The 72089-nt window shown below is 40.6% G+C and overlaps 2 protein-coding genes and 1 long non-coding RNA gene across 3 annotated transcripts; 1 reads left to right on the forward strand and 2 right to left on the reverse strand.

The window, feature by feature from the left end:
• Window positions 1-15135: 15135 nt before the first annotated feature.
• On the reverse strand, window positions 15136-33708 carry LOC131382984 (uncharacterized). The gene is made up of 3 exons (XR_009212625.1): window positions 33628-33708; window positions 25938-26059; window positions 15136-15352 (listed from the first exon to the last, which is right to left on the reverse strand). It is a non-coding gene; the product is annotated as an uncharacterized LOC131382984 (long non-coding RNA).
• APELA (apelin receptor early endogenous ligand) lies at window positions 16977-37298 on the forward strand. Its single transcript, XM_032172260.2, has 3 exons — window positions 16977-17206; window positions 18712-18801; window positions 35177-37298. Exons 1-2 carry the CDS (start codon window positions 17131-17133, stop codon window positions 18798-18800), a joined length of 165 nt encoding a protein of 54 aa, XP_032028151.1. The 5' UTR covers window positions 16977-17130; the 3' UTR covers window position 18801; window positions 35177-37298.
• A 10321-nt stretch (window positions 37299-47619) lies between these two features.
• Window positions 47620-56654, reverse strand: TRIM61 (tripartite motif containing 61). Its single transcript, XM_032754618.2, has 3 exons — window positions 56520-56654; window positions 55674-55811; window positions 47620-49669 (listed from the first exon to the last, which is right to left on the reverse strand). The coding sequence occupies exon 3, from the start codon at window positions 49338-49340 to the stop codon at window positions 47925-47927; it is 1416 nt and encodes a 471-aa protein (XP_032610509.1). The 5' UTR covers window positions 49341-49669; window positions 55674-55811; window positions 56520-56654; the 3' UTR covers window positions 47620-47924.
• Window positions 56655-72089: the final 15435 nt, after the last annotated feature.

Consider the following 72089-nt stretch of genomic DNA (forward strand, 5'->3'; position numbering starts at 1 on the left):
CTTTTAAGAGCCATAAAATGTCTGGGTTTTTTTTTTTTGAGACGGAGTTTTGCTCCTGTCGCCCAGGCTGGAGTGCAATGGTACGATCTCAGCTCACCGCAACCTACACCTCCCAGGTTCAAGCGATTCTACTGCCTCAGCCTCCAGAGTAGCTGGGATTAGAGGCATGTGCCACCATGCCCGGCTAACTTTGTATTTTCAGTAGAGACGGGGTTTCACCATGTTAGTCAGAATGACCATGAACTCCTGACCTCAGGTGATCTGCCCGCCTCAGCCTCCCGAAGTGCTGGGATTACAGGCATGAGCCACCATGCCCGGCCAGGGAGACCTAATCTTCACCAGTTAGAAAAATGGAATGTATGACAGGCTCTGAAATTGAGGCAATAATTAATAGTTTACCAACCAAAAAAAGTCCAGGACCAGACAGATTCACAGCCGAATTCTACCAGAGGTACAAGGAGGAGCTGGTACCATTCCTTCTGAAACTATTCCAATCAACAGAAAAAGAGGGAATCCTCCCTAACTCATTTTATGAGGCCAGCATCATCCTGATACTGAAGCCTGGCAGAGACACAACAAAAAAAAGAGAATTTTAGGCCAATATCCCTGATGAACATCAATGCAAAAATCTTCAATAAAATACTGGCAAACCGAATCCAGTAGCACATCAAAAAGCTTATCCACCATGATCAAGTGGGCTTCATCCCTGGGATGCAAGGCTGGTTCAACATATGCAAATCAATAAACATAATCCAGCATATAAACAGAACCAACAACAAAAACTACATAATTATGTCAATAGATGCAGAAAACTACATGATTATGTCAAAAGATGCCTTTGACAAAATTCAACTGCCCTTCATGCTAAAAACTCTCAATAAATTAGGTATTGATGGGACATATCTCAAAATCATAAGAGCTATCTATGACAAACCCACAGCCAATATCATATTGAATGGGCAAAAACTGGAAGCATTCCCTTTGAAAACTGGCACAAGACAGGGATGTCCTCTCTCACCACTCCTATTCAACATAGTGTTGGAAGTTCTGGCCAGGCCAATCAGGCAGGAGAAGGAAATAAAGGGTATTCAATTAGGAAAAGAGGAAGTCAAATTGTCCCTGTTTGCAGATGACATGATTGTATATTTAGAAAACCCCATCGTCTCAGCCCAAAATCTCCTTAAGCTGATTAGCAACTTCAGCAAAGTCTCAGGATACAAAATCAATGTACAAAAATCACAAGCATTCTTCTACACCAATCACAGACAAACAGAGAGCCAAATCATGAGTGAACTCCCATTCACAATTGCTTCAAAGAGAATAAAATACCTAGGAATCCAACTTATGAGGGATGTGAAGGACCTCTTCAAGGAGAACTACAAACCACTGCTCAATGAAATAAAAGAGGATACAAACAAATGGGAGAACATTCCATGCTCATGGGTAGGAAGAATGAGTATCAAGAAAATGGCCATACTGCCCAAGGTAATTTATAGATTCAATGCCATGCCCATCAAGCTACCAATGACTTTCTTCACAGAATTGGAAAAAACTACTTTAAAGTTCATATGGAACCAAAAAAGAGCCCGCATCGCCAAGTCAATCCAAAGCCAAAAGAACAAAGCTGGAGGCATCACACTACCTGACTTCAAACTATACTACAAGGCTACAGTAACCAAAACAGCATGGTACTGGTACCAAAACAGAGATATAGACCAATGGAACAGAACAGAGCCCTCAGAAATAATGCCATATATCTACAACCATCTGATCTTTGACAAACCTGACAAAAACAAGATATGGGGAAAGGATTCCCTATTTAACAAATGGTGCTGGGAAAATTGGCTAGCCATATGTAGAAAGCTGCAACTGGATCCCTTCCTTACACCTTATACAAAAATTAATTCGAGATGGATTAAAGACTTAAATGTTAGACCTAAAACCATAAAAACCCTAGAAGAAAACCTAGGCAATACCATTCAGGACATAGGCATGGGCAAGGACTTCATGTCTAAAACACCAAAAGCAATGGCAACAAAAGCCAAAATTGACAAATGGGATCTAATTAAACTAAAGAGCTTCTGCATAGCAAAAAAAAACTACCATCAGAGTGAACAGGCAACCTACAGAACGGGAGAAAATTTTTGCAATCTACTCATCTGACAAACGGCTACTATCCAGAATCTACAATGAACTCAAACAAATTTACAAGAAAGAAACTAACTACCCCATCAACAAGTGGGTGAAGGATATGAACAGACACTTCTCAAAAGAAGACATTTATGCAGCCAACAGACACATGAAAAAATGCTCATCATCACTGGCCATCAGAGAAATGCAAATCAAAACCACAATGAGATACCATCTCACACCAGTTAGAATGGCAATCATTAAAAAGTCAGGAAACAACAGGTGCTGGAGAGGATGTGGAGAAATAGGAACACTTTTACACTGTTGGTGGGACTGTAAACTAGTTCAACCATTGTGGAAGTCAGTGTGGCGATTCCTCAGGGATCTAGAACTAGAAATACCATTTGACCCATCCATCCCATTACTGGGTGTATACCCAAAGGATTATAAGTCATGCTGCTATAAAGACACATGCACACGTATGTGTATGGTGGCACTATTCACAATAGCAAAGACTTGGAACCAACCCAAATGTCCAACAATGATAGACTGGATTAAGAAAATGTGGCACATATACGCCATGGAATACTATGCAGCCATAAAAAGTGATGAGTTCATGTCCTTTGTAGGGACATGGATGAAGCTGAAAACCGTCATTCTCAGCAAACTATCACAAGGACAAAAAAACCAAACACCACCTGTTCTCACTCATAGGTGGGAATTGAACAATGAGAACACATGGACACAGGAAGGGGAACATCACACACCAGGGCCTGTTGTGGAGTGGGGGGAGGGGGGAGGGATAGCATTAGGAGATATACCTAATGTTAAATGATGAGTTAATGGGTGCAGCACACCAACATGGCACATGTATACATATGTAACAAACCTGCACATTGTGCACATGTACCCTAAAACTTAAAGTACAAAAAAAAAAAAGAAAAATGGAATGTATGGCCAGGTATGGTGGTAATACCTGTAATTCCATGCCTGTAATCCCAGCACTTTGGGAGGCCAAGGCTGGAGGATCACGAGGTCAGGAGTTCAAGACCAGCCTGGCCAATATGGTGAAACCCTGTCTCTACTAAAAATACCAAAATTAGCAAGGCGTGGTGGTGCACAGCTGTAGTCCCAGTCACTTGGAAGGCTGAGGTAGAAGAATCGCTTGAACCTGGGAGGTGGAGGTTGCAGTGAGCTGAGATGGTGCCACTGCACTCCAGCCTGGGCGACAGAGCAAGACTCCATCTCAAAAAAAAGAAGAAGAAAAATGGAAAGTATAGTATTTACCATGCTACTTAGAGGGTAGTTCAAGTAAGAGGGGAAAAAAATAAAGCAAGGCAGTAAAATGGCAGAAAAGGTAAATATTATGAGGGTTATGAAATGTTTGAAGCAAACTGGCCTTGAAAAGATTACCTATTTTTTAAAATAAATCACTTGAATATGTATGAAATATAGTGTTTAAAATTATTTAAATAACATTCTTTTAGAGCAATCCAAATTTCAATCACTTTCTCCCCCTCATTAGTGACTGATACTTGACACCGAAATGAACAATTGAAGCCTGAAATAGAGTTGTGAGAGAAAAAAAAGATTTATCTAAGAATCCTCATCCACTTTAGGCCACCAAAAATAACTTGGAGCACACCAAAAACAATACCCACAACAATGAAAAGCAAAAAGTGCTCTTTGATGTTTGTGGTATTCATCACAATGTATACAGCAAGCATGAAAACTTTTTTTTTTTTGAGACAGGGTCTTGCTCTGTCACCCAGGCTGTGGTGCAGTGGTGTGTTCATGACTCACTGCAACCTCTGCCTCCTGGGCTCAAGCCATCCTCCTGCCTCAGCCTCCTGAGTAGCTGGGACTACAAGCACAAAGCACAACACTTGGCTATTTTTTATTTTTTTAATTTTTTTGTAGAGATGAGGTCTCTCTCTTTCTCTCTCTCTCTCTCTCTCTGTCTTTTAATTTTATTTTAATCTAAATAGAGATAAGGTCTCAACATGTTGCCTAGGCTTGTTTCAACCTCTTGAACTCAAGTGATTCTCCCATCTCAGCCTCCTGAAGTGCTGAGATTACAGACATGAGCCACTGCACCTGGCCAAAATTCTTTCAAGGTTAAAGGGGTGTGAAATGGAACATTAAGAACTATGTGTGGCCGAGCGCGGTGGCTCACGCTTGTAATCCCAGCACTTTGGGAGGCCGAGGCGGGCAGATCACGAGGTGAGGAGATCGAGACCACGGTGAAACCCCGTCTCTACTAAAAGTACAAAAAATTAGCCGGGCGTGGTGGCGGGCGCCTGTAGTCCCAGCTACTCGGAGAGGCTGAGGCAGGAGAATGGCGTGAACCCGGGAGACGGAGCTTGCAGTGAGCCGAGATTGCGCCACTGCACTCCAGCCTGGGCCACAGAGCGAAACTCCGTCTCAAAAAAAAAAAAAAAAAAAAAAGAACTATGTCTAGGCCCGATGCAGTGTCTCACCCCTGTAATCCTAGCACTTTGGGAGGCTGAGGCGGGTGGATCACTTGAGGTCAGGAGTTCAAGACTAGTCTGGCCAACATGGTGAAACCTTGTCTTTACTAAAAATACAAAAATTAGTGAGGCACGGTGGTGGGCACCTGTAATCCCAGTTTCTTGGGAGGCTGAGGCAGGAGAATTGCTTGAACCCTGGAAGTGGAAGTTGCAGTGAGCCAAGTTCATACCACTGCACCTCAGCCTGGGCAACAGGCTTACTCCATCTCAAAAAAAAAAAAAAAACTATGTCTGATCCATTCCAAAAAAAGAGACTAAATTATAAACCCACTATGTGCGCCATACATTTAAATTTATTAAGGTAAACAAAGGTGAATATCTAAAATTAAAATGCCACCTTAGTGAATAACTTGGAACCAAATCAGCTCTTTTACTCTCATCAGAAGTGTAAGTCATGGCTGGTCCTTAGCAAGCACTTTATTCTTCTAGGATCACTTGCTCACAATTTAGGAAGAGATGTTTTTTCCATAACTGTGATAAACATAAAATCTTAGATTCAGGTAGACATGTAAATTTAGATACAGAAATAAAACATTCGCCAAATGATGATGTAATTAAAATGGATTTATAAATTTGTCATCTTGGCTCAAGAGCCAGGATGGACTCAATCCACCCAAATCTTAACAGGGTCTGCTTACTAGAACTATTATGAGGGTAAATACATTTCACAGGAAACAGTCAAGTGCTGAAAAGATGCTTGTGATTGTGGAAAGGATTTTATGCTTGAATTTTAAATATGTGTAATAAAACTACTTCTGTTAAATGCAGACTCTACTTACTAGACGTGCCTCTATAAAAATAGATCGTTTGTCCTATTCCTATAATCAAATGCACCCATTATGCCATATAACTTCCTGTAAGAATATATACAATCTAAACACTTCGAGGTTATAGACAATCTGTTGGGATAATGTTACAATGTTGCAGGTTTCAACTATAAAATTCTAGTGCTTGTTTAACTCATAAAAATGCTCCTCAGAGTGTATAAGTACGTGGTTCCCTCTGATCTTATTCTTAAGGTAGAGTACACGTTCTTTTTCTCACTTTGGGCACCTCCTCTCTGATTACAATTATGTTGTTATAGAGCTTCATTGCTAATTTAGGTAAAGTTTCCTCAACCTGTACATAGCATTGAAAAATTATCAAAAATAAAAGAATATTGTCTCCAAAGGGGTAGAGGATACACCCATCTCCTTAGTAGCTTTGTGTTGAAGTTTTCCTTCCATTCTCTTTTCTAATATAAATTATGCTGCCATCAGATGAAAAAAATAAATGAGACTGAAAACGTCAAGGGAAGAGGTTGGTCTCCTTTGTCAACTTTAAGGTGAGATGTAAAGAAAAATAACATTCCGTTGTCCTTTGCTATAATCATGAAGAAACATTGATATGTTAACCATCTTCTTTGCCTCTCATGCTGAGGTGTGATGAAATGACTAGCAAAGTATTTTCAAAATTTCGATTATTCCCATGAGATTGTCATTCTAGCATTACAACTTCCTTAAATGCATTTAAATTGGTATTACTTTAGTGTTACATTTTACCAGGAGCAATTTTGTTGTGTGGGAATTAAATTTGCAAAACAGATCTTCCTAAAAGTAAGCAAATAAAAGAAGTCATTGAAATTCCTTCACACCCAAGCTCCCTCTTTATAGCTTTGCCTTTGTCTTGCTCCCTCCAGTTCTCATTCTCTTTCTACATCTTCCCATTTTTCCTTTTTTTAACTTCCCACTCTATTCTTTTACTTTTCAAATGAGTTGATTACCATAGACATTTTTCTTCACACGCACACACAAAACACACACACACACACACACACCATGCACCACTCACCCCACTGCATCTGCTACTGATTGGCTTCTTCTGAAAGGACAAAGGGTCGGTTAGAGAAGCCATCCTTCAGTTCGCACACAAAGATCTGGCAGACTGGCTGAAATTGGTAGAAGTAACTGTCATTAGAACTCTGCAGAAAATTAAGTAATTGGCTCCATATGTGCTGGTTTACACACTTTTAAAAAGGAAGTAACTTCAATGTGTAGCTCTGATTTTAGTAAGAAAGGGTGCAGATGTAAAAGCACATACCTACAATTATTTATCTAATTTACTTCTTGGCAAGTTAGTATACCACTTTTTTTTTTTTTTTTTTTTCAGTTTTTTCCTAGTAACTCGCAGAACGAGTACTCCAATCTTTAATGGAGATCTTGTATCCACAGATGTTTGTACTTGTGTTATAGAGTAATTGCATGTTTTAAAGCTACTTACAAGAAAGTAGTATTCTAACCTAGATAACTTTCGTTTAGTACATACATATTTTATAGCTCTATAACTACTGTATTTCTGCAAAATAGGATTTGACTAGGAGTTCAGCCAAGTCAGAAATCCAATGTGATATGTATATTTGAAGACAAAACTATGAACACAATTTAAAATTTAAATAAAGCTTCAATAAAAATATAAAATAATTTTCACTATAAATATTAAAGGAAACAACACAAGGCTTAAAGTATAATAAGGATTGTTTTATATCTGCAGTGGTGAAGAGGTAGCAAGCAACTATCAACAAGAACTCTAGGGTCTCGCTGGTTTCAAATCCTAGCTCTGTTGTTTCCTAGATACGTAACCTTGGATAAATCTCTCTTCTCTATACTCCAGTTTCCTAATTTGTAAAATAGGCACGAGAGGATGTTATGAGGATTAAATGAGATAATTCAAATAAAGTTCCTACAACAATTCCTGGTACATAACAGGTGATACAGAGATGATCTTTCATATCGAGGTTACTTTTAACAAAATCTATTACTGGGGCACATTTTGTTCTATCACTAACTTGCTTTGGACTTCAGTGAGTCACTTAATGCTAGTTTTCTTATTTGTAAAATGGATGCGGATTGGACTTCATTTCTTTTTTTCTTTTTTTTTTTTTTATTGAGATGAAATCTCGCTCTGTAACCCAGCCTGGAGTGCAGTGGCGTGATCTCTGCTCACTTGACCTCCACCTCCTGGGGTCAAGCTATTCTCCTGCCTCAGCCTCTCAAGTACCTGGGATTACAGGTGTCCACCACCACACCCAGCTAACTTTTTTGTATTTTTAGTAGAGACAGGGTTTCACCAGGTTGGCCAGGCTGGTTTCGAACTCCTGACCTTAAGTGATCCATCTGCCTCGGCCTCCCAAAGTGCTAGGATTACAGGCTTGAGCCACCACGCCTGGCCTGGACTTCATTTTTAACATTCCTCCTAGAGATAGATAGATAGATAGATAGATTGATAGATAGATAGATAGATAGGTAGGTAGATGATAGATAGATAGATAGATAGATAGATAGATAGATAGATAGATAGATAGATAGAATACATGTATAATATACACACATATATACATATATAATATATACATATATATAATATATATTTTCTATGACCTTACTGGACTTCAAAAGTACACAAAATAGTTTAAATATTGTGTGTGATATGGGCTCAACAAATCTAAAATCCTCATAGTCATTGAGTAACTAATCACAAACATTTCTTGTTTAGGTACCAAGTTTGGGGAATGCAGAGGTAATAGGATAATGAATAATAATAAAATACACCTTGCAGCCAGGTCAGGAGGCACAACAGAGAACTGTATTCAACATTCTTATACAATAGCCAGTGTGGGTACTCACTGTAAAAAAGGAGAGAGTTGGCAATCGTTCTTGACTAGTTATCCGGATGAAAGTCAGGCAAAGCATGGCAGTGCTAGACAACCAGGCTGAGTATCCCAGGATAACATTAATTGGACTAGATTCTCTGGAAAAGAGAAATGATATTTTTGCAGGATCTCACTAGAGAGTGAAATTAAGGTCCAAAAAGAAAGAATGAAAGTCTCGAATACTGATCAACAAGGTTTTCCATACTTTGTTGTTAATCACACATTAATTGGCATGCTATTACCCTCATGTGTTTGGGACATAATGTTTTCATACTATATTTTTCTTTTTCATAAAGTGCAACAAAATCCCTGCATATACTAAGTATTCATTTCATTTTGATTAAATAAATTTATGAGCCCTCTTAAATAGTCAGCCAAGGCCAGGCACAGTGGCTCACATCTGTAATCCCAGCACTTTGGGAGGCCAAGGCAGGCAGATCACCTGAGGTCAGGAGTTTGAGACCAGACTGGCCAAGATGGAGAAACCCCATCTCTACCAAAAACATACAAAAAATTAGCTGGGTGTGGTGGTGGATGCCTGTAATCCCAGCTACATAGGAGGCTGAGGCAAGAGAATCGCTTGAACCTGGGAGTTGGAGGTTGCAGTGAGCGGAGATCATGCCACTGCACTCTAGTATGGATGACAGAGTGGGACTCCGTCTCAAAAAAAAAAAAAAAAAAAGCCTAGTGCAGTGGCTCATGCCTGTAATTCCAGCACTTTGGGAGGCTGAGGTAGGTGGATCACCTGAGGTCAGGAGTTTGAGACCAGCCTGGCCAACATGGAGAAACCCCATCTCTACAAAAAATATACAAAAATTAGCCAGGTGTGGTGGCACATGCCTGTAATCCCAGCTACTTGGGAGGCTGAGGAAGAAGAATCGCTTGAACCCAGGAGGCAGAGGTTGCATTGAGCCAAGACTGCACCACTGCACTCCAGCCTGGGCAAGAGAGTAAGAGTTTGTCTCAAAAATGAAATATCTGTAAAGTTAAAGTCTAAATGCCTCACTTTTTAAACAAAGAATCTGATAAAATAATTTGACCAAAGCCAAATGATTTAGTGACAGAAACCAGGACTAAACACTCAAGTTGCGTGACCTGTAAAGTCAAGTCATCCTATTTCCATTATACTAAACTACCTTCACTTTTGTTCACGAACAAAATCACCAAGCCTAATATTCAAATAAAAAATTTCTGATTTATTTGTTTAATGCTAAACACTAGGCCATTCAAGCAGTGGAGTTCAAAAAAGATTCAAAATTTCATGTATTTCAAAGTCTTAAATACGCACTTAAAGAATTCCAGCCCAGAGTTTACTAGCAGTTTTATATTTCATCTAATTTATCCAGTAAACAATAATTGTTGCTTAGGAGTCATTTGGGTTTCTTATGAAAATTCCTGAGACTGTTTTTGATTAAATAAGCACATAAACAAGGTTGAAAGTGGGGATGGAAAGGATAAACCCAAATGTGTCTCACATTTTTTATTTAAAGAGAAGTATTACTAAATAGGATCTCTTTTATTCACTTGAATTATTTATTTATTTATTTTTTTTTTTTTTTTACCATCTAAAGATCTTGAGACGGAGTCTCGCTCTGTCGCCCAGGCTGGAGTGCAGTGGCGCAGTCTCGGCTCACTGCAAGCTCCACCTCCCTGGTTCATGCCATTCTCCTGCCTCAGCCTCTCCGAGTAGCTGGGACTACAGGCGCCCGCCACCACGCCCGGCTAATTTTTTGTATTTTTAGTAGAGACGGGGTTTCACCGTGGTCTCGATCTCCTGACCTCGTGATCCGCCCGCCTCGGCCTCCCAAAGTGCTGGGATTACAAGCGTGAGCCACCGCGCCCGGCCTCACTTGAATTATTTATATCTAATTTGTTCTTCATTAGAAAACCATCTAAAGATCACCATTATCTCTTTTAATTTCTCACAATACCAGAAGGTCTTCTTCATGCCATTTGGTCAATCAATTTAGTCAAGTAGCCTGGGTAAGAATCACCACAATATAGGGATGTCTGAATGTTCCACATATGTTGCTACCTCTGTTATTTTTGTATACAATATAAAGAATCTATTACTCGTATTCCTATGTTATTTTTCTCAGGTTTGCCAGACATATGAGGGTTAGGAACTCTCAAAAGTGTATGCCTTTTTTAGACTTATGGGTTCTTGCAAAAATATATGTTTTGGCTCGGACATTAGGCTGATGCAGCATTTATGATCAGTAATGTTTTTTCAACCAGCACATGTGCCCAAGGAGATCCTGGGAAAATTTTTGAATGAGCATTGTACTGAATAAATGTTTTACCACACTCAATATTTGAATTTTATACATTTGATATCTCCGACATTCTAATCCATCATTTCCTCTAAGCAAGGAGAATGCCAATTTTGTTCACACAAGTTTTCAAAACTAACAATTTTTTGATTTACTATGGTTCTTTTTTCTTTTTTTTTTTTTTTTTTGAGACGGAGTCTCGCTCTGTCACCCAGGCTGGAGTGCAGTGGCGCGATCTCGGCTCACTGCAAGCTCCGCCTCCCGGGTTCACGCCATTCTCCTGCCTCAGCCTCTCCGAGTAGCTGGGACTACAGGCGCCCGCCACCACGCCCGGCTAATTTTTTGTATTTTTAGTAGAGATGGGGTTTCACCGTGGTCTCGATCTCCTGACCTCGTGATCTGCCCGCCTCGGCCTCCCAGAGTGCTGGGATTACAAGCGTGAGCCACCGCGCCCGGTCCATGATTCTATTTTCTATAACTTTGGCTGTTAGCTTTCCACTTGGTGCTATTTGAGTTCCAAGAATGGCAGTAGATTAGGTAGGCCTAGGAGAACTAATTAAGAATTAGATAATAAAGTTAATTAAGTAAATGATTAGTTAATTAATTGGAGAATTAAGGAAGGCCTAAAAGAACTAATGTAGAGAATGAAAACTAAAAAGCATTGTATTGGTCTATACCAAGAAGTGGTCAAAATGGAACAAAGGATCAAAAGAAAAATGCATACCAAAACCAGGTCAGTCCAGCAAGAGTCAGAAAGCCGAAAAACGTAGTGGTCTGAAATCCAGCAAGGGTCAGAAAGCAGAGAAATCGAAGAAATAGGAAGCCAGAAAGAAAGAAGGCCACACGCAGATACCTGAAGTTAAAAGAAAGTATTGGCAAGGGGTAATGAACACCATCCAAACAATCAGTAATCAAATAGGAAACACACTTGAGAAGATACACTCTAAATTTAGCCACATTCTGTCTCCACCAGGATTAGCTTTAAATGCTTCCATCTGAGGGCAGAAGCTAATCCCACCACAAATAGAGACAGGTGTGCTAACCAGGAATCATGAGCTGATCCTGATAAGATTAAGATCTTCTTTACTACACTAGTGTGGTTAGCGTGGAATTTTGCTGATTCATCAAGTACAATATTGAAAATATAGCAGTGAAGAAAGCAGTTAAAACTTCCTACCCTCATGAAGTTTACATTCTATAGAGTTAGACAAATCCCAGGTTAGAGAGTGTAGTTACAGAACACAGCTTTTCAGACTTGGAAGGTAACCTAGTTTCTACCCTTAACTTAGGCCAAGTTTCATAAACTGCCATCTTAGTACTTGCCATAATTAATTCCTGAATTCACCTCAGTTTTTATCTTTTTCACTTTTCCAGGTAAATATTTTTCACATATTCTTTTTCTTCATTACAACTTTCGTTTCTGGAGCCGTACTGGTTTTAAGTTCTCATCCATGCATGCTTTTTAATATCTCATGATTTTCATACTCAATTGAATATGATTAAATATTTCTAGACTCTGGAGAAGACACCAAAATGGGAAAGAACAAGTTTCTTCATTCAAGGAGTTTTTATTTCTGCAGGATTCCCTATGTGCTCAAGAAACTGTCAGACCAGGATGAATGTATTATGGCCCACAAGGGAGGCATTAAATGCTATGGTGATGAAAAGGCTATAATAACAGGAAAATGTCCAGATCCCTGAAACATGACTAAAATCACTTCAGTTGGTAGGAATCAGGAAATGCTTACAGAGAAAATTCAATTAATTTATAAGAAAATTTAATTAATTAAATTTAATGAATAAGCATTATATTCAAGAGTAGTGACATGTCTGATTCCTGACTTTATCCCTAGTATGCACAACAAAGCCTGGGACACAAAAGTAGTTTAAGTACTCAACAAATATTTGTTGAACTGATCTGGAATGATTGATTTAACCCTGAAGAACTTGTAGGACTTCAAATAAGGAAAATTGGAACAAACCCAGCAGATTTGTTTTCTAAAGAAAAGAAACACAAGGCCGGGCATGGTGGCTCCCGTCTGTAATCCCAGCACTTTGGGAGGCTGAGACGGGCGGATCACCTGAGGTCAGGAGTTCGAGACCAGCCTCTACTAAAAACAGAAAAATCAGCTGGGCATGATGGCACATGCCTGTAATCCCAGCTACTCAGGAGGCTGAGGCAGGAGAATTGCTTGAACCCAGGAGGCAGAGGTTACAGCGAGCCAAGATTGTGCCCCTGCACTCCAGCCTGGGTGACAGAGCCAGACTCCATCTCAAAAAAAAAAAAAAGAAAAAGAGAAGAAAAAGATAAAAGAAACACAAAGCATGACAAAAACAAAAGAGAAAAAGGTGCGGAGAGTAGCCTAATTTGGATGCAGTGAAGTGTCCACAGAAAAAGTCATATTTGAAAGTTTAGGCTGGGCGTGGTGGCTCATGCCTGTAATCCTAGCACTTTGCGGGGCCAAGGCGGGTGGATCACCTGAGGTCAGGAGTTCGAGACCAGCCTGGCCAGGAAGGAAGGAAGGGAGGGAGGGAGGGAGAAAGGAAGGAAGGAATGAAGGGAGGGAGGGAGGGAGGGAGGGAGGAAGGTTAATTTAATGCTTGGACTCTATTTCAGACATCTAGCTCAATGATAATGGGCAAAGGGAGAGAAATTTTAGGTTGGAAAGAGTACTTTTATAGGGAGAGAGGGATGCAGTAAAGAAGGAAAGACTGAGGCCAGGCAAGGTGGCTCACGCCTGTAATCCCAGCACTTTGGGAGGCCGAGGTGGGCAGATCACGAGGTCAGGAGATCAAGACCATGCTGGCTAACACGGTGAAACCCCGTCTCTACTAAAAATACAAAAAATTAGCCGGGGGTGGTGGCGGGTGCCTGTAGTCCCAGCTACTTGGGAGGCTGAGGCAGGAGAATGGTGTGAACCCGGGAGGCGGAGCTTGCAGTGAGCCGAGATCGCGCCACTGCACTCCAGCCTGGGCAACAGAGCAAGACTCTGTCTCAAAAAAAAAAAAAAAAAGAAGGAAAGACTGAAGATGCAAGTGGGCAAAGATGAAATCAATTGGGAAGGATCTCCTAGGAAAAGTTAGGGCACAAGATCCAAATCAAAGGGATAAGAGGCCCAGGACTGAGAGACACAGGCCTCATATTGACTTTGCTATGAGCTATTTTATCTGGGGCAAATCACTTAATCCTCTGAGTTTGTTGCCTTTTCTGTAAAATGAAGATAAGAGCTTACATCATAAGATTATCATGTGTAAACAAAATAACATTTGTTAAATACCTGGCATATATAGTATACTATTATAAAATAAGTATATTTTTATTGGATTATACAGAGACTGTTTATTTCCTTATAGAATATATGTAGGTACAGAAATGTATTGATTTCCTAGGGCTATTATAACAAAGTGCCACAGACTGGGTGGCTTAAAACAACATAAATTTGTTCTTTCAAATTCAGGAGGCTGGAACTCCAAAATCAAAATGTCAGTAGTACTGATTTTTGGAAACTCAGAGGATGATTTTGTTCCATGCCTCTCCCCTAACTTCTGGTGGTTGCTAGCTATCCTTGGCATTGGTTCCTTGGCTCATGATAGCATAACTCTTATCTTTGCCTCTATCATCACAGAGCTCCTCCCCACCCGTCCCTGTGTGTCCCTGTCTCTTCTTTTTGCTATAAGGACAGCTGCCATATTGGGTTTAGGACCCACCCTACTCCGGTATGACCTCAATCTTAACTGATTACATTTGCAACGACCCTATTTCAAATAAGGCCACATTTTGGGTTCCAGATGGACATAAATTTTACAGGGCACAGTATTCAACCTCGTATAAGAAATATATTGCTAACTTATCTTTTGTTTTATAATAGTTTCAATAGGCTTTTTTTTTTTTTTTTTTTTAAATAAGAACTAGGATTTGGGCCTTAAAAGGGAGGAAAGCAAAATGTTTGAGGGCTGAGATTATGGAATTTGGATCCCATCTATTCCTCTTCCAGTCATCTAGCCCTTGGAGGCTACATCTCTTTAGCTGTCAGTTTTCTTATCCGGTAAACAGGGAGGCATGATACTTCAGTGTTTTGGGGAGAATTATGCGAAGCAACATATGCAACACACTTAACATAGGATTTGGCCCGGGGCACAGCGCTTGCCTCCCTCACAAAGGCTGTCTGTAGGGTGGAAGTCTTGGTTTGTGTTCATGTAAACAAAGAAGATTCCTTGTTCTCTTATACTTGCAGGCTAAAAGTGCTGTTTGCAGAGCCAGTTGCATTGTTCTGACACTTTCCTACCAATATTTCTCCACACCTAGTTATTCAGTACTAAGATGAATGATTTATTGCTATTGTTGACTCACATTCCACAGAAATGCTGGATCACTTTTCATTGTACCTCCATGTCTAACATTTCAGTTGCTCGTTGACTGCATAATCACTTTATTACTATACTCTAAAAGTCAACTATTTAAACAACATCTTTTTGTTTTTTCGAAAGAATAATTTTAAAACATGTAAATAAATCATGTGTAAATTTTCATGAGTTTAATACATAATCACTCTTTCAGGTAGAAAACCAGGTATTTTATCACATCTTTTTTCTTTTAATGAGAAAGATGATGTTCTATGTGGTTAGATGACTTAAATATAACACTTTACTCCGTCCTGATCAGTGGAGATATGTATCTTCCACAGCACTGGTGTATATTAGCGATATTCCAGGAATTCATTGTTGATCACCTGGTAATGAAATATAAAAATTTTAGTCAATATTTGCTGTCTGTGGTAGGTCTCTATCTTATCTATAAAAACTCACTACTAAACCTTTGAATAGACTTAAAACTTGGCCTGAAAACAGAGTGCCAAAATCCATATTGATCTCTTACTGATTTAACATTCAACTTTGTTAGCATGCTGTTTTCCTAAGTGCTGTACTAAGAAGACTGGGGCGGGAAATGGGGAGGGATTTAAAAATCTGAAAAAACTCTTTGCCATTCTTAAGTCACTTGTATATCATGCGTTCAAACTCTATTGTACTCCATTGATTTTATGAAGCGATGTACAGCGTGGTAAAGTAGGACCCTTTAACACTATGCTTGTAGTCCCCAAACAGGTCAATATATTCTCAAGACTTCAATAAAGTGAATTTAAGAATTTTTGTATGCCATTACCTATTGTAAACTCCATGCCTAACTAAACAGGCAGGGAAATTTACAGATTGACTTATAAAATCAAGACAAATTGTGCATTAAATTCAAACCTCAGGAAGCCCAAGGTTATGTACCAACTACCTGAGTCTAAAGAAGCCAAATACAGCAAAATTCCTAACAGTTCAAAACAAATTACACATGCTTTAGAGTTAGTACTTTGGCTGTACTTGTGTTTCAGGGCATATCTACGCTATTCTCTTGGCATTTTGCGTTTTACCTAAAATATGTTCGATATAGCTGTTATAAATGGAATTTATTATACTTACCTAATAAGTATAGTCATTTCCATTTATAACAGCTATATCTGACAAAGAAGGGAGCACTTGAAACAAAAAGAGATCTTGGTGCATGTGTGTAAAAGACAAGGCTAGACTGTTTTTGTGTTTTCTGAATTCATTGGGAGATGAACTAAGACTTTTTTTCTCCATCTCCAATTTCTGTGACTGTGGTATGTTAGCCTGGTATTCCACCACATATAAATTTTAACCGAACACAGATTTCATGAGTTTGTGGCTTGCCTGAACTTCCTTTTTTAAAATCCTGGACATTTGCAGATGAAAATAATCTCCGTTACTTTTAAAATTGCACTTTACAAAATATTAATATAAATGTAAATGTTTTGCAGATTTATTTCAAAACATTCTGAATCCCAAAAATCTTTACTGATACAAACCCACATGAATTAGGCAATTTGGAGAGTTAGTGTAAACAGGCACTACTTTGTAGTAAGTTTGGTAAAGATAAAGCATTTCAGCACATGTTCTGCCGCAAAGCATTTGGGACTCTTAGGTTAGAGCTTCAGAATTCCTTCTGAAAAAGACAAAAGAGAGACTTCCTGTCATTTCCACTGGTTTCTGCATGTGGGACCAATATGGGCAAAGTTTAAACAGATGCAAATGGTGAGGGGAGGAGGCACTGTCAAGTCTTGTTTTACGTATTTCTTCATATCCAGATTGAATTTAAGTCATTGTCTTCTTGGAGCTTTTGGAGTACACTTCCACTAAAGTTATAGCATGCTTGAATGGTTTATTTCACCAGTATTTGCTTATGGAAATAAAGGGGAGTGGCCGAGGGGAAAGGAGAAGAGGAGTGGAGGAGGGGTTTGAGGCTGAGGGAGGCTCTGACCACAGCACAGAGCACCGGCAACTTTGTCTAATGTGATCATTAACCTTCCTGCAAAACACAGCTGGCAGTTCTCTGAGGTTTGTCATTAGAATGTGAAGACAGCCACACAGATATTGCACAGACTATTTACAGATCGTTTGGTTTACATTGAGAGTCATTGCTCTACTTTTGTGCGGTAGGAAAATGAGATTTCAGCAATTCCTTTTTGCATTTTTTATTTTTATTATGAGTCTTCTCCTTATCAGCGGACAGAGACCAGGTAGGCCTTTGATACCTTTGTACAAGTAACTTGTTTTGCCTGTTTGCATCCCTGGGTCTCTGAGCATGATTGTGTTTATCTGAAAATCACTTAGGTGTGCTTGCAGTTAGTAGTATTGAGGATAAATGTGTAGGATTTTGAAAGTATGCTATCTATCCTGTTGGGTCTATTATTTCAATATTTTAAAAACAGCTGGACTTTGAAATGATAAGTATTTTACCACTATTTTTCCTAAATGCAAAGAAAATAGATCTCTAAGCTATTGCAGATTATGTTGTCTTTACAAGTAAAATGAAACAGAAATGTTCGTGTATTCATTATAAAGGTAAATAAATGTACAGATTTTTAGGTAAAATGCAAACTCCAAAGCAGTTTATTTAAAAAGTATGTTGCTGCCCAGAGTAGGGACTGAATTAACATACAAAAAGCACAATGCAACAAAATGCAGATTATATCTTAAAATGGATCAATAGCTGTTATTTCTAATTATGTAACTAGGCATGTCACTTAAAACGAATAAGTGCAGCTTTTATTATTATTATGCTCATAGAGCTAAAAAGCATCAAAAATATGTATGGTAAAGATACATAATATTAATTTACTTGACACGTTTTCAAAGATGATATCAACTATATTGTACTTAACCAACAGAAATTTAGTACACAAAAGTATTCTAATATACTTTTACTTCAAAACCAAACAGCTAAGATTTCAAAGAACCAGTAAGTTTGAAAAAAAAAAAAAAAAGAAAAGAAAGAAAAGAGAGAAAGGAAGAGAGAGAGAAAGAAAGAAAGAGGGAAAAAAATTAGAAAGTTAAAGTTTTCCGAACCACAAATCCAACTTTAAATAAAAAGGTGGTAATATTTACATCCAAATATGTTAGATTATTCACTTGATAATATGCTTCTTCAGTTAGAACAGAAAATGATGCATCACTTGTTAAAAATTCAGACTTTGCTTTTTAGTGAATAAGAAGTTTGATCACTGTGAGTTTATTTCAAATGATGGCCCCGGTCTCTGCTTTTACATAAATAAGAAAAAAGTTCCAATTCAGCAACTCTGAGAAAGCAGCTTGATCCTTTCTCATTGTTTACAGCAGTCACTATTCAAACCATTTATACTTTTCGGAAATACAGAGTAGCTCGGACAATGTTTTACAAAATATTTGTGATTAATTTACTGCATAAAATAAAAGGTCTAGGAGCATTTAGGAAAAAATCATGTAAAAGGAGGAGGATATTATTAAGATGTAAGCAATATAGATTGCTTAACGATGGGGATAAAAAAATAAATAAGAGTAAAAGAAGACCTTGCTATTAACATTAACTGTTAGGAACACCCCTTGTGTATATGCATCACATTGATTTTTAATTTTATAATCACATTTGAACAAATAGCAAATAACCACAGTCTAGTTTGGCTCCAAAATATGTTTGCATTGTCTAGATTAAACAACAATCAAGCCTCTAAAAAATGCTCCTAATACTTCTCTCTTTTTCCTTCAGTTAATTTGACCATGAGAAGAAAATTGCGCAAACACAATTGCCTTCAGAGGAGATGTATGCCTCTCCATTCACGAGTACCCTTCCCCTGAGGTATTTCTGACAGAAAATAGTTTTGCTACATTTAGGCAGTGTTCCAAATTAGATATACTAGAGAATGTTTCTTCACAGTTTGTAATATGTGATGATGGCTTATGGTGATGTCAAGACTTAAGAGATGCATGCCAATAAATGAAAGAGTGAAATGAATGACATGACTTTTGAAAATTGCTGTAATAGTTAAGGAAGAAAATTAGACAGATGAGGACAATGTAGGAAAATCTTGATAACTGTTGAACCTGAGTAACAGCTATATGGAGGCTAATATTATTGTGGATGTTATGCAGAACAAGCTGATTCTCCCATTAAGACCAGTGTGTATGAAAGCATTTGGATGTATTCACCCAACAGCACCATACCAGCAATGAACTACCATCAATACTTCGGGGTTTCTTTTCCTCTCCTGCTCTCCTCCTCTCTCCTCTCCCCTCTCCCCTCTCCCCTCTCCCCTCTGCCCTCTCCCCTCTCCCCCAGGGTCTTGCTCTGTCACCCAGGCTGGAGTGCAATGATGTGATCTCAGCTCGTTGCAGCCTCAACCTCCTGGGCTCAAGTGATCCTCCTACCTCAGCCCCCCAAGTAGCTGAGACTACAGGCGTGCGCCACCACTCCTAGGTAATTTTTGTATTTTTTATAGAGATGAGGGTTCCCCATGTTGCACAGGCTGGTCTCGAACTCCTAGCCTCAAGTGATCCACCCACCTTTGCCTTCCAAAGTGCTGGGATTTCAGATGTAAGCCATCACACTTCATATTCCTATTCAACTATTATTTGCCACCAGGGTTTATTTATTTTTTTCTGAAAATATTTCTTTTAATAGATAAAGTAAACTTAACACTAATGAAATGGCAGCTTTCCAGCCTCACCAATAGTAGTGATCTTGATAGTCACATCTTGAGGATAAATTCTGGTAGAGTTTTGCTCCTCCCTTTTCTTGTTTTTACACTTGTTAAATAATGTTACACCACCACAATTACCGGTAATACTGCTTGAATCAGTTAACTTCAAACACTGTCCAAGTTTAAGTCACTTCATACTAAAAAATACACAGTTTGGCATTCCATTGTAAGTATTTCAAGCTCATTAATTCATTTAAGATATAGCTTCCTTAAAAAATGCCACAGAAATATCCCTCATCTGGTTAACATACACAGGCAATGGCTAAATTAGCTTATTCGGTTGGCCTGTAGAGCAGCTTTTACGGTTCCATTCATTCAGTGGAAAGAACAGTCGCTATATCTATTGTTTAATGCATGCTTTCCAAACCCGGGGAAAGCCCTGTAGTAGAAAATTAAATGAAGGAGGAACAATTTCATAATAAACATTTATCAAAAGGATTGAGACAAAAATGTCAAGTTCTCTATGTCTATATCTGTAACAAATTAATATTTGTTATCAAAATACAAAAAATAGCTTTGATGGAGGAATCCAGAAAGATACAGTAGGAGGTTTCTGAGAAGCCAATCAATGGTGATTGAAACATGCTTTAAAAAGATTTTCTGTGTTAAAATATCCTTTGGTGTGTGCTGATAATGCTTTCAGCAGAGCATTTCAGTGTCATGTATAAAATAATGGTAAAAATCTGTGCTTAAGAGGAATAGAGACACCCCAGATTTTTCCAGCACTCCTTCATAAATAAGAAAGAGGAGAGGACACATTTCACAATAGCAAGAGAATTCCTGCATATACAAAGAAAGATACCTTGCAAAATATAAACACAAGTCTTTAGATAGCCACAGATTATCCTCAAATCACATACCATAAAAACCAGTGTTACAAGTAAGCATGAGTAGTGAAATTTGAATTTTTAAAGTTGACGGAAATTTTGACTTGTAAATCAAGTTTGTAAACCAAAGGGAAATTTAATTAAAGCTATGCAAACTACTTAATAAGAGCAACCCTTTACAAAAGTTGGCTGATAGCTTATAAAACTGCTTGGGTTACAGCATCTATTTTGTCAGTTTTAGACTAGTTCTACATTCCAGCTACAGTTCTTTGAAGAATGTTTAAAAGTCACCTGTTGGAATCTACTGTAAGAGTTAATGTAAGGTAACCATTAGATAATTTTTCAAGACCTTGCTCAACCAGCACTATAATAACAAGTGCTACCTTCAGATCTGATAACATAATTCTCACTCTCCTAAATACTTGCCCATTTTTTATATGTTTTGCAACAAAGGCACTTTGATAACTGGGTAAATGTACTGTAAACCTAGGTAGTGGACTCTAAGGCAAAACACCCCTTTCATTTCTCCTCCTCTAATTTTTTGGATGCTTTAGATAAAATCACATGTGGTTATTTGATCAGTTAGGATCAAGTGAAACTTTGTAAAAGGATAGGTAAGATAAACAATTGACTTTGAAAGTTTTCCAGATTAACCCTATATCAGAGTGTTCAGACCTTTAGCTCATTTAATAGGAATGTCATATTATCTTTACTCTGTCAATTTGTCCAGCTCCTAGGGTCATCCTCAATGATCCCAGCCTATGCAACTGAATTAATTACACAGAAAAATCTATGCTGTATGCAGTTCATTTCCTTGATTTTTTTTCTCAGAAATATTTTGGCATCACCTTCAGTCCTAAGTGATTTACAGTGAAGGAGAGCAAGAGAAGGGGTGTCAGGAAATGCAAGTCTACAGGTTAATGTGAGGGCCCTAGAGTGGAAAATGAGGTCGCGACTTAAGACTGGGATGACTTCTCCCTTCCAACAGTAAAATCTCACCACATTAATGCTTTTATTTATAAGTATGTACTCTAAGGTCAGGTCTAGTGGCTCATGCCTATAATCCCAGCACTTTGGGAGGTGGAGGTAGGTGGATTGCTTGAGTGCAGGAGTTCAAGACCAGCCTGGACAACATGATTAAACCTTGTCTCTACCAAAAAAAAAAAAAAAAAGTTAGCCTGGCATGGTGGCGTGTGCCTCTAGTCCTAGCTATTTGGGGGGCTGAGGCCTCCAGGGAGGATCATTTGAGCCCAGGAGTTTGAGGCTGCAGTGAGCTATGATTGTGCACTCCAGCCTAGACCCTGTCTCTAAAACATTACTTACTTAATATGTACTCTAGATAACTACATACTCCGTCAATATATACTCTACTAGCTTTTTTTTATTATTTATTTTTATTTTTTGAGACGGAGTTTTCACTCTTGTTGCCCGGGCTGGAGTGCCATCTTGGCTCACTGCAGCCTCCGCCTTCCGGGTTCTAGCGATTCTCCTGCCTCAGCCTCCTGAGTAACTGGGATTACAGGCATGCACCACCACACCCAGCTAATTTTGTATTTTTAGTAGAGACAGGGTTTCTCCATGTTGGTCAGGTTGGTCTCGAACTCCCGACCTCAGGTGATCCGCACCCCCCCCCCCATCGGCCTCCCAAAGTGCTGGGATTACAGGCATGAGCCACCGCGCCCGGTCTAGCTAGCTTTTTAATAACAATTGTAATACATCTTCATGGTGTATAATATATTTCTAACAGTATGGAAGAATGTAAAGTCAAAAGTACAAGTTCCCCATCCCACCCTATTGCCCGTTTCCATGTTCCAGAGGTAATGACAATGAAAATATTTTTGGAAAAAGTATCTTTTAATACATTATTTTTAATTGAGTCCAGCTAATACTCTCTTGTCACCCTCACTTGCTATTCAAACTTTGCTTCTAGTTTCCTATTTTCTGTCTTATTCTTACCCTCTTGCAGTCATGGGCATCTGACCCCCTTAACCAAACCTGTCCTGCTTCCCAACTCTTCCTGCAATTGTCCTAGCATCTTCATCCTTCTCGCTCCATTCTCTCCACCTCTTGGGTTTAACTGAAACCCAGCTCTGCTTTCAGCATAGAATCTCTACTTTCATGGAGCACTTCGTCTCCAACTTTAGCTGGGCTCTCTGGGAAGAACTCTTCTGCACTTCATATTCCTATTCAACTACTATTTCAAACTAATAACCTCTAGTTTCTTTACACTTCTTAATCTCCTCTTCTAACTCACAGCAAAAGATAACTCCTCTTACTTCATGGTGAAATAGGAGGTCATTAAGCCTCAAAATCCAACCTCGCCCTCAAACTGCAGTACATCTACAATGCTTCGTTTATGTTCCCTTCCTAGTCCTTTTTTTTTTTTGAGGCAGGATCTCATTCTGTCACCCAGGCTGGGTGCCGTGACGTAATCATAGTTCACTGTAGCCTCAAAGTCTTGGGCTCAGGTTATCCTCCTGCCTCAGCCTTCCAAGTATCTGAAACTACTGGTGTGTGCCACCATGCTTGGCTAATTTTAAGATTTTTTGTAGAGACAGGGTCTAACTTTGTTTCCAGGCTGGTCTTGACTTTCTGGGCTCAAGCAATCCTCCTACCTTGGCCTCCCAAAGTGCGGGGATTATAGGCATGAGCCACTGTGTGTGGCCCCTAGTCTTTCAATAAAAAATACCTCTCTTGGGTATGGGTAATGTCCCTACACCTCAAGGACCTTGATCTAGCAATTATATTCCCTTGCTCCCCCAGAATGTTCAATATGTCAACACTGGTCTATTTTATCTTAAAAAAAAAAAAAGACAAAAAAAAGACAGAAAGATGAAAGAGACAAAGACAGAAAGAAAGAGGAAGAGAAGAAATAAAAAGAAGAAAGAAAAGACAGAGGAAGAGAAGAAAGAGAAGGGAAGAAAAAAGGAAAGAAAGAGAGAAACAGGGAAAGAGGAAGGAAGGAAGGAAGGAAGGAGGGAAGGAGGGAAGGAGAGAAGGAGAAGAGAAAGAAAGAAGGAGAGAAGAAAGAAACAGAGAAGGAGAGAAGAAAGAAAAAGGAAGGAAGAGAAGGAAAGAAAAGAGTTCCACCACTGACTCCATAGTGCTCTCTAGCGACCAGCCCATGTTCTCTTCATCTATTCAAAGCCACATTTTTTGAAAAGGCAGCTGTTTTCTTTCCTCCCAACTATTTTCAACACATTGTTCCCCTTTTCCTTCTGGGGAAGGTCCATTATGACTTCCTTCTTCTGAATCCAGTGAATGTGTTTCAGTCCTGATCTCAGATATCCCACTGTAGGTCAAATGGAACACAAAATAATAACAATAATTTGACAAACACCACCTTACAACATATACCTTTCCAGTTTCATCTGTTACCTTATTCTTTCCCCCTTGCCTGTCCCAGAGGGGTAAGAGTTAAGACTGTGTTTGGACCTACTGGATTCAAGCTCTGGCCACACAGCTCACTCTCTGGTGATCATTGTTGGTAAGTCATTTATTCTCTCTGAGCTTCCCTCCACTTCCGGATCTATAAGATGGAACTTGTTATGGCCCTTCCCTTATCATAATACTTGGCACACAGTAAGCACTAAATAAATAGTAGTTAGACTTATTATTACTTTAAAATCAGTCCATTATTCACCTCTTAACTGTTCTTCAAGCTACGCTTTTACCTCAAATGTATATTTTTTCACTTTTTTTCTCAGTATCATTCATCCCTTAGGAAACCTTCTCTGATTTTAATACCCCTACCAATTACAATAGATATGTCCACTTTTGCTCTCAGAGCACTAGTTACATACTTCTGTTAAAATCCTTAACACCTGGCATTAGAAAGTGTTAACTGACTATAGTCCTCCCCTCTTCCCTCTGCATGCTGTGAATTCCCTGAAGGCCGAGGGTAGGTTTTATTTATCTTTGTATCTTCAGCCAAAAAAAGTGCCTGCAATACAGCAGGCACTTCATAAGTGTTTTTGCTTGTTTGTTTGTTTTGTTTTGTTTTTGAGACGGAGTCTTGCTCTGTCACCTAGGCTGGAGTGCAGTGGTGCCATCTCAGCTCACTGCAGCCTCCGCCTTTTGGGCTCAAGCAATTCTCCTGCCTCAGCCTCCCAAGTAGCTGGCATTACAGGTTTGCGCCACCACACCCAGCTAATTTGTGTATTTTTAGTAGAAATGGGGTTTCGCCATGCTGGCCAGGTTGGTCTCCAACTCCTGACTTCAAGTGATCTGCCCGCCTCGGCCACCCAAAGTGCTAGGGTTACAGGTGTGATCCATCGTGCCCAGCCTCATAATGTTGCTAAAAGAAGTAAAATAGGCTGGGCATGGTGGCTCACACCTATAATCCCAGCACTTTGGGAGGTCAAGGCAGGCAGATCGCTTGAGGTCAGGAGTTCGAGACCAGCCTGACCAACACGGTGAAATGCCATCTCTACTGAAAATTCAAAAATTAGCCAGTTCTCATGGTGGGCACCTGTAATCCCAGCTGCTCAGGAAGCTGAGGCAGGAGAATCACTTGAACCCAGGAGGTGAAGGTTGCAGAGAGCCGAGATCATGCCATTGCACTCCAGCCTGGGTGACAGAGTGAGACCGTGTCTCAAAAAAAAAAAAAAAAAAAAAAGGAAGATGAAATGAAATGAAGCTTTTATTTATTATCTTTTAATTTAAGATAATAAATGTAAGACTCGTTCTCACTAGACACACACACACATTTTCAGATTTATTTTCTAATATTTCTAGGATGGAACTATGATTTTCTCTGTGGTGGAGATATTTCCTTTTCTAGGAATTTCTTCTCTCATCAAGTCCAAACTCTCTCCCTCCTTGAGAGTTCTCATAAATCCCATTTTCCTCGTGAGGCCCACCCTAATTCAGTTAGTTTAAAATAATCATCATCCTCCTAACAATCACAGCACTTTTAGTAGTAGGCTTTTAAAGCCATCTATCGCATTTAACTTTGTTTCTTTAGATTTTTATCAGTATTGAAATATGAGCTCCTTGAAGACAAGATTTAGCCCCTAAAGCTTACGGTACAAACCTTTCCTTGATGTGAATGGCCTAAGAACTGCCTTAAATATGGGGCATTCCTGTGTGGGCTGAAATATCTGCAGGACATATGGCATAAAGCTAAATGAAATATAGAAAATTACTCTTTTCTAAATTAATCACAGCCCAGTGTCCAAAGGTCATGCTTGGAGGAAATCCCTAATGTCCCTAATTTACTGATGAGATAAAACTTTTCTGTAAAGATTATGATGCCAGCCGGCCACAGTGGCTCACACTTGTAAACCCAGCACTTTGGGAGCCTGAGGTGGGAGGATCTTTTAAGACCAGGAGTTTGAGATCAGCCTGGGCAAAACAGCAAGACACTGTCTCTAGAAAAACACATTAGCTGGCATGATGGTGCGTACCTGTAGTTCCAGCTACTCAGGAGGCTGAGGTGGGAGGATTGCTTGAGCCAAGGGTGTTGAGGCTGCAGTGAGCTGTGATCATACCACTGCACTCCAACCTGAGAGACAGAGTGAGACGCTGTCTAAAAATAAAAAAAAGATTATGATGCCTTAATGATAAATATATTTACTTATACACTTACATATCAAATACATAAATAGAGTGATGTTTATATTACAAACATTGATTACTATAATTATATATTCCTCTGAACAAAGTATGTATACAATATTCTAGAGTCTCAAAGTTTTCTTTTCTTTTTTTCTTTTTTTTTGAGACTGAGTTTCACTCTTGTTGCCTGGGCTGGAGTGTAGTGCAGTGGCACAATCTTGGCTCACCGCACCCTTCACCTCCCAGGTTCAAGCAATTCTCCTGGCTCAGCCTCCCAAGTAGCTGGGATTACAGGCACCTGCCACCACGCCTGGCTAATTTTTTTTGTATTTTTAGTAGAGACAGGGTTTCACCATGTTGGCCAGGCAGGTCTCAAACTCTTGACCTCAGGTGATCTTCCCACCTCGGCCTCATAAAGTGCTGGGATTACAGGCGTGAACCACTGCGCCCGGCCAGTTTTCTTCATTTTAAAAACTTATTTCTCCTTACAAAATGTGTAACAATTCTTTCCATAGATAGCTAAACTAGCTGCTCTCTACCATGTTGTTCAGGAATCTAAAATTTCTTTTTACCATAAATCCCATCTAGTCCATTCTCCCCCTTACCCACCTCCATCTTCCTCTTCCTTCTTGGTATTACAGAAGGCACGGCCAATCCTTCATGTGTGCTGTGGGTCCCCTTCTCTCTCTGAGATTTCTTAGGAATTTCAAGCTGCCACTTATACCTTTACCTCTCTGGATCATCGTGTCAACTTGAAAGTTTAAATGGTGATAAGCCTATATCCTAAAACAAACAAGACACACATGTGCACATCCACATACCCCCCTCAGTCAATGCTCTCATGATTTTTCTGTACTCATTGTCCCTGATTCATTATTTTGTATTCACATCTAAATCCACTTTAATCTGTCTTACATCTCCATTAGAATTATCCTTATCTTACTAAATTTTTTTTTTTTTGAGATGGAGTTTCTCTCTTGTCACCCAGGCTGGATTGCAATGGTTCCATCTCAGCTCACTGCTACCTCTGCCTCCTGGGTTCAAGCGATTCTCCTGCCTTGGCCTCCTGAGTAGCTGGGATTATAGGCATGTGCCACCACGCCCAGCTAATTTTTGTATTTTTAGTAGAGACAGGGTTTCACCATGTTGGCCAGGCTGGTCTCGAACTCCTGACCTCAGGTGATCCATCTGCCTCGGCCTCCCAAAGTACTGGGATTACAGGCTTGAGCCACCGTGCCCGGTCTGATCTTTCTAAATTAATTGACAAATTTTAGTCTTCTTCCTGATTTCACAGCAGAATTTAGCAGCTGGCTACTTGGCCTGCAAAAGTCCCTTCCCTTCAATTCCAGGACACCACACTTATTTCCACTAAGTTCTCAGCCAACCCTCTGCCTCCTAAACAGGCTGTTGTACCCTGCAAGTTATAATAAAATGTATCTCTACTCTCTCTTGCTCTGTTTCATCCATTCCTTTAGCCTCAATTACCTCTTTACACTTAATTATCATACTCCTGAGGAAAAAAAGAAGATAACCACTCAAATGAATCAAGCCAGGGCTATTTATTCAGAGTGTACATAGCAAGGGAGTCAGACAGCATCTCTTGAGTTTGGCAGAGGACCAAGACAGGCAGAGAATAGGAAAGCTTCATTGTGAGAAACAGAGAAGGCTTTAGGTATGATGTGACTGGAGATTGTTGGCATGGGAAAGCTGAAGGCAGGCTATCTAGAAGCAGGATATCCTATTTAATTTGGAGAGTATATGTGGTTTTCTTCAGTTAGTCCTAAGTTAGAATCAGGGGAGGAGGGATAAAAAGGAAACTGGTAGTTCTTGACCATCTGGGACCAGCTGCTGCAGAGGTTGTGATTCGGCTTCCTGGCTGGTTGCTGCAGTTTGTGGGTCAAAGGATTAATATAGGATCTTGTACATATTCAGTCTCCCAGTTCCCAATTTGTCACCAGTTCACATCACACAAGCTCAACTACTGTTTACCTTGCAGCAACCTTCACACCTCCACTTTTGCTTCTCTTTTATCCATTCTTCGTATTATGGCTTCTATACTGCTTAAGGTCCTTTAGTGATTTCTCATTACTCTTACAATTGAAATAAAATTCTGAATGTAAACCACAAAAGCGCTTCTCTGTGAGTCTGTCAAATATGTCATGTTCCTTACCACTTCAGGGCTTTTACACATTATTTCCTCTGCCTAGATGTGCTTTTTTCCTACTCTTCACCTTTTTCCTACTCAATGAAAATTTTGATTAAATGTCACTTCACTTGAGAGAGAGAGAGTGTGTGTGTGTGTATGTGTGTGTGTGTGTGTGTGTGTGTGTGTACCACATATAACTTCTTTTTTCTTGAGACAGAGTTTTGCTCTTGTTGCCCAGGCTGGAGTGCAATGGCGTGATCTTGCCTCACTGCAACCTCCGCCTCCCAGGTTCAAGCGATTCTCCTGCCTCAGCCTCCCAATAACTTCTTTTATTATACTGGCCAAAGTAACCTTGGTGAGGGTGGGGTGGGAGTGGGGGTCAGGGTGGGGAGTATGTGGGGGCTTGGAGTTCTTTAGGTGTCACATTTCATTTATGTCAAAATTGTGCTGGAGTTAAGTTCAATTTTATACTCAGTCTTAACATTTTTTTTAATAGCAACATTTTTATATATACAAAAATTATACGTGTATAAATATGACATATATACACATTATTTAAACATATGAAATCCATTTACTGCTTTGTCTTTTACTTAGCATCTAAGTGACATTTAATCTAATTTACTTTAATATGTGTATAAATATGACATATACACATTATTTAAACACATATGAAATCCATTTACTGCGTTTGTCTTTTACTTAGATGTTTTTATTTGTACATATGAAAACAGTAGTTATTTTTATTTTTATTTTACTTTAAGTTTCAGAATACATGTGTAGAATGCACAGGTTTGTTACATAGGTAAAAGTGCGCCATGGTGGTTTGCTGAACCTATCAACCCGTCACCTAGGTATTAAGAGACGGTCATTTTGAATGACGCTGTAGTCCAGTCAGCCCTCCATATCCGTGGGTTTTTCATTAAATCAGCCAATGGTAGATTGAAAATATTCGGGAAAAAAAACAGAATGGTAGTATCTGTACTGAACATGTTCATATTTTTTCCTTGTCTTTATTCCCTAAACAATACAGTATAACAACTATTTCTATATCATTTATATTGTATTAGGTATTATAAGTAATCTGCAAACAATTTAAAGTATACGGAAGGCTGAGTGTAATTTATATGTAAATACTACACCATTTTATATAAGGGACTTCAGCATCCATGGATTTTGGTATCCAAGGGAAATCCTAGAACCAGTTCCCAGGGATACTGAGGGATGATTGAGTTTCACTGTATGGATAGCCTTAATTTATTTATCTTGACTTTATTGATCAATATTTATGTTTGTGGTATTTATTTATGCTATTTTGAACAACGTTGCAGTGAAAAGGCATGCATACATATTTGAACATATGTATACTTATGTTCTTACAAAATACTCCCAGAAGTGGAATTATGAGGATATGCATATTTAATTTTTTTTCAGATATCATTTATACACCAGACAATTCACCCATTTAAGTTGTACAATTTAATGGCTTTTACTATATTCCTAAGTTGTGCAACCATCACCATGATCAATTTTAGAACATTTTCATCATCCCATAAAGAAACCCCATACTCATCAGGAGGCACTCCCCATTTCTCCCCAGCTGTTCAGTCCTAGACAACCACTAACCTACTTTCTGTCTCTATAGATTTCCCTATTCTAGATATTCCATATAAATGAATTCCTGTGATATGTGGTCTTTGTAATTAGCTTTTTTCATTTAATGTGTTCAGGGCCCATCCATGTAGTAGCATGTATCAGTACTCCACTCCAATTTATGACTGAATACAATTCCATGATATGGAAAAAATCACATTTTGTTTGTCCAGTCACCTATTGATGAACATTTGGGTTATTCCCGCTATTTGGCTAATATGAATCATTCTGCTGTGAACATTAGTGTATAAGTTTTTGTTGGAACATATGCTTTCAGTTCTCTGGGAATTAAAAGAGAGGAATTGTTGGATCATGTGGTTATTCTATGTGTAACTCATTGAGGAACTGCCAAGCTGTTTTTCACGGTGGTGGCATCGTTTCACATTCCCACCAGCAGTATATGTGGGTTCTAATTTCTCCACATACTTGCCAACACTTGTTATAGCTATCCTAGAGGATGTGAAGTGACAACTTATTGTGGTTTTGATTTGCACTTCCATAATGACTAAAATGTTGAGCATTTTTTCATGTGCTTATTGGATATTTGTGTCTCTTTGGAGAAATGGCTATTCAAATCCTTTGCTCATTTTTCAGTTGGATTATTTGTCTTTATATTGTTGAGCTGTAAGATATATATATATATGCATATATTCTGAATACAACACCCTTATCTGAAATATGATGTGCAAATATTTTCTTCCATTCTGTGGATGTCTTTTTTTGGTGTTGTCCTTGGAGCAAAAAGGTTTTTAATTTTATTGACGTCAAATTAGTCTATGTTTTCTTTGGTAGCTTGTTCTTCAGGTATTATGTACTTTTTTAAAAAAAATTAATCGAAGGTCACAAAGATTTGCATCTACTTTGTCAATTTCTGCAACGAGCCATCTGGTATTTGGATAGGGATAGTTTTAAATCTATAGATCAATGTAACAAGTATTGCCATCTTGACAAAATTAAGTCTTCTAATCCATGAAATGGAATGTATTTCTCTTTGTTCAGGTCTACTTTAATTGCTTTTGTAGTATTCAGAGTACAAGTTTGTACTTCCTTTGTTAAATTTATTCTAAGTATTTTATTCTTTTGATATTACTTCCTTTGTTAAATTTATTCCAAGTATTTTATTCTTTTGATGCTATTGCAAATGGAATTTTCTTAATTTCATTTTTGAATTGTCCATTGCTAATGTATAGGCATACAATTGACTTTTTATTGATCTTATATCCTGAAATCTTAATAAAATTTTTGATTCATTCTCATAGGTTTTTCAGAAGGTTCCTTAGGATTTGCTCTGTACAAGCTCACGTACAAGATCACCTGCAAATCGAGATAGTTTCTTCTTCCTTTCTAATCTGGGTTTCTTTTTTCTTTTCTTGCCTAAGTAACCTGACAAGAACCTCCAAAGTAGTTCAAGCAAACATGTTTGTCTTATTCTTGGTCCCAGATTTAGTCTTTCATCTATTAAGTATTATGTTAGTTATGGGTCTTTGTAGATGACCTTTATCAGATTGAGAAAGTTCTTTTTCTATTGCAAGATTGCTGAATGTTGTTATTATGAAGGGAGGATGTTTGTTTTGGTCAACTTCTTTTTCTATATCCAAATTATCATGTGTGGCCAGGTGTGGTGGCTCACGCCTATAATTCCAGCACTTTGGGAGGCTGGGGGGAGCAGATTGCTTGAGTCAGGGAGTTTGAGGCCGGCCTGGGCAACATAGCAAAACCCCGTCTCTACAAAAAATACAAATAATTAGCCAAGCAGGTGTGGTGGCATGCGCCTACAGTCCCAGCTACTCAGGAAGCTGAAGTGAAAGAATCGCCTGATCCCAGGCCCAGGAAGTTGAGGCTGAGTGAGCTGTGATCAAACCACTGCATTCTAGCCTGAGCAATGGAGTGTGACCCTGTCTCAGAAGAAAAAAAAGAAGAAAAAAAATACAGAAAACCAAATATATATTCACACACACACATATGTATATATATTATCATGTGTTATGTGTTTTGTCTCTTATTCTATTGATACTATGCATCACATTAAATGATTTTCAGATGTCAAATTGTATTTCCGAGGTAAAGCCCACTAAATCATAATGTTCTTCATATGTTGCTGAATTTAGATTGTTAGTATTTTGCTGAGGATTTTTACAGCTACATTCATAAGAGATATTGGTCTGTACTTTTCTTATGATGTCTTTTTCTGATTTTGGTATCAGGGTAACCATAAAATGACATGGGAAGTGTTTTCTCCTCTTGTAAATTTTGGAAAAGTTTGGGAAAAATTGATACTAATTATTCTTTAATTGATTTATAGGATTCACCAGTGAAGCCACATGATTCTTTTTGGAAAGTTTCTTAATTGCTAATTCGATCTTTTTTCTTGTTATAGATCCATTTCAGATTTTTATTTCTTTTTGAGTCAGTTTTGGTAATTTGTGTCTTTCTAGGAATTTGTCTATTTTATCTAAGTTATCAAATTTGTTGGCACACAGTTGTTTATACTATTATAGTTATTTTTTGTTTCTGTAAGGTTAGTAGTGATGTTCCCTCTTTCATTTCAGAGTAGTAGTTTGAGTCTTTTCTCTTTTATTCTTGGTCAGTCTAAATAAAGTTCATCAATTTTGTTGCTATTTCCAAAGAAACAACTTTGGTTTTGTTGATTTTTGCTATGGTTTTTCCATTCTCCAGTTCATTTGTTTCTGCTTTAATCATTATTATTTCCTTGCTTCTGCCTGATTTAGGTTTTGTTTGCTCTTCCATTTTTAGGGTCTTAAGTGAAATGTTAGGTATTCGATTGGGATCTTTCTTCTCTTTTACTATATATGTTTATAGGTATAAATTTCTCTCCAAGTGCTACTTTAGCTGTATTCCCTATGTATTCTTTGTCATTAGTCTCAAAATACTCTCTTATTTCCCTTGTGAGTCTTCTTTGAGTTACTGGCTGTTTGGGACTGTGTTGTTAATTTCCACATATTTGAGAATTTCTCAAATTATTTTGTTACTGATTTCTAATTTGATTCCATTGTTGAATCATCTATTTCTCCTTTCAATTCTGCCAGATTTTGCTTCATGTATTTTAGGGCTCTGTTTTTTTTTTTTTTTTTTTTTTTTTGAGACGGAGGCTCGCTCTGTCACCCAGGCTGGAGTGCAGTGGCGCAATCTCGGCTCACTGCAAGCTCCGCCTCCCGGGTTCACGCCATTCTCCTGCCTCAGCCTCTCCGAGTAGCTGGGACTACAGGCGCCCGCCACCACGCCCAGATAATTTTTTGTGTTTTTAGTAGAAACGAGGTTTCACCATGGTCTCGATCTCCTGACCTCGTGATCCACCCGCCTCGGCCTCCCAAAGTGCTGGGATTACAAGCGTGAGCCACTGTGCCCGGCCAGGGGCTCTGTTTTTAAGTATATATATCTTCATAATTGTTCTATCTTCCTCAATTGACCCTTTTAGCATTATAAATGTCATTCTTTGTCTCTAGTAACAATTTTTGTCTTAATTTTTAAAAATATGACATTATAAGTATATTCATTTCAGCTCTCCTATACTTGCTGTTTGCATGATATCTCTTTTTCCATCCTTTGACTTTCAATCTATTTTTGGCTTCGAATCAGAGATATGCCTTTGCAAAGAACCTGTGGTTAGATCATATTTTGTTGTTTGTTTGTTTTTTTACCCAGTCTGACACAATCTGCCTTTTGAATGGATTATTTAGTAAGTCAATGTTTAATTTTATTATTTATATGGTTGAACTTACGCAATTTTACTTTTTCTTTTCTATATGTCTCATGTCTTTTTTTGTTCCTCTCTTCCTCCTCTACTGCTTTCTTTGCATTAAATGAATATTTTCTTGGGTTTGTTGTTTGGTCACTGAAAAAAAAATAAAAGGAAAGAAAAAATAAGAATATTGTGCAGTATAAGATTTTAATTTATTTAACAATTTTTTGGCCGGGCATGGTGGCTCACACCTATAATCTCAGCACTTTGGGAGGCCGAGGCAGGCGGATCACTTGAGATCAGGAGTTCAAGACTAGCCTGGCCAACATGGCAAAATCCCGTCTCTACTAAAAATACAAAAAAATTAGCCAGGTGTCGTGGTTCATGCCTGTAATCCCAGCTACTTGGGAGGCTGAGGCAGGAGAATCACTTGAACCCGGGAAGTGAAGGTTGTGGTGAGCCAAGATCATGCCACTGTGCTTCAACCTGGGCGACAAACATGTATATATTGTAAGTTTGATAAGCAAAAAAAAATCCATCTCATTTTCATCTATTTTTTACAAAACACACACATATATATATTTTCTTTTTGAGACAGAGTGTTGCTCTGTCACCCAGGCTGGAGTGCAGTGGCATGATCTGGGGTCACTGCAACCTCTTTCTTTCAGGTTCAAGCAATTCTCGTGCCTCAGCCTCCTGAGTAGCTGGGAATATAGGCATGCACCACCATGCCCAGCTAAATTTTGTATTTTTGGTAGAGACGGGGTTTCACCATGTTGGCCAGGCTGGTCTCAAACTCCTGGGCTTAAGCAATCCACCTGCCTCAGCTTCCCAAAGTGCTAGGATTATAGTCGTGAGCCACCATGCCCAGCCACACATATATATTTCTTTGAGATGAGCTCTTGCTATGTTTTCCAGGATTGTTTTAAACTTCTGTGCTGAAGCTTCCTCTCACCTCAGCCTCCCCAGTAGGTGTGAGCCATCATGCCTGGACCCATTTCATTTTTATGTTCAAATTTAGGCAATCTGAGTTGAGAGAGATGATTCCAGAAGAACTATCTGTATATTTGTATTGCTAAATTAGTCATAGTTAACACCCCACTATGACTGTGAGATGTGAAGTGAAAGTGAAATGTGAAGGAGGTGGAAGCTTCCAGAAATGAAGCAAGAAGCAACCTTCATGTCTTCAGGAGGGGGCCCAAAAGAAACTACCTAGGGAAACATTGACACCAGTGGCGCACACCTGTAATCCCAGCTACTCAGGAGGCTGGGGCATGAGAATCACTTGAACTCAGAGGCAGGGGTTGCAGTGAGCCGAGATCGTGCCACTGCACTCCGGCCTGGGCAACAGAGTGAGACTCTGTCTCAAAAAGTAAATAAAATAAAAATTTAAATTCAGTCTTTTAAAGACACATAGGTGCTGAATTTCTATTGAAAGGTAAGAATATATAAAGTTGCTTTCAGCACTGAAAAACACTGATAAACTTCCATAACTCATTATTTAAAAAAAAAAATTAGGCATGTGTTTATTGGTGTGCTGGATAGTATTTCTTTGATGTATTTGTTTCTCCCTTGCCTCTCAAATATAGATCTCTCTAGCTAACTTTACTGGATCTGTCAGAAGAAGAAGAGGAGTGAAGGAAAGACATCCAGCCACACAAAATAACTTCATGATGCCAACAGCGTGATTGCTTAGAAGTTCCTACACAAAAAAAGGATCATTTGAAAGCACCTGGAATGGTTTATTAGCTTCACAGGATTTTATTCTTCTTGGCTTCTATTTGGAGGGAAAATAACATAAATTCAAAAGGATTCCAATCTGAAGCCCAAATTGTTTGCCTACATAACAAAAATATCTCATTTCCTGCACATTATTATTCTCTTATGGGTTAAAAAGGAAAATACCTTTTAGTGTCTTAGAACTCTCTCATGGTAAAAAGTGCAAGAAGTTAAAATGTTGCTTTAATATTCCTATAATTCCCCAAAAGTATTAACTTTGTATATGTTTGAGTGATTTTCTAAAAACTGCTCAACCTGAAGTCAATTGCATTGACCATTTGGCTTCTCACAATAGGGAGAAAATAATTGGTTCATTGATTATATATAGAGAAAGACTAAGAAAAGCTATTAATTGCTACCAATTTTATGATAAGCTTTAAGGTTTATGAAAGTATGATTTTTTTATTTAATGAGTAATGTCCATTTGAAGTTGAAAGAAAACATAAAATCCTAATTGTAGTTCATTTTATGTCCAAATGAAACCATTGTCTTTGTTTTTGTTTTGAAACAGAGTCTCTCTCTGTTGCCCAGGCTGGAGTGAAGTGGCACGCTTTTGTCTCACTGCAACCTCCACCCCCCGAGTTCAAGTGATTCTCGTGCCTCAACCTCCCAATTATAGGCTGGGATTACAGGTGTGCACCACTACACCCAGCTAATTCTTGTATTTTTTGTAGAGATGAGGTTTTACCCTGTTGCCCAGGCTGGTCTTAAACTCAGGCTGGAACCATTCATTTTTTAACCTTTCTCATCATGTAATTATAAGAACCCAGTGTTTGATTTCCTTTGAAGTTTTGTTATGTCCTTTATTGTTTTGTATAGATAATTTCTTAAAAAGTCTTACTTAAAGTCGACATCTAAAATACAGTTATGCCAATGAAGTCTCACTCAGGGTGATATCTGTATCTAAAAGATGAGTGCTCATCATCCTATTAGGCTTTGTCTTGGTGTTGTTCATCCTGAGATGCTGAGACATGGAAACGAAAAATCAGAAGGAATTTAGGGATATGATTACTCAAAAAAGAAACTATCCTGTCTAAATTTGAATTGTGTTGATAACTAGGTGTTCCCCAGATGCTAAGATGTTCTTAATTTGTATTTATTGAAGGATTGTTAGCTTAGTGCCACAGAATTTTTCTTACTTTATGTTTCTTACTTTATGTTAATTCCAGATAAGAAATTTACATATATGTCTTTTTTTTTTTTTTAAGATGAGATCTGGCTCTATTACCCAGGCTAAAGTGTAGTGGCATGATCTAGGCTTAACCTCCACCTCCTTGGCTCAAGCGATCCTTCCACCTCAGCCTCCCGAGTACCTGGGACTACAGGCACTCACGGCCACACCTGACTAATTTTTGTATTTTTTGTAGAGATGGGGTATCTCCATGTTGCCCAAGTTGGTCTCAAACTCAGGCTGGTGAGCTCCTTGGCCTCCCAAAATACTGGGATTACAGGCATGTGCCACCATGCTGGCCCACAAGTTCATATCTGGAGTAGAAGTTTTACTCTGTAAATATTATAAAGTAGAAGAAACCATAAACCATTAATCCTTATTTTGCTAAAATGAAAGGTTGGGGTTAATATAAATGTAATTTTAAATAGAAAATCTGACAACACTATGGAGTTTGTCTTCCTTTCAAGGCTTACTAAAAGTGTCTTTGCGGATGAATGGTACTTTCCACAAGTGCATTTGAGTAGAAACATAACCTATTCTCAGTTATATTTATGTTTAAAACATGTACTTGTTTGTATATTTTGTACTGAAAAAAGAAAACACTTTATAGTCAAGATACATCTCATTCAATACAAGTCTAAACTCTTTCAAGTACAAATTCGCATATTCACAGAAAAAGTTACAAATCAGTTTTACCATTGTAAAGTAATGAAATGGTTATACATTTCTTAATTGTTCAATAAAACACTCAATGATTTGCATGTCTGGCTGTCCTTACTTTTTATAAGAAATGTTCAGTGTTGAGTATAGTATGGTAAAAATGTTCCTGATACCTGTCTCTGTTTCCAGTGTTTGTTCCTATTAATTGAGGCATTTAAGACTGAAAGCCTCGGCCGGGCGCGGTGGCTCACGCTTGTAATCCCAGCACTTTGGGAGGCCGAGGCGGGCGGATCACGAGGTCAGGAGATCGAGACCAGGGTGAAACCCCGTCTCTACTAAAAATACAAAAAATTAGCCGGGCGTGGTGGCGGGCGCCTGTAGTCCCAGCTACTCGGAGAGGCTGAGGCAGGAGAATGGCGTGAACCCGGGAGGCGGAGCTTGCAGTGAGCCGAGATCGGGCCACTGCACTCCAGCCTGGGTGATAGAGCGAGACTCCGTCTCAAAAAAAAAAAAAAAAAAGAAATGCCTACTCTTCAGAGATGTAATGGGAATAAATTGTAAAGTACTTTTGATATTCTAAGATGAAAGATGGTATTACACAGTCAATAATTCAATGCTTTCCACATTATGAATTTTATCAAAATTATATAGAGAGCTATTAGTTCAGTCCAGCAACAAAACAGGCTTACATAAAAACAAAAACCTCCTGGATCATGCCATCCTACACCAAATTCCTGTTAAACAGAGGCATGATTTATTCCATTGACCTTGGTATTTCTCCATAACTGTAATATGTCTAATGTTAGACATTTTAAATTAACATTCTATTAGGTAAACTGAGAATTTAGGTCTCTCGCATCACCCAGGCACATACTCTATCTTTCTCCACAAATATCCAAATATGATAATTGGATTAATATGTTCATACGACTATATAATTGTTCACAGCTGAGCCACTTAGGTACTATAATTATAATTTCTTTGATACACAAATTTTGTTTTACTGTGATTAAAATTGCCTGATTTCTTACTTGCTGTACTTTCTGTTTATCTCTTTCAGCCCCATATCTGCTAATCTCTAAAGTTCCTCTCTAAGCTCGACATGTAATTTGTTGATTATATTCATTTTCTTTGTAGTGCTCAATCTCCTGAAGCCCTCTATCATCTTAGCATGAACTGAAATTGGGTGATATGATGCACAGCTGTCCTCTGAGGCCTTTCATGTTTCCCTTACCCTAAGAATTATCTTTTATCTTCTGTCTTATGTCCAGAGGTTTTAAGTCTATTGTTGTCTGAGTCCCTTGTTTCCCTTCTTAGTTTTCTTCCCTTCTTTGGGTGAGCGCATCACCAGGTAGTTCCCTGAATAAGGGGACTTGGAAGATGTGCCAGTCATTTCTCTTTGTGCTGTGAGATGTGGGAATGTGTGCTAGGCCCAGCATTACATCTGGAGGAGAGTGAAGAACATTTGTGAAGGCCACACATGCCTGAGACCAGAGTTCAGAGTGCCTGCCCATGACTCATGCTCAATCAGAACATCAGAGAACACGGGCTTCCCCAACTCCCAAAACCACACTAACAGGAGTTGAGTAAAAATAACAGTAGAATCCAGTTTGAGAAATGAAAGAGACATATCACTAGGGGAGTGTGAAGTCTTTAATGAATTAATGGTAACTATAGCAATAACAAACTTCAAACTCTGCAAAACTCCTGGCTCGATTAATACAAACACACCCTCACTACAGGCCTAGCAGAAGGGAAACAAGTTCATCTCTGCTATTGGTTGAATTGTGTTCTCCCAAAAAAGTATGTTGAAGTGCTAACTCCAGTACTTCAGATGTGACCTTATTTGGAAATTAGGTCCTTAGAAGGTAATTGGTCAAAATGAGGTCATTAGGGTGGGCCTTAATCCAGTATCACTGCTGTCCTTATAAAAAGATGAAATTTTGACACAAAGGTATGCATAGAGGAAGATTATATGAGGAAACATGGGGGAATGCCATTGGAGTGATGCATCTACTAGCCAAGGAATGCCAAAGATTGGCAGCAACACAACAGAACCTGGAGGCACGGAAGAAATTCTGTATCACAGCCCTCAGAACAAACCAATCCTGCCAACACTCATAATTGGGACCCAGCCTCCAGAACTGTGAGACAATAAATTTCCTGTTATGGGCTAGACACGATGGTTCACGCTTGTAATCCCATCGCTCTTCGAGGCCGAGATGGGTGGATCACGAGGTCAGGAGTTCAAGACCAGCCTTGCCAAGATGATGAAACTCCATCTCTATTAAAAATACAAAAAAAGAAAAAAAAACTAGCCAGGCATGGTGGCAGTCTCTTGTAATCCCAGCTACTTGGGAAGCTGAGGCAGGAGATTTGCTTGAACCCAAAGGGTGGAGGTTGCAGTGAGCCAAGATGGCACCACTGCACTCCAGGCAACAGAGTAAGACTGTCTCAAAAAAAAAGAAAAAGAAAAAAAATTTCCTGTTATGTAAACTACCCAGTTTGTGATACCATATTAGGGTATTCCCTATAAAACTAATATAATCTATAAGTATAAAAATATTTACCAGCTGGGTGTGGTGGCTCATGCCCATAATCCCATCACTTTGGGAGTCTGAGGCAGGCAGATCACCTGAGATCAGGAATTCAAGACCAGCCTAACCAACGTGGTGAAAACCCATCTCTACTGAATATACAAAAATTAGCTGGGCTTGGTGACACATGCCTATAATACCAGCTATTTGGGAGGCTGTGGCAGGAAAATCACTTGAAACCAGGAAGCGGAGGTTGTAGTGAGCCAAGATGGTGCCACTGCACTCAAACCTGGGTGGCAGAGTAAGACTCTATCTCAAAAAAAATGTATACGTATATTTACCTCAGTATACATTTTCCTATACATGTCTGGTTTTTACAAAAGAAACAAAAATCAAAATATAAGGCACACAAAAAGACAATGTAAGAGGACAATAAACCACACTCTGAAGAGACAAAACATCAGAACCAGACTAAGCTATGACACAAAATAAGAACTCTCAGGCAAAAAAAAAAAAAAAGAAAAGAAAAATAACGATAATTGATATTTTAAAGGCTTTGGCGGAAAATAAAGACAACATGCAGGGTCAGATAGATAATTTTATCAAAGAGTTGGAAACTATAAAGTCAAATGGAAATGCTAGCAGTGAAAACCACAGAAAAGAGATGAAATGAAGATGCCTTCAATGGGCACATTAGTACCCTTTACACACTTAGGGAAATAATCAGTGAACTTGAAGATAAACAAATTACCCAAACTGAAATATAAAGTGAAAAGAATAAAAAAGAGAACCTAAGAACTGTGGGACCGTATCAAATGGTGTCATTTGTGGATACTTGGAATCTCAGAAGAAATCTCATCACTAGGAAATGATGGCAAAAACAAATAAAAATTAAAAAATAAAAAAAGAGCAGAAGAAATATTTGAAAAAAAAAATGGCCAAGAATTTCGTTACAGACATGAAAACTCCAGAACCAAGAAGCCCACCAAGCATGATGAATATCAAAAAACACACCAAAAAAACCCCAAAACAAGAAAAATGATAGCAAATCCCCAAACATAGGTATATCAATCAAATTCAAACTGCTGAAAATTAAAATCAAAAACAGTTTTGAAGGCAGCCCAAGTAAAAACAATACGTTACTGCCATGCATACATTAACTATGGGAATATGTTCTGAGAAGTACATCATAGGATGATTTCATCATTCTGTGAATGTCATAGAGTATGCTTACATAAACCTAGATTGCAGTTGTGTAGCTTATTATACCTGTAAGCTACATGGTACAGCCGAATGCTTCTAGGCTATAAACCTGTACAGCACGTTACTGTACTGAATACTATAGACAACTGTAACACAATGGCAAGCATAGAAAAAGTTACATAAATAGTTTTATAATCTTATAGGACCACTGTACTGTATGTAGTCAGTGAGTGAAACACTGTTTTGCAGTGCATGGAGGATAAGAAGGAGGTTAAGCAAGGAGGATAAGAATTATAACAGACCTCTCATCAGAAAATGTGAAATCAAGGAGACAATAGTTACTTTTTTTTTTTTTTTTTTTGAGACAGTCTTGCTCTGTCACCCAGCCTGGAGTGCAGTGGTGCGATCTCGGCTCACTGCAAGCTCCGCCTCCCGGGTTCATGCCATTATCCTGCCTCAGCCTCCTGAGTAGCTGGGACTACAGGCGCCTGCCACCATGCCTGCCTAATTTTTTTTTTTTTTTTTTGTATTTTTAGTAGAGACGGGGTTTCACCGTGTAAGCCAGGATGGCCTCGATCTCCTGACCTCATGATCTGCCCGCCTCAGCCTCCCAAAGTACTGGGATTACAGGCGGGAGCCACCACGCCCGGCCTGACAAGTTACTTCTGTAAGTAAAAAAACGCTGCCAACTCACAATTCTATAACCAATTAGCATATTTATCAAAATCAATGTCGAAATACTTAAAAAAATAAAATGGAGGGAATTCATTGCCATCAAGCGGACACTACAAGAAATGTTAAAAAAAAAAAAAAGTACTTTGGGCCAAAGGAATATTATAGATGTCAGAAACTTGTGTTTACACAAAGAAAGTGCATAAAAATAAAATAAAGGTAGTTGCTCTAAAAGATAACTAGCAGTTTAAAACAATAATATATAGTGTTTTTCCAGCATATGTAAAAGTAGTCCGTATATGAATACAAGACCACAAAGGATCAGTGAGAATTGGGAATATACTATTACAAGGTTCTTATACTGAAAGGGAAACAGTATAATTTCATTTAAAGGAGGCCCCAAAATTATTTAAAAATATATACTATAAACCCTAGGAGAACCATTAAAATGTTTTTAAAAGATGTATAGGCCGGGCACGGTGGCTCAAGCCTGTAATCCCAGCACTTTGGGAGGCCGAGGCAGGCGGATCATGAAGTCAGGAGATCGTGACCATCCTGGCTAACACGGTGAAACCCCGTCTCTACTAAAAATACAGAAAATTAGCTGGGCATGGTGGCGGGCGCCTGTAGTCCCAGCTACTCAGGAGGCTGAGGCAGGAGAATGGCGTGAACCCAGGAGGCGGAGCTTGCAGTGATCGCACCACTGCACTGCAGCCTGGGCGACAGAGCGAGACTCCATTTCAAAAAAAAAAAAAAAAATGTATAAAATAAGTTAATAGAAAAGATTAAAATGTAATCATAAAACATGCTTGATTAAACCCAGAGAAGCCAGGCATGGTGGAGTGCACCTGTAGTCCCAGCTATTTAGGAGGCTGAGGCAAGACAGTAGGAGTTTGGGGCTGCCGTGGGCTATGATTCTGCCTATGAATAGCTACTGAATGCCAGCCTGGGCAATATAGTCAGACCCTGTTTTAATCCTAGCGCTTTTGAAGTCTAAGGTGGGTGGATCACTTGGGGCCAGGAGTTTGAGACCAACCTGGGCAACATTAGTGAGATCTTGTCTCCAGTGAAAACAAAAAACAGAGAACTCAAAATAAGCATTCTTTTCAAGCTCCTATGGGACACTCACCAAGATAAACCACATCATGGGCTATGGAACATACTTTCACACATTTGAAGAATAGAAATCACACAAATGACAGGACACGGTGGCTGACGCCTGTAATCCCAGCATTGCCAAGGCACGCAGATCACCTGAGGTCAGGAGTTCGAGATCAGCCTGGCCAACATGGAGAAACCTCGTATCTACTAAAAATACAAAAATTAGCTAGGCGTGGTGGTGTACACCTGTAATCCCAGCTATTTGGGAGGCTGAGATGGGAGAATCGCTTGAACCCAGTAGGCGGGGGTTGCAGTAAGCTGAGATTGTGTCATTGCACTCCAGCCTGGGCAACAAGAGTGAAACTCTTGTTTCAAAAAAAAAAGAAATAACACAAACTACGTTATCAGACTATACAAAATTATAATAGATATTACAGAAAAATCTCTGGGAAATCCACAAAAATGTGAAAATTAGTACACTTCTAAATACCCCTTGAGTAAAAGAGTCTCAGGGAAATTAAATATTTTGAGCAAAATAAAAATAAAAATGCAATATTTCAATGTTTGTGTAACATAGCTAAAGCAGTATTTAGAGTGAAATTTATAGCATTAAATTTATAATATATTAGAAAAAAATCTAAAATCAGTAACTTAACCCTTTACCTTAAGAAACTAGAGAAAAATGGCCAGCCATGGTGGCTCATGCCTGTAATCTCAGCACTTTGGGAGGCCAAGGCGGGCTGCTCACGAGGTCAGGGGATCGAGACCATCCTGGCTAACACAGTGAAACCCCGTCTCTATTAAAAATACAAAAATTCACCGGGCTTGGTGGCGGGCGCCTGTAGTCCCAGCTACTTGGGAGGCTGAGGCAGCAGAATGGTGTGAACCCGGGAGGCGAAGCTTGCAGTGAGCCGAGATCCGAGATCCTGCCACTGCACTCCAGCCTGAGCGACAGAGCGAGACTCTGTCTCAAAAAAAAAAAAAAAAAACTAGAGAAAAAAAGGAGATGGAGAGCTTTTAAATGTAAAGCATGCAGAATGACAAAAATAAAAATTGAAGCAGACTTCAGTAAAATTGAAAATTGGAAACAAGAGAGAAAAATCAACAAAACCAAAGCTGATTCTTTGAAAAGATAAAAATGGAGGCAATAAATTGTTAACTGCCACAAACTGCCCAACTTAGTATGGGATTTCAAATGCATGCTCTTTCCACTATCTCAGTGCCTTAGTTTTGGTGATGAATAAGGGATGGAACAATTAGGAAGAAGACTGATTATGTAGGGGAAATGGGGATAAAGAATATTATAGTGATGATTTCTTGGGACATAAGGTTGGTGGTGGAACATTAAGTAGCCAGAAACTGGCCAAAGGGGAATGCAGAGTAGGGATGCTGGAAATGTATCAGTATATATTTTCTCATTTACAAAACCCTTATCACTTACAGAAATGATTCTGTCTTTAAACTATAACTGTTTTCTTGTCCACAGAAGCCACTGAGTTTATAGATCCTCGAATATTTCAGTTGATCCATGTATCTCTAATAACACTTATTTCACCAGCGTCGTCCTATTTTTGATGTCTACTTATTATTGTAATTTAACCAGATGTGTAATTTTCTCTGAATTGGTGTAAAATAACTGGCTGGGCGCAGTGGCTCACACCTGGAATCCCAGCACATTGGGAGGCTGAGGCGGGTGGATCACTTGAGATCAGAAGTTTGAGACCAGCCTGGCCAACACGGTGAAACCGTCTCTACTAAAAATACAAAAATTGACTGGGCGTGGTGACGCGAGTCTAATTCCAGCTATTCCAGAGGTTAAGGCGTGAGAGTCGCTTGAATCCGGGAGAGGGAGGCTGCAGTGAGTTGAGATTGCACCACTGCACTCCAGCCTGGACAACAGAGTGAGCCTCCATTTCAAAAAAGACAAGAACAAAAAACTTAAACTGAAGCTTTACAATAGCACCTGGAGCTTGAATTTATCCATTATAACGCCAGCTGACCTTGGGTGCGAGTTCATGACCAAATCTATGTAATGTATTGATTAAATCTCATGCTTATAGAATTCTGCCTATGCTTTTTTCTTTTTTTTTTTTTTTTTGAGATGGTACCCAGGCTGGAGTGCAGTGGCGCGATCTCGGCTCACTGCACCTTCTGCCTCCTGGGTTCAAGTGATTCTCCTGCCTCAGCCTCCCGAGTAGCTGGGACTACAGGTGCATGCCACCAAGCCTGGCTAATTTTTTGAATTTTTAGTAGAGATGGGGTTTCACTGTGTTAGCCAGGATGGTCTCAAACTCCTGACCTCATGATCTGCCTGCCTCAGCCTCCCAAAGTGTTGGGATTACAGGCATGAGACACTGCGCCCGGCCTTAATGTATTTCATTACACATTGTAAATATCATAACAATATATTTCCCAATTTAAAAGGTTAAAAATACATGAGTGAATTGTTTTAAAACTATAATTCCAGGCCCTGATAAACTTCTGGTTAAATATCAGGATAGACTAAAGACATTTTCAGATACAAAGGTCTCAAAAACTTTATTTCTCATGAACCTTACTAGAAAGCTACCGAAGGATGTGCTCAAATTAAACAAGAAACCAAGTTCCAAATGGAAAAATATAAAGACAGGTAAAACAATGCAAGAGATGCCAAGAATATCCCCAAGATATCTGAGCCACTGGCTTAGTGAACAAATGTGCCTGTGTTGCAGATGAGAGGGCTCCTTGAGAGTATTCTGCAAGATGAAAATGGTATAAAGCCAGATGCCTTTAAATGAATTCAGAAAACTAGACAACTGCAGGGGACAGTTTGGGAATGAATTAAGAACATGGAATACAAACCATATTGAAGATGAGATAAGTATTAACTACAGGAAACTGTTATAGAAAAAGCAAAAAGGCAATCACTTGACAATACATGGCTCAGAAATGAATGGTATTGAAACAGTCAAAATAAATGTGAGAAAATATTCTAAAACAAAAATGAGAAATTCTATTAGAAGAGGGCCACAAGGTGAAGGCTGTTCCAAATTCTTGTCTCCCAAAGTGGGACATTATAATACTTCAAACTGAAAAATCCAGAGGTATTATTGGAATGTGATTTAGTGACTATAAAAGTAAATACCAAAAGAGCTGAGTTCAAAGTGACTGCCTCTAAAAAGCTGGCAAAAGTGGTTATAAAGCAATAGTTGTAATTCAAATAAATTTTGTGAACAATAATTCAAACATTAAACCTAGATTTTTAAAAATTGTGCTTTGGGGCTGGGTGCAGTGGCTCACGTCTGTAATTCCAGCACTTTGGGAGGCTGGAGTGGATGGATCACCTGAGATCAGGAGATCCAAACCAGCCTGGCCAACATGATGAAACCCCATCTCTACTAAAAATACAAAAATTAGCTGGGCATGGTGGCAGGCACCTGTAATCCCAGCTACTTCGGGTGGAGAGGGTGCGGTGGGGTGGAGAGGGTGCAGTGCTGAGGCTCCAGAACTGCTTGGACCCAGGAGGCAGAGGTTGCAGTGAGATGAGATAATGCCAGTGCACTACAGTGAGGGTGACAGAGCGAGACTCTATGTCAAAAAAAAAAAAAGAAAAATGATCTATATTACACAGGAAGAGATACAGATGTCTTTACCTGCCCATGACATGACTATCTCTACGGAAACTCCAATGGAATCTAAACAAGAGCTACTAAAAATGAGTTTAGCAACCTATGGGAAATAAGATTAATATTCAAAAATTAGTTTTCTATATACTAGTAATGAACAATTAGAATTGAAATAATCAACATAAAAAATTAAATACTTAAGGACAAATCTGACAAAAGATGTCAAATACACATACACTAAAAACTACAAATTTCAGAGACAATTACATAAAAATTCATTGAATAGATTCACTGTTATGTCTACTAGCTGACATGTTGTCAATTTTCTTATTAATCTAAAAAGATACAACGTAATCCCATCAAAAGCTCTAGTCTTTTTTGTTGACACAAGTTTTCCAAATGTTACCCATCTGTGATCTATTGAAAGATGTTAATTCCTGAATTAACAGAATAAGGAGGAAAAGATGGAACTAAGTTAAGATGGATTCTGAAACTAGAGATCAGTTCCCAAAGTGAAGTGAAGGACAGTAGCTGAACAGCACTAGAGGGTACTCTGTCTAGTGGGAACAGAAGAACAGATTATCTACCGGTTGTGTGTGTACAGTAAGTGTGTGTGTGGCAGAGGAGGATGTAAGAGTGCCATCTCATTTTCTATAGGACTAAGGCAATACTGACAAAGGCACACACAATAAAAAATAAAGTAAGTTACTTAGAAATATGGAGGTAGACAGATGAAAGGTGAAAGTGGCACTGGGCATGGTGGTTCATGCCCGTAACCCCAGTGCTTTGGGAGGCTAAGGCAGGAGAATTGCTTGAGGCCACAAGTTCAACACCACGCTGGGCAAAATAGAAAAATAAAAACTTTAATTAAAAAAAAATAAAGGTTGAAAGTAGCTACCTGGCTGGGCGTGGTGGCTCACACCTGTAATCCCAGCACTTTGGAAGGCCGAGGCAGGCGAATCACTGGAGGTCAAGAGTTTGACACCAGCCTGACCAACATGGTGAAACCCCGCCTCTATTAAAAATACAAAAATTAGCTGGGTGTGGTGGTACACCCCTGTAATCTCAGCTACTTGGGAGGCTGAGGCTGAAGAATTGCTTGAACCTGGGAGATGGAGGTTGAGTGAGCTGAGATCCTGGCCATTGCACTCCAGGAAAAAAGGGGAGGGGAGGGGAGGGGAGAAGAGGAAAAAGAAAAGAAGAAAAGAAAAAGAGGCTGTATTTACATAGCAGGTAGTCCAAGAGTAATGATGAATGCCTTTAATAAAGACTTAATCTTTCTTAAAGGAAAAGTATATAAGAAATACAGAAAAAAAATTATTGGGCTTTTACTGGCAATTACAAAAGTAATAGATTTTCTTACATAATACATTCCTTCAGTAATATATTTTTCAAGTATTTTACTGTAGAATTTCTAAAGTACTTTGTCACTGACCCCATAATTTAATATAAAGTAGGTTCCATAATCACATTTTTTGGAAGTTGCTGAAACTGAGATAAAAAACATTGCTTTTTATGGGAAAAACTGGACAAAATACAGAATAGCCAAAACTAGATTCAATGGCTCAATTATGTCTACTAGGTGAAAGAAACTGAGTCTTCTAATAGTTCATTCAGAATCTGTTACTATAGAAATTTTAAGGGGTTTTGAGTCAGTTCCAGTATAAAAATAAGGCCAAAGTGCTCCTGTAAAATTATCATTAAAAGTATAGAGAAGAGATCTATCATTCAAATTATAAAAGGAAACTTCATTCATTTCATAGTCTAAAAAAATGCCAATCTTACTAGGTATTACTTGTGGCAGCAGAATAATTTCCTTATGGCCCAATACAATATAATTATTCTGACTAGATCGCCAAATTCCCCATAATCCATCCTGTACTAAAATTGGTTGACTCTTCCTCCTTCTGGGAAGACAGTCGTTACAGACACCAAGAATCCATTCAGGCTTGTCTTTCACTTCTACTTCCCAGTACTGCCTGCCACAACTATATCCCTTAGAACCCAGAACAGCTGGGAGGAGATAAAATCTTCTTGGGTTATGAGGTACATTTTGTGTTGTATTTCCATAGTGCACAGTTTTTCTATCTTCTGAGACTATAAGTTTACGATGTGCTGTTTCAGGATCTAGAATTACATCTACTTGAAATCGCTTGATAATTTTGTCTAGGCCAGAATATTGTGGAGGCAGATGGTAACCATATTCTTTTAATTTGAATGAAAACGGTTCAGGGAATTTTAAATTCTTGTATCTGTGATAGATATCCTTAACATTTGCCAGTAATTCCAGTTCTGACTTCACATATATGCTCTCTATCTCCTTTAATAGATATTTTAATGAAGAGGTATAATCTGAAAATTTTGTTAGGCTTTCATTTAGTTGTGCTAAAATATCCATCTCTTCATCTTGTAATTGCCTAAGAACAGTCTCTTTCTCATTTTGGAGAAATAACCTAAGTTGCTCAAATTCAGACTTGACTTCTTCTGCCCTATGTTTTACCTTTTTCTTCAGTTCCAGTGATTTTCTGGTTTGCATAGTTATGACTTTTTCAATTAGTTCCACTCTCTCCTTCCACGGTGCATTGTATTCCTCCAGTTTTTTCCTATGATAGGAGGCAGCCTTCTTTATGGGCCAAACACAGTGATGCTGGTGATCAGTGGACAAACTGCACCTTGGACATAAAAGCTCTAGGTCTTTCTGACAGAAGAAAGTCAAAACCTGATTATGCTTCTTACACACATGCTTCTCTTCCTGCCTCTTCCTCTTCTTGCTTCTTATCTGGAGTTGCTTAGCAATTTCAGTCAAACTACCTAGCTGGGGATTGCTTATAAATTTCCTTTCTGGACAGCAAAAGTGGCAAAAGGGGCAGGGGAAACTATCATGTAGATCCTTCCAGGACATAATGATGCAGGAGAGACAGAAGTTATGCCCACAGCTGATGGTCACTGGGTCTTTCAAGTAGTCCAGACAGATGGGACAGCTAGCCTCTGCTCGGAGGTCAGCCAGGGCCGTCACAAATTCCATTGAGCCTTGAACAAAGATGATAGGTAAGGTAATTCTTTTATTTTAGCAAGGCCTAGCTCTCTAGAGCTCAAGACCCAGTACACAGTGGATATCCTCCCCAGACCTTGAAATCTGACCAACTTTCAGTTTTACTGACTTGGCATGTTGATGGCAGCTTCTAGAAACTTGCTAAGCCCTTAGCTTCAGAGTCTACTGCCACGAACACTTCACAGCCTGCAGCCTATTGCATATTAGAACTTAATAGCTGGGCTGCTGCTCTTCCCACTAAATGAAATAAAGTCAAGTTTTCTTCAAGAAAGCAGCCTCAGGTCCAAGATAGGGAATCCTTCCTATGAGTGAGAAAAGACCCCACATTAAAAATCTGATTCCATAATCACAAATGTATTAAACATTCACACAAGAATCATCAATGAACGCTAAAATCATGGGGTGGAAGTTCTTGGAAAAACAAGATATTCATATTGCAGAGATTCACCCCATACATTACTTATTAAAAAAAAAAAAACTAAAAAATATGGGACAAACTTATGTGCTTCCTGATAGGATGCTATGGCAAGTACACAACATTGCCTATATAATATTCTTTCCAAAAATATTGCCATTCAAGCTAACCATTAGGGAAAATTACTCTAATTCAGATTGTGGAGCATTCTTACAAGACAACTGGTATGCATTCTGCAAAAATGTCAATGTCAGGTAAAACAAGCATAAAAAAAAAGGTTTCTACATTTAAGGAAAGGAAACAAACATGATAAATACAATGTGTGACCCCTGATTGAATGAGATCTTGAAATAAAAACAAAACAAAATAATGCTAGGAACAGGCTGGGTGTGGTAGCTCACGCCTGTAATCCCAGCACTTTGGGATGCCAAGGTGGGCAGATCACCTGAGGTCAGGTGTTCTAGACCAGCCTGAATAACATGGAGAAACCCCGTCTCTACTAAAAATACAGAATTAGCTGGGTGTGGTGGCACATGCCTATAATCCCAGCTACTCAGGAGGCTGAGGCAGGAGAATCCCTTGAACCCGAGAGGAGGAGGTTGTGGTGAGCGGAGATCGCACCATCGCACTCCAGCCTGGGTGACAGAGGGAAACTCTGTCTCAAAAAAAAAAAAAAAAAAAAAAAAAAAGTATAAATAGAGAAAACATGAATGTAGCAAAAAGTTAACAACAGGGGTGAATCCAGGGAAAAAGTATAAGCATGCACACCCTTTCAATCTTTCTGTAAGTTTGACACTTTCAAAACAAAAGTGAGGCAGAAAAACTTCCTGGCTTGCTTTCAAGACACCCACAGGTACCCGATTTTAAGCAAGTCAAATTCCTCCATCAAAGCTTGCAAGCCACCTAACCATCAATACAGTATTTTTTCCCCTTCACCTTCTTTCCCTAGACACTTCCTCAACTGTTCTTCCTCTCGCTTTCCTCATAACCCAACGACAGTGAAAGTAATAGTATGTGCATGGTTTTGACATGTGAAATTGGCTCTGTCTTGGTGACCTAGCAAGTTCTTTTACTATACAGACATTCTCTTTAGACTAGCAGAATAGGAAAATATGCAGTAGCCTTAGAAAGTCACCATTTATCAATTATTCCCAAACTTAAAGTAAGCTTTAACTCAGTGTCCTAGGACTGCACAAGCAAAAGCTATCACAGCAACATGCTGCAGGAGGCACTATTTTACAAGGTAAGCTCTAACATTATTGAGAGGACACCAGGTTTGAATCCTGGCTCAGCTATTGACTGTGTATCTTTAGAAAATCGATGTGTCTTTTTTTGAATCGCATTTCTTTGACCTGTAAAATGGGAAGTATATAACAACCTCTTTTTCTTATAAGAATATCATGTAAATGGTAGCTAATTCTTCTTGACCAAAGGAGCTTTCTGTTAGATGTATTAGAATCTGGATCCAAACAAGAGCCATGTATTGCATTTGCTTATTAGTTCTTTTAAATCTTTTTCAATCTAGAATAATGTTCCCTGCCTCCACCTTTGTCCTAGACTACCCCAAATTCCAGATTTGCCTATTGCTTTTTTTTGTGTGTGGAGCCTTGTTCTGTGGCCCAGGCTTGAGTGCAGTGGCGCAATCTTGGCTCACTGCAGCCTCCACCTCCCAGGTTCAAGTGATTCTCCTGCCTCAGCCTCCTGAGTAGCTAGCTGGGCCTACAGACGTGCACCACCACACCGGGCTAAGTTTTGTAACTTTAGTGGAGACAGGGTTTCACCATGTTGTCCAGGCTGGTCTTGAACTCTGGACCTCAAGTGATCGGCCCACTCTGGCCTCCCAAACTGCTGGGATTATAGGCATGAGCCACCGCGCCCAACATGCCTATTGCTTCTTGATATCATTTAACTTGTCCCTCAGGCCTTCACTCTTTAAACAAATTAAATGTTGTTTCCCCTCATAACAATCTGTTTATAACTCCCCACAAGTCAGGACAAAGTTTTTCACCCTTAGCTCGCCATTCAGAACCCTTCGTATTTCATTATCTTCATCTGGCTACAGTCGCCTAAAGTACTTAATGAAAACAAACAAACAAACATAGGTATCATGCTTTCCCTCTTCTGCACAAACCACTTTCTGCTTAGATTACCCTACCCTCACTTCTTCCCTAGGACTAAGTTTTGGTCTTTCTAGAGACTCAGCCCAAGACACATGTTCTCAAGGATAATTTATTATATGTCAGGCACTATGCTAAGGATCTTCCATATAGTCACAGGTTCAATTAAACCATCAGAACAACTCCGTAAGTTAGGAGCTATTATCCTCAATTAGAGCTATAAAAGCCTAGAGCTGTAAAAGCGGAGTCTATAAGAATTTGAACATGCTTATCCAACATTACGCTAATTGCATAACCACTGGCATGATAATCACTAAGTGGTACTGCTCCTTCTTTACACTCCCACGGCATCCTATGCACCCCTCTATATATCAAATCAACTTAGATTTTTCATATTTGATATGTTCAGTTGTTCATATTTAATAATGTATCCCAAATATTTTAACAGGGAAAAATGGGCTTACTGATCCAACACTACAATGGAGAAAACCGATAAAATACAAACTCAGAGCTAACAATACCTAACAGAATTGGGTTTTCATCCAACTCTAACACTTAGCTAGCTACATGTACTTGGTCAAGTTAATTTCTCTGAGTTTCACTTTTCAGAAAGTAGGAAATAATACTCTCTCAGGTTTTAAGCATAAATGAATAAATTATGTAAGACATCTGTCACAGTCCTTGGCATTTAAGCCATGTACAATAAAAAGTATTGTAGGACTATCTCTAAAAATCTCTCAAGAGGTCATACAAATTTAGCTGAATCCACATATTTCTATTATAGCATATTATAGTTTATGTATTGTATGTAATACATACACATATAGAGATAACCTATATTTACTTACATATAAAGCATATTGGGCCAGGCGTAGTGGCTCACACCTGTAATCCCAGCACTTTGGGAGGCCAAGGCAGAGTGGATCACTTGAGGTCAGCAGTTCGAGAACCAGCCTGGCCAACATGGTAAAACCTTGTCTCTCCTGAAAATACAAAAATTAGCTGGCAGTGGTGGCGCATGCCAGTAATTCCAGCTACTTGGAAGGCTGCAGCAGGAGAATTGCTTGAACCCTGGAGGCAGAGGTTGTATTGAGTAGAGATGCTGCCACTGCACTCCAGTCTGGGCAACAGAGCAAGGCTCTGTCTCTAAAAAGAAGCGCATTGACATTTCACCTAAAAGCTGTTATGGCTTATAAGGTTGCTAGTCCTGAAATGATTAGTAAAGGCAGTAACTTCCAAAGGCTCACTGTAGTAGTGGTGTGCTTCAGAAAATTTTCCTGTACTAATTTTGGAGTAAGACAGAAGTTATAGAATTTTAAAATACATCCTTTATTTTAAATAGCCCTCCATATCCGCAAGTTCAGCATCCACTAACGCAATTAACTTCAGATAGAATCGAAAATACAGTATTCCTGGGATGCAGAACCTGCATCCACTGGTCTTGAGCATTCATGGATTTTGGTATCTTCGGGTGCCCTGGAACCAATGCCCTGTGTATATTGCATATCCAGGGATGAGAGTATATTTAACTTATGAAAAATTCTAACGCAACACCACAGAAAACATAGAATAATGGCCGGGAGTGGTGGCTTCAGGGCTGCAATCCCAGAACTTTGGGAGGCCAAGCTGGGTGGATCGCTTGAGCCCAAGAGTTCAAGACCAGCCTGAGCAACATGGCAAAATCCCATCTCTACAAAAGGAAAAGAAAGAAAAGAAATAAAAAGAAAACTGTCTCTTACAAACTACTCTTCCCACCTGCCCACACTAAGTGTGGTTATGGTAACTCCCAATACTTGCTTAATACTTTCAAATGGGTACTGTTGAGCAGAACAAGAAAGTCAGAAAGTGCATGGGAATGGGAGTGAGGTTGCATAGGGTGCTCAGAGATTGGAAAAATTGACCCTGAAAAAGTTTTAAGAATTTTGCCCAGCCGGGCGCGGTGGCTCACACTTGTAATCCCAGCACTTTGGGAGGCCAAGGCAGGCAGATCACCTTAGGTCAGCCTGGACAACATGGTGAAAGCCTGTCTCTACTAAAAATGCAAAAATTAGCCGGGCATGGTGGCGCATCTGTAGTCCCAGCTACTTGGGAAGCTAAGGCAGGAGAATGGCTCAAACCAGGGGGCAGAGGTTGCAGTGCGCTGAGATGGCACCATTGCACTCCAGCCTGGGTGACAAAAGGAAAACTCCATTTTAGAAAAAAAAAAAAGAGGCCGGGCGCGGTGGCTCACGCTTGTAATCCCAGCACTTTGGGAGGCCAAGGCAGGCGGATCACGAGGTCAGGAGATCAAGACCATGGTGAAACCCTGTCTCTACTAAAAATACAAAAAATTAGCCGGGTGTGGTGGCGGGCGCCTGTAGTCCCAGCTACTCGGAGAGGCTGAGGCAGGAGAATGGCGTGAACCCGGGAGGCGGAGCTTGCAGTGGGCGATAGAGCGAGCCTGGGCGATAGAGCGAGACTCCATCTCAAAAAAAAAAAAAAGAGATCAGACTGTCACCGTGTCTATGTAGAAAGGGAAGATGTAAGAGACTCCGTTTTGAAAAAGACCTGTACTTTAAACAATTGCTTTGCTGAGATGTTGTTAATTTGTAGCTTTGCCCCAGCCACTTTGACCCAACCTGGAGCTCACAAAAATATGTGTTGTATAAAATCAAGGTTTAAGGGATCTAGGGCTATGCAGGACATGCCTTGTTAACAAAATGTTTACAAGCAGTATACTTGGTAAAACTCATCGCCATTCTCTAGTCTCAATAAACCAGGGGCACAATGCACTGCGGAAAGCCGCAGGGACCTCTGCCCTTGAAAGCAGGGTATTATCCAAGGTTTCTCCCCATGTGATAGTCTGAAATACGGCCTCGTGGGATGAGAAAGACCTGACTGTCCCCCAGCCCGACACCCGTAAAGGGTCTGTGCTGAGGTAGATTAGTAAAAGAGGAAAGCCTCTTGCAGTTGAGATGGAGGAAGGCCACTGTTTCCTGCCTGCCCCTGGGAACTGAATGTCTCGGTATAAAACCTGATTGTACATTTGTTCAATTCTGAGATAGGAGAAAAACCGCCCTATGGTGGGAGGCGAGACATGTTTGCAGTAATGCTGACTTGTTATTCTTTACTCAGCTGAGATGTTTGGGTGGAGAGAAACATAAATCTGGCTTACGTGCACGTCCAGTCATAGTACATTCCCTTGAACTTAATTATGACATAGAGTCTATTGCTCACATTTGTTGCTGACCTTCTCCTTATTATCACCCTGCTCTCCTACTACATTCCTTTTTGCTGAAATAATGAAAATAATAATCAATAAAAACTGAGGGAACTCAGAGGCCAGTGCCAGTCCTTGGTATGCTGAGCGCCGGTCCCCTGGGCCCACTGTTGTTTCTCTATACTTTGTCTCTGTCTTATTTCTTTTCTCAGTCTCTCGTCCCACCCGACTAGAAATACCCACAGGTGTGCAGGGGCAGGCCACCCCTTCACAAAGGACACAAGAGGACTCACTCCAGGTATCATTGTGCCCTCCTTTCCCCAAGCATACACCCAAAGCAGTCTTCTTTACTATTTAAAATCAGGACATTAAGTGAACAGAACAGCTCTGTAGGCACGGTCACCACCCGAGTTTAAACCACTTATGTCTCTCTCCTAGATACACAATGGTGCCTCCAATTTCTTAAGTCTGTAGCTAAATTGACCTTTTCAAATACAAACAGAATCCTTTCATATTCAACTGAAAACATTCCACTGGTCTTTTATTACTCTATGGAAGCAGTTCTCAAATCTTACCTTGCATTATAATCACCTGGAGGTCTTGGTAAAAGATTGCTTGGGCCACATCCCCAGTTTCTGATTCAGTAGGGCTGGTTTTTTCGTAAGTTCCCAGATGGCGCTGCTGGCCTGCGGACTGTACTTTGTGAACCTATGCTTTAAGGAAAACAAAGCAAAAAGATCTATTAAGATCTAGTCCAAGCTTTTTGCCTAGCTCCCATCATGTCACATATCACAGTTATAACGTGATTTTACAGCTACTCTGCAATTCTTCACCTAACTGTAAAAACCCCTCACCAGGCAGCAAGCTTCTTGGTGGGACTATGTTTCTAGCTTGTTTGAAGAATAAATAAAACCTGTGGCAGATTCCAAGCTCTCAGTTTCAACCATCATCATACTGGCTGATTCTTAACATGCCTGCACCTAAAGCGCCTCATCTACAAAGTTGAAATGATAATTCGTACCTGTAAGACCCTTGTGAGGATTAAAGGATGCTTACATAGGTCGAGGGTGCAGACGACGTAGGCTGGTGGGTTCTCAACTGGCAGCTACCACTTCGCTCCCTTAACTCCCCAGACCCCACTCCCAAACACATACATTAACTCTTGGAAGATAACATAGCCACTTCATAAACCCTAATTCAGATCATAACATTTAAAGTTTAATTGACGCAAGCCCAACACCCCCATTCTAACTCTACAATCCTGAATTTTTCACAAGAGCTACGCCAGAGACTAAGGAGATCCAGTCGTGGGCAGGCAGCGACCCGGAGGTTTAGGCACAGAGAATGTTCAAGAAGCCCCTGTCCAGTTAAGCCTCCTGGCGAGGCCCTTCTGGGCCTTTCCCGCGGCCTTCCAAGCTCACCTGGAGCAGACGGATCAGTAAACCCGGCCAGAGAATGCTCAGGACCCACCGAGCACCCGCGAGTAAGGACTCATACCTCAACCCCACCAAGTGCGCGGCTTCCAGCCTGGGCCTCAGCCTGCGCGGTGGTTGGCGGTTGCCCCGGAAGTGGGCGGGAAGGGCCTGCGCATGCTCTGTGACCCTGGGTGCAGGGATTGTGTGAAGATTGAGAGCTGGGGGTGCCCTCTTCCGTGATCAGGGCCCTGTTGGCCCCAACTGGCATTTAATTCCCCTGGCTGTCTTTTCGTATTCTTATCATTTTTTATTTATATGAGTAAACTTGAGGGTTCAAGTAAGTCTGCAAGTTGGTTTTAAAAGCTTCACCAGCACAGCGTCCCCTCCCAGATGGTGAGGGAGTGGAGAGCTTTGCAGAGTCAACTGCTTCCCATAGCCTGGGGTCGCAGGGTGGAGTCGTTGAGCACTCTCTATGCGTGAAAGGAATAGAAGCCCCTTTGGATTAGTTTGCATCTCAGTGGGTGAGTGGGTGGATCTCTCCCACCCCGTGGGATTGTGCCCCACCCTATGAACTCAGGTTTACCTGAGGAAGTGACATTTCAGGCGGAATTTGAGGGATGAAGAGGCATTCGTTGGATCAATTCCACGGTCAAAGTCTTCAAGGCTGGAAGAAGAGCTAATGTGGAGCCTCTCAACTTTAAAGAATTTAGTACACGCCGGGCATAGTGGCTCACACCTGTAATCCAAGCACTTTCAGAGGCAGAGGTGGGAGGATCGCTTGAGGCCAGGAGTTCAGGACAAGCCTAGGTAACATTGCCAGACCCTGCGTCTACAAAATATTTTACAAATGATTTTTTTTTTAATAAAAGACGGAATCTCTCTTTCACCCAGGCTGGAGTGCAATGGCGCGATCTTGGCTCTCTGCAACTTCTGCCTCCCGGTTTCAAGCAATTCTCCTGCCTGTCTCCCCAGTAGCTGGGTCTGTAGGCGCACGCTACCATGCCTGGCTAATTTTTTGTTGTTGTATTTTTAGTAGAGACGGGTTTTCATCATGTTGCCCAGGCTAGACTCGAACTCCTGAGATCAGGCAATCCGCCCGCCTTCGACCTCCCAAAGTGCCAGGATTACAGGCGTGAGCCACTGCACCCAGCCAGAAATGATTTTTTTTTTTTTTGAGACGGAGTCTCGCTCTGAGGCCCAGGCTGGAGTGCAGTTGCGTGATCTCGGCTCACTGCAAGCTCCGCCTCCCGTGTTCACGCCATTCTCCTGCCTCAGCCTCCAGAGTAGCTGGGACTACAGGCGCCCGCCACCACGCCCGGCTAATTTTTTGTATTTTTAGTGGAGACGGGGTTTCCCCATGTTAGCCAGGATGGTCTCGATCTCCTGACCTCGTGATCCGCCTGCCTCGGCCTCCCAAAGTGCTGGGATTACAGGCGTGAGCCACCGCGCCCTGCCTAGAAATGATAATTTTTAAAAACTTGGTACAAAAGGAACTGAAAGGGGTCGTTTGGTTGGCACTAAAACGTGGGACATTTCAAGAAGTATAAAATATGGAAAATGGCTTTGTGAGGCTGATGAGATAGGCGAGAATGAATGCTGCAAGGCCCATTAGGCAAAATTGAGGATATTGGTTTTTATCAAATGCAAAGAAAAGCCAGTGAAGCATTTTAAACATGAAGTACTAAGATTTGAATTGTGGAATAAAGACCCATTGATGCCTTTAATATATCCTAGAAAGGGTGTATGGTGGACAGTTGAACAGAGGTGTGACCTAGACAATCAACCGATAAAGCAAAGTCCTGGTTCGTAAACCTTTTGAAATTCCAGAGTCTCCTGAAAAAGAAAGGAAAAGAAATACCAGTGGCAGCAGCTTCCCCCATATTACTTTGCAGTGAGGTGAGTGCATGGTATTTATTTATTTATTTGTTATTTTCGCCCAGGCTGGAGTACAATGGCGCCATTTTGGCTCACTGCAAGCTCCGCCTCCCGGGTTCAAGCAATTCTCCCGCTTCAGCCTACAGAGTAGCTGGGATTACAGGCGCGTGCCACCCACGCCTGGCTAAGTTTTTGTGTTTTCAGTACAGACAGGGGTTTCACTGTGTTGGCCCAGCTGATCTCAAACTCCTGGGCTCAAGCGATCCACCCACCTCGGGCTCTCAAAATGCTGGGATTACTTAAAGGTGTGAGCCACTGCACCCACCCTGTATATTATGCTATTTAAACTGAAACTATGCAGCCAGCGGGGTGGTTTCTTTCCCTGTCACAGTACGTGGCATTAAAAATCAACGCTTGTAATCCCAGCACTTTGGGAGGCCGAGGTGGGCGGATCACAAGGTGAGGAGTTTGAGACCAGCCTGACCAACATGGTGAAACCCCACCTCTACTAAAAATACAAAAATTAGCCGGTGTAGAGGCACCTGCCTGTAATCCCAGCTACTCAGGAGAATTGCTTGAACCCGTGAGGCAGAAATTGCAGTGAGCCAAGATCGCGCCACCGCACTCCAGCTTGGGCGACAGAGCGAGACTTTGTCACCAAAAAAAAAAAAAAAAAAAGGTATTTAAAATACCCAAAGGACTATAAAGCATTCTACTATAAAGACACATGCACACGTATGTTTGGAACCAGCCCAAATGCTCATCAGTGATAGACTGGATAAAGAAAATGTGGAATATAGCCGGGCGTGGTGGCTCACACCTGTAATCCCAGCACTTTGGGAGGCTGAGGCAGGTGGATCACCTGAGGTCAGGAGTTCGAGACCAGCCTGGCCAACATGGTGAAACCCTGTCTCTACTAAAAATACAAAAATTGGGCGTGGTGGCAAGCGCCTGTAATCCCAGCTACATGGGAGACTGTGGCAGGAGAAAAGCTTGAACTCGGGAGCTGGAGGTTGTAGTGAGCCGAGATGGCGCCATCGCACCCAAGCCTGGAGGACAAGAGCAAGACTTCATCTCAAAAAGAAAAAAGAAAAAGAAAACGTGGAACATATACACCATGGAATACTCTGCAGCCATAAAAAAATGAGGGACATAGTTGAGGGACATAGTTCTTTGCAGGGACATAGTTGAAGCTGAAAGCCATCATTCTCAGCAAATTAACACAGGAACAGAAAATCAAACACCTCATGTTCTTACTCAAAAGTGGCAGTTGAACAATGAGAACACATGGACACAGAGAGGAACAAAACACACAAGGGCCTGTTGGGGGGTGGAAGGGCGAGGGGATGAGAGTATTAGGACAAATACATAATGCATGAGGGGCTTAAAACCTAGATAACAGGTTGATAGGTGCAGCAAACCACCATGGCACATGTATACCTATGTAACAAACCTGCACATTCTGCACATGTATCCCAGAACTTAAAGTAAAATTTAAAAAAATAAAAATTACTTAAGAGACTAGGCATGGTGGCTCAACGACTGTAGTCCCAAAACTTTGGGAGGCCGAGGCAGGTGATTACTTGAGGTCTGAAGTTTGAGACCAGCCTGGCCAACATGGTGAAACCCTGTCTCTACTAAAAATACAAAAATTAGCTAGGCCTGGTGGTGGGCGCATGTAATCCCAGCTCTTCGGGAGGCTGAAGCAAGAGAATTGCTTAAACCCGGGAGGCAGAGGTTGCAGTGAGCCTGGGCGACAGACCGAGACTCTGTCTCAAAAATAAATGAGTAAGTGAATGAATAAATAAATAAATAAATACTTAATATGGGAACCCCATCAATATGGCACTGAATCCTGCAAGGCTGACTATACCTCATAGGATACAGCATAATTTAACTGGATGGGGCCCACCTGCTAGATGCTAATTAACCTAAAGAGATGTGATGTAATTATTCTTCTAGACCAGTTGCCCTAAGAATTTTGTTCTTCCCTAGAAGAAGAGTTCAGGGCTGGGCGCAGTGGCTCATGCCTGTAATCCCAGCACTTTGGGTGGCCGAGGTGGGTGGATCACCTGAGGTCAGGAGTTCGAGACCAGCCTGGCCAACATGGTGAAACCCCGTGTCTACTAAAAATATAAAAACTAGCCGGGCGTGGTGGTGGGCTTCTGTAATCCCAGCTATTCAGGAGGGTGAGGCAGGAGAATTGCTTGAACCCAGGAGACAGAGGTTGCAGTGAGCTGACACGGTGCCACTGCACTCCAGCCTTGGCGACAGAGTGAGACTCTGTCATCTCAAAAAAATAAATAAATAAAAGAAGAGTTCAGAAGCAATCGGGCTTTCATCTTTACTCCTCCACTGAGACTGTTCCAAGTTTATCAATGATCTAGTTTTTCAGCCAAAGAATATTTTTCATGCCTGTTACATTCTAAGATGCTTTGTAGCTTTGCTCTATGTCTGTCCCATCTGGGTTTAGCAGATTACTCTCCCTCTTCCTGTCCATAAAAATATGTAAAGGCCTGTAAGGATGCATAACAGACTTTTTACAGGTAGTTTGATGTATGTATGTATGTGTATATGTGTGTGCATACACATAATGTGTGTCTGTGTACTTCTGCAGGTTAGAGGAAGAAAATAAAGAGCTGTGGTGAAGGCTTAACTTTAGAACCAGGCTTCCAGGAGTTCATATCCATGCTCTGTCCTCCTCTTATCTTGTGTGACCTTAGCAGTTATCTTTTTCTGCCTTTCTCATCTGGTTAAAAAAAGGAGGGATGGGCCGGGCGCGGTGGCTCACGCCTGTGGTCTCAGCACTTTGGGAGGCCGAGATGGGTGGATCACGAGGTCAGGAGATCGAGACCATCCGGGCTAACACCGTGAAACCCCGTCTCTACTAAAAAAAAAAAATACAAAAAATTAGCCGGACGTGGTAGCGGGCGCCTATAGTCCCAGCTACTTGGGAGGCTGAGGCAGGAGGATGGCGTGAACCCGGGAGGCGGAGCTTGCAGTGAGCCGAGATTGCGCCACTGCACTCCAGCCTGGGCGACAGAGCGAGACTCCGTCTCAAGAAAAAAAAAAAAAAAAAAATTAGCCGGGCATGGTGGTGGGTGCCTGTAATCCCAGCTCCTTGGGAGGCTGAGTTTGGAGAATCACTTCAACCCAGGAGGCGGAGATTGCACTGAGCCAAGATTATGCCACTGCACTCTAGCCTGGGCAACAAGAGCAAAACTCTGTCTCGAAAAAAAAAAAAAAAATCCATCTGTTATTGTCTATTTCTCTCTTCTATTTTGTCAAATTTTGGTTCATAAATTTTGATTTTTTTTTTTTTGAGACAGAGTTTTATTCTTGTCACCCAGGCTGGAGTGTAATGGTGTGGTCTCGGCTCACAGCAACCTCTGCCTCCCGGGTTCAAGTGATTCTCCTGCCTCAGCCTCCCAAGTAGCTGGGATTACAGGTGCCCGCCCCCAAGCCCGGCTAATTTTTGTATTTTTAATAGAGACGGAGTTTCGCCATGTTGGCCAGGCTGGTCTGGAACTCCTGACCTTGTGATCTTCCTGCCTCAGCCCCTGCAAGTGCTGGGATTACAGCGTGAGCCACCACACCCGGCCAGATCATTTGTTATTAGGTGTGTAAATGCTTATAATTGTTACATCTTCTGTTTTGAATCTTGTATTAATATATAATTCCTTTCTTTGTCTCTTAGAACCTTTTTGATTTAATGTCTGTTTTGTCTGATACAAGTATGATGACCACTGCTCTCTTTTAGTTTCTGTTTGCATGGAATACCTTTTTCATTCATTCACTTTCAACCTGTTTGTGTCTAAAGGATATTCACTTTGAATATCCTTTAGACTATATATATGTGGATCATTTTAGACTTAATTCTGCCATTCTTTGATTAAAAATTTAATTCATTTACATTTAAAATAATAACTGATAAGAAGGGATTTACTTTTGTCATTTTGCTATTTGTTTTCTACATTCTGTATAGTATTTTTGTTTCATTATTTCCATGCAGAGCTGATGCTAAGATAAAAGCTAAAATGGACTGACATTAATGGCAGTTTATCTTCCAAGACTTCCCCTGGAATTTGCAAGTGTGAAAAAAGACTGCAGAGGCTGGGTGCTGTGGGTCATGCCTGTAATCCCAGCACTTTGGGAGGCTGAGGTGGGTGGATCAAAATCTCAGGAGTTTGAGACCAGCCTGGCCAATATGGTAAAATCCCATCTCTACTAAAAATACAAAAAACTTAGCCAGGTGTGGTGGCACACACCTGTAATCCCAGCTACTTGGGAAGCTGAGGCAGGAGAATTGCCTGAACCCAGGAGGCGGAGGTTGCAGTGAGCTGAGATTGCGCCACTGCACTCCAGCCTGGGAGACAGAGTGAGACTCCGTCTCAAAAAAAAAAAAAAAAAGACTCCAGAGAGTTCCACAATAGTTTCATCAGAGAGATTTTGTTAGCGCAATTGCTGGCTAGGTAGGAAAAAAGATTCTTGGTGTTTCCTACTTCTCTATCTTCCAACAATTCTTCCCTGTTGCTTATTTCAGTGTGTTCTTTTCTTCTATTAAACTATACTCATGAGTTGTTATGCACTGAATATGTGTGTTTCACCAAAATTCATATGTTTAAGCCCTAATTCTTAGGGCTTACATTCTTACATTCAAATTTTTTTTTTCCTTTTGAGACAGTTTCATTCTTGTTGCCCAAGCTGGAGTACAAAGGTGCAGTCCCGGCTCACTGCAACCTCCATCACCCAGGTTCAAGCAGTTCTCTGTCCTGAGCCTCCCGAGTAGCTGGGATTACATGGGATTACAGGTGTGCACCACCACACCCAACTAATTTTTTTCTATTTTTAGTAGAGATGGGGTTTCACCATGTTGGCCAGGCTGGTCTCGAACTCCTGACCTCAGGAGATCCACCTGCCTCAGCCTCCCAAAATGCTGGGATTAAAATTTTTTTTTTAATTCAACATTTTCTTAAATTCAAAATTCATATGTTTAAGCCCTAATCTGAACTTAATGACTTCCCAAAGTGGCCACTTTTATATTTTATACAGTGAAAAAATATGAAGGTGGTGCCTTTGGGAAAGTCATTAGGTTTAGATGAGTTCATGAGGGTGGGGTCCCCATGATGGGATTAGTAGCCTTATCAGAAGAGGAAGAGAGAACCAAGCTCTTTCTGTGCACACAAGTAAGAGAGAAAAGGCATCAGAATGAAACCTGTCTTGCTGGCACTTTGATCTTGGACTTCCCAGTGTCCACAGTATGGGGAAATAAATTTCTATTTTTTAGGTCACCCAATGATGGTGTTTTGTTATGGTAGCCAAAGCAGACTAAATCATGATATATCAGCTTTGCTGAATTTTGTGAGCTTTTATAGTGAATTATTGAACCTGAGTGTGGTCTTGAGGACCTCCTGAACTTGTAGTGGTGATTAGAAAGATTTTTTTTTTTTTTTTGAGACGGAGTCTCGCTCTGTTGCCCAGGCTGGAGTGCAGTGGCACGATCTCGGCTCACTGCAAGCTCCGCCCCCCCTCCAGGGTTCACGCCATTCTCCTGCCTTAGCCTCTCCGAGTAGCTGGGACTACAGGTGCCCACCCCCTCACCCGGCTAATTTTTTGTATTTTTAGTAGAGACAGGGTTTCGCCATGTTAGCCAGGATGGTCTTGATCTCCTGACCTCATGATCCACCCGCCTCGGCCTCCCAAAGTGTTGGGATTACAGGCGTGAGCCACCACGCCTGGCCTTGTTTAATATTTTTTCCGTGTTCCTGAAAGTATTTCCGGACATTGATTAACCTCAGTTAATTGTTAGGATTAATTATGTTAGAAGAGTTAGGGTGTTTTTTTGTCAATAAGCAGATGAAAATAATTTTTTTCATTGGTTCCAAAAACTAGTTATAATATATGAATTATAATATAATTAGAATATTCTAATCAGAACATTCTACTTCACAGAAATTATGTGGGAATCAGTTACAAAATGGTTTAGCAATTCCAAAAGGGAAGACTCTAGAAATATAACTTTTTCTTGCCAATTTTGTATTCTCAGTGCCAATAAATGTATTTCACCATGTTTACCAATTTTGTATTGTCATGTGTCCTATATGTTATGTATGTAAGAAGCTTCAGAAGAAGCTTCTTAAGAAATTAATGCTTGGTAGGAGTTTCAGGATCTGTATTTGTGGAGAGGTCTTGTACCTCCTGTGCTGTTGCAGAAAGGTAAGTTAATTGATTTCTGTGTTGGGGGCTTTCTAACACTAATCTCAGAATCAGTGAAATGCTAGGACTCAACGAACTTGGAAACACTGGTACATTCTGAGTCACAATTTATTGTGGTGAAAGGCTGTAGATTAAAATTAATAATGAAAAAATGTACATAGGGCAGAGTCCAGGAGATAGCAGGCACAAGCTCTAGTTGTCTTCTTCCATAACATGTAAGTGAAGAGAAAAAATATAAGCTAGTCTACGATATGTAGTAATAGTACTGTGTGAATACACACCCATACATGAAAAAGTCTGTGTGATGGAAGAATGATTTCAAAATAAATCTAAATCTGTGTGGAATCATGGGTGATTTTTATTTTTTCCTTTCACTTTACTAGTTCTGGGTCACAGTCAATTAACAAAAATATTATCCAAACCCCTACTGTGACTGTTTACTATTTGCTAAGTCTTTGCTTTCTCATTAAATTAAACAGAGGCCAGCACTGTTTCTAGGAGCTGGGCTCCTTAGCGCAAATGGGAGAAAGTACTATAGGGCATTTGGAATGTTCTCAAGCACAGCCAGTGAGTGTGAAGAGTAGGATTTTGTAAATTTTTTTTTTTTTTTGAGTCGGAGTCTCGCTCTGTCGCCCAGGCTGGAGTGCAGTGGCGCGATCTCCGCTCACTGCAAGCTCCACCTCCTGGGTTCACACCTTTCTCCTGCCTCACCCTGTCCGAGTAGCTGGGACTACAGGCGCCCGCCACCACGCCCGGCTGATTTTTTTTTTTTTTTGTATTTTTAGTAGAGACAGGGTTTCACCTTGGTCTCGATCTCCTGACCTCGTGATCCGCCCGCCTCGGCCTCCCAAAGTGATGGGATTACAAGCGTGAGCCACCGCGCCTGGCCGGATTTTGTAAATTTTAAAAAGTATGTATTACTTGAAAACAAAAGTATTACTGGGAGTCATGGACTAAATATTTGCATCCCCCTAAAATTCACATGTCCAAACCCTGACTCTCGATGCAATTGTATTAGGAGATGAAATCTTTATCGGGTAATTAGGTTTCCATGAGGTCCCAAGGGAGGAGCCCCCATAATGGGATTAATGTCTTTTTGAGAAAAGGAGAAGAATTCCCAGGTACGTTACTCTGCCTTGTAAGGTTATAGCAATAAGGCAGCCTGCAGGCCAGAAGAGGGCCCTCACCAGAAGCCCGCCAGGCTGACACCCTGATCTTGGGATTGTCCACCCCTGGAATTGTCATAATTAAATGTCTCTTGTTTAAACCACCAAGTCTATTGTAGTTTTTCATAGCAGCCCAAGCTGAGTAAGACATTGGGTAAAAAATATTAGCAAAAAACTTGTGATGTAGCAGCTGCTACCTCAAAAATCACTGGTGGGCTGGGCGCGGTGGCTCACGCCTGCAATCCCAACACTTTGGGAGGCCGAGGTCACGAGGCGGATCACGAGGTCAGGAGATCGAGACCATCCTGGCTAATACGGTGAAACCCCGTCTCTACTAAAAATACAAAAAGTTAGCCGGGCGTGGTGGCGGGCGCCTGTAGTCCCAGCAACTCAGGAGGCTGAGGCAGGAGAATGGCGTGAACCCAGGAGGCGGGGCTTGCAGTGAGCGGAGATCCCGCCACTGCACTCCAGCCTGGGAGACAGAGCGGGACTCCGTCTCAAAAAAAAATCACTGGTATTAAATTACCTTCCCAGCCTTCACCCATTATTCACTCTGGGTGAGTTATTACCTCATTTGCCTGAACTACCAGTCCACAACTTTTAGCATATTGTATTTTAGAAAATGTATAAGCACAGATGGGGGCTTCGAGCCCTATGTTTTCAAAGACTTATTTCTGTATTCCTGGTCCAATAGTAGGATGGTATAATAAATCTTGATAGCAACTAGGAAAATACATCTTCTCTGTATGTACTTCCTTATTTAGAATTGGCTTTGATGCCTCCTGGACAATTACTTTGGCATAGGAATTTTACTATCACCAGATACACATCACCAGAGTTCTTGTAAACATTTGCTTGAAAACACATTAAATTTATATATTAACTGGGGAGAACTGAGACCCTCAAACTCAAGGTCCTATTGAAGGTAAGTAACTTAGACTGAGGGTGAACCTTATTTCTTGATTTTGAGTCAATAACAAGGGAATGTTGTTAGCTCGGCACAGCTCCCTCCCAACTCAGACTCCACTGTCCAATGCCCCAAACCTCACTGCGCTTGAGGAGCAGGCTGGGTTGAATATTGAGCACCAGCTTCATGAAACTCCTGTCTGATCACTTCCACTTCTGGAAAGCTCACTTGTATTTTCGGAGTTTCCTTAGCTGTGTTAATTTAAATATATCTATATTGATGTTTTCCCCTCTCTAACGACCATGTATTTCAACAGGAATGGTGTGGGGAAAAGATCAGATTGTTACTGTGTCTGTGTAGAAAGAAGTAGACATAGGAGACTCCATTTTGTTCTGTACTAAGAAAAATTCTTCTGCCTTGAGATGCTGTTAATCTGTAACCTTAACCCCAACCCCGTGCTCTCTGAAACAAGTGCTGTGTCAGCTCAGGGTTAAATGGATTAAGGGCTGTGCAAGATGTGCTTTGTTAAAGAGATGCTTGAAGGCAGCATGCTCATTAAGAGTCATCACCACTCCCTAATCTCCCAGGGACACAAAACACTGCGGAAGGCCGCAGGGACCTCTGCCTAGGAAAGCCAGGTATTGTCCAAGGTTTCTCCCCATGTGATAGTCTGAAATATGGCCTCCTGGGAAGGGAAAGACCTGACGGTCCCCCAGCCCCACACCTGTAAAGGGTCTGTGCTGAGGAGGATTAGTATAAGAGGAAGGAACGCCTCTTTGCAGTTGAGACAAATGGAAGGCATCTGTCTCCTGCCCATCCCTGGGCAATGGAATGTCTCATATAAAACCCGATTGTATGTTCCATCTACTGAGATAGGGGAAAACTGCCTTAGGGCTGGAGGTGGGACATGCGGGCAGTAACACTGCTCTTTAAGGCATTGAGATGTTTATGTGTATACATATCTAAAGCACAGCACTTAATTCTTTACCTTGTCTATGATGCAGAGACCTTTGTTCACATGTTTATCTGCTGACCTTCTCTCCACTATTATCCTATGACCCTGCTACAACCCCCTCTCCGAGAAACACCCAAGAATGATCAATAAATACTAAGGGAACTCAGAGGCCAGTGGGATCCTCCATATGCTGAACTCTGGTCCCCTGGGTCCCCTTATTTCTTTCTCTATACTTTGTCTCTGTGTCTCTTTCTTTTCCAAGTCTCTCATTCCACCTAACGAGAAACACCCACAGGTGTGGAGGGGCAACCCACCCCTTCAGAATGGAAGTAAATGACAGCACTCCTTTAAAACAATATAGTATCTCTGAAATGTCCACATAGCTCTTGGAGTTGACAAACAAGCCACTGGAAAGTGCTGCTTTCCAAATTTAGGAAATTAAAATCAGACAACACTGTTTCAGTTGTTGTTTTAATTGACTGGATCTTATTTAAATTTGGTGTGAGATGAATCCTGTTCTAATTCATACTGCACAGTTCAGGAAACCGGGTGCGGGAGGTTAGGTGAGTCCCAGGGCTATGCTGCCTCTGAGTGGGAGGAGCAGCTGGTGCCTTCACCTCTAAGCTGTAGCACCTGTGGCAATGGATCACTGCTCCCAACTTCAGAAATTGAGCATTCACTGTGTATTTTGTATTATTTGATAGCACCGTTGTTGAGTGAAGCTTTGCTGGGGACCCTCAAAACTCCAACCTTTTTTTGGTTCCCTTGAGGTTACCTTGCTATTCTGCCCTCAGACTGCTTTAAATATCACCTTAGGAATTAGGATGAGGCTGGGTGCAGTCGCTTAGGGCTGTAATCCCAGCACTTTGGGAGGCCAAGGCGGGTGTATCACCTGAGGTCAAGAGTTTGAGATCAGCCTGGCCAACATGGCGAAACCCTGACTCTACTACAAATAAAAAAATTGTCCGAGCGTGGTGGCTCACGTCTGTAATCCCAGCACTTTGGGAGGCCATGGAGGGCGGATCACCTGAGGTTGGGAGTTTGAAACTAGCCTGACCAATATGGAGAAACCTCGTCTTTACTAAAAATACAAAATTAGCCGGGCGTGGTGGCGCATGCCTGTAATCCCAGCTACTCAGGAGGCTGAGGCAGGAGAATCATTTGAACCCGGGAGGCGGAGGTTGAGGTGAGCCGAGATCGTACCATTGTACTCCAGCCTGGGCAACAAGAGTGAAACTCCGTCTCAAAAGAAAAAAAAAATTAGCCAGGCATGGTGGCGAGCACCTGTAATTCCATCTGTTCGGGTGGCTGAGGTAGGAGAATCTCTTGAACCCAGGAGTTGGAGGTTGCAGTAAGCCAAGATTGCGCCATTGCACTCCAGCCTGGGCAACAAGAGGGGAATTCTGTTTCAAAAACAAAAAAGCAAATAAAAAAAGAATTAGGGCAGGGCACAGTGGCTCACACCTGTAATCCCAGCAGTTTGGGAAGCTGAGGTAAGTGAATCACTTGAGGTCGGCCTGGCCAACATGGTGAAACCCAGTCTCTAGTAAAAACACAAGAATTAGCCGGGCATGGTAGTGGTGCACCTGTAGTCCCAGCTACTCAGGAGGCTGAGGCAGAAGAATCGCTTGAACCCAGGAGGTTGAGCTTGCAGTGAGCTGAGATCTCACCACTGCACTCCAGCCTTGGCAACAGAGTGAGATTCCATCTCAATTAAAAAAAAAAAAAAATTAATCTAACCCAAATATTGTAGTTCATATTTTTCTCTTTTGAGACAGAGCCTTACTCTGTCACCCAGGCTGGAGTGCAGTGGTATGATCTCGGTGCACCGCAACCTCTGCCTTCCAGGTTCAAGCAACCCTCCAGCCTTAGCCTCCTAACTAGCTTGGATTACAGGAGTGCACCACCACACTTGGCTAATTTTTGTACTTTTAGTAGAGACGAGGTTTCACCATGTTTGCCAGGCTGGTCTCGAACTCCCAACCTCAAGTGATCTGCCCACCTCGTCCTCCCAAAGTGCTGGGATTACAGGCATGAGCCACTGAGCCCAGCCCATCATCACTTTCTAATTCCAGAACATTTTCTTTTTTTTTTTTTTTTTTGAGAAGGAGTCTCGCTCTGTCGCCCAGGCTGGAGTGCAGTGACATGATCTCGGCTCACTGCAAGCTCCACCTCCCGGGTTCACGACATTCTCCTGCCTCAGCCTCCCAAGTAGCTGGGACTACAGGTGCCCACTACCACGCCCGGCTAATTTTTTGTATTTTTAGTAGAGACAGGGTTTCACCGTGTTAGCCAGGATGGTCTCGATCTCCTGGCCTCATGATCTGCCTGCCTCAGCCTCCCAAAGTGCTGGGATTACGGGCTTGAGCCACCGCGCCCGGCAATTCCAGAACATTTTCATGAGCCCAAAGGGAATTATTTGCCCAGTGAGAGGTCTCCTTCCTCTGGGCCTTGAAACCAACCATCCATCCCCTTTCTGACTGTATAAACTATTTTGGTTAACTAACATAAGTGAAATCATACAGTGGTAGCCTTTTGTATCTGGTTTCTTTCAGTAAGCATAATGTCTGCAATGTTCATCTAATGTTCAACCATGGGTCAGTAGTTTGTTCCTTTTGTGGGTGAATAATGTTGCACAGTACTGTTATACTACTTTGTTTATTCATTCACAGATTAATGGAAATTTGGATTTGTTTCCATTATTTGGCTATTATGAATAATGTTATTATACTGTGAACATTTGTGCACAAGTTTTTGTGTGGACCTATGTTTTCAATTTTTAAAAATACATATCAAGGAGTAAAATTGCTGAATTTAATGCAACCTGATTATGTTTGAAGAATTGCCAAAATAGGCCGGGCGCGGTGGCTCAAGCCTGTAATCCCAGCACTTTGGGAGGCCGAGGCGGGCGGATCACGAGGTCAGGAGATCGAGACCATCCTGGCTAACACGGTGAAACCCCGTCTCTACTAAAAATACAAAAAATTAGCCGGGCGTGGTGGTGGGCACCTGTAGTCCCAGCTACTCGGAGAGGCTGAGGCAGGAGAATGGCGTGAACCCGGGAGGTGGAGCTTGCAGTGAGCCGAGATCGCGCCACTGCACTCCAGCCTGGGCAACAGAGCAAGACTCCGTCTCAAAAAAAAAAAAAAAAAAAAAAGAATTGCCAAAATACCACAGCAGCTATATAATTGGACATTTGGTGGGACCCTTTTGAAATTAAAATTTAAATATACCTTCAACTGGTTTCTTAGTTCTGTTTGTTTGCTTTATAATATTTGGAAGTCAAGTATTGCATGAGAAAGTCTAGCAGATTTACAACTTTAACTGAAGATGTAATCTCAAGTAAGAATTGTGGAGTCAGTGGCTAATAGGATGAAAGATGTCAAAAGTGATTTGATGGTGATATAAAAGGGTACAGAGGATGCTATGAGAGGATGGAAAAGCGCTAGCGGAAGCTACGACTTTGGATGAATTACCCATTCTAGGACTCACTTTCCTCTTTGTAGAGAATGCAATCATCACTACCTGTCAGTTCTGATACACAGATTCCATTGAAAGTTTAGGTGAAGCACTCAATCCAGTGCATGCATCATAATGAATAACTCAGTAAATGCTAGCTGTTCTCTGGGAACAAACCGGAGGGCCAAGTACATTACGAGAAACATCAATCTAGAAGACTGGATACCCTACAGATTGTTCAGAACACATCCATGTCATTTATAGTATTTCCCAGAGAGAATTTTTCTCAAATTTGGTAATCCATTTAAAAATAGCCTGAAGGCTGGGCACGGTGGCTCACACCTGTAATCCCAGCACTTTGAGAGGCCGAGGTAGGCGGATCACCTGAGGTCAGGAGTTCGAGACCAGCCTGGCCAACATGGTGAAACTTCGTCTCTACTAAAAATACAAAAATTGGCCTGGCCTGGTGGGCACCTGTAATCTCAGCTACTGGAGTGGCTGAGGTAGGAGAACTGCTTGAACCCAGGAGGAAGAGGTTGCAGTGAGCCAAGATTGCGCCACTGCACTCCAGCCTGGGTGACAGAGCAAGATTCCGAATAAAAAAAAAAAAAAAAAGAGCCTGAATCGTATATAGTGATATAGGACAAAAATAAATAAGTAGGCAGTTGTACCACATGCAAGTAGCTCCCATTTGGAGATAAACAAATGGGACCATTCTATACATAACCCATATTCATATAAATGTGTTATTTTTGTATATGCATAGACCATTTGGGAATACTTACAAAAAGCCATTAACAGCAATTATCCTTTAGAAGAAAAATGAGTGACAGCAAGTTACTGTGGAACTGTTGTGCCAGGTGGGCTTTTTTGTGGGGAAAAGAAAGAGAGATCAGATTGCTACCGTGTCTGTGTAGAAAGAAGTAGACATAGGAGACTCCATTTTGTTCTGTACTAAGAGAAACTCTTCTGCCTTGAAATGCTGTTAATCTGTAACC

This window comes from Hylobates moloch, unplaced genomic scaffold (genome assembly GCF_009828535.3).
Source record: "Hylobates moloch isolate HMO894 unplaced genomic scaffold, HMol_V3 SCAFFOLD_3, whole genome shotgun sequence".
Lineage (NCBI taxonomy): Eukaryota > Metazoa > Chordata > Mammalia > Primates > Hylobatidae > Hylobates > Hylobates moloch.

What these genes read in the sequence shown, in the direction of transcription:
- TRIM61 (XM_032754618.2), bottom strand. Translation starts at nt 49,340, where the DNA reads ATGGAATTTGTGACGGCCCTGGCTGACCTCCGAGCAGAGGCTAGCTGT.
- APELA (XM_032172260.2), top strand. Translation starts at nt 17,131, where the DNA reads ATGAGATTTCAGCAATTCCTTTTTGCATTTTTTATTTTTATTATGAGT. An exon ending in TATCAGCGGACAGAGACCAG is followed by an intron (nt 17,207 to 18,711) that starts GTAGGCCTTTGA and finishes TTTTTCCTTCAG; the next exon opens with TTAATTTGACCATGAGAAGA.